We start from the raw sequence: 69,316 nt of genomic DNA on the forward strand, positions 1-69,316 counted from the left end.
AAAGTAGACAGGTCCCAAGCCATATAGGGCTTTAAAGGGCCAAACCAGCACTTTGAGCCAGGCTGAGAACACTACAGGCGATCAGTACAGCGTCTCCAGTGCAGGTTGGTACAATCATACAACCCGCTGTGGGAGGAGGAGTCCTTCTGGGGATGTCAAGAAGAATAAGATATTGGATCTATATCTCGCCCTCTACTCTGAATCTCAAGAATCTCAGAGAGGTCACAATCTCCTTTACCTCCCCCCCCCCCCGCACCACAACAGACACTCTGTGAGGTGGGTGGGGCTGAGAGAGCTTTCCTCAGAAGCTGCCTTTTCAAGGACAGCTCTGTGAGAGCTATGGCTGATCCAAGGACATTCCAGCAGCTACAAGTGGAAGAGTGGGGAATCAAACCCTGTTCTCCCAGATAAGAGTCCACACACTTCACCCCTACACCAAACTGGCTCTGGAAGAGGCAAGGAATACCCATGGGGGATTTTGGATTGAGTTCGGAGCAACATTTGGTTGGTACAATCAGACAGCCCACTGCAGGGACAGGAGGCCTTCTGGGGACTGGGACTTGTAGGGTCAGGAGCTCCCTCTGAGCAAGAGCTCAGGTGTGGCTCTCGTAGGGATGAGGTATCCTGAAAGACTAGATATCTGGGGAGGGTGGGAGAGAGGTTAAGATCAGGCAAGCCGAAGGAGGCCGAAGGGCCCTCAGTCCTTTCCTCCTGCAGTCACATCGATGCCTTTAGAACTTACCTGCCCTCCAGGTGTTAATGGGATCTCTCTTCTTATTCCAGCCCTGGATGATCAGAGCAATGAGGAGGGTGAGGAACTGGATCAGCAGTTGCCAGATCGAGTTGAAAAGGTGGACTTGAAAGAAAACTTCAGGTATCCAGGAATACCTAAGAGAAAGAAAGGCAGCCATACAGCTGGGAAGAGAGATGGAAGACAACATAATGCACGTTTTCCAAAGCAGAGGATAATGAGGGCAAGTACATCCGTTCAGTGTGTAAAGCACTTCAAAACCAGATCACAGCTCCCTCTGCACCAAAGACAACGAAGAGGGGAGAAACTGTTCGAATGCACAGAGTATAGAAGGAGATTCAGTGAGAGAGGGACTCTTCAGAGGCATCATAGAACCCACACAGGGGAGAGACCTTATGAATGCTCAGAGTGTGGAAAGAGATTCAGTCGGAGTGGCAGTCTTCAAAGTCATCAGAGAACCCACATAGGGGAGAGACCTTTTGAATGCTCAGAGTGTGGAAAGAGATTCAGTCACAGTGGCCATCTTCAGAGTCATCAGAGAACCCACACACGGGAGAGAGCTTTTGAATGCTCAGAGTGTGGAAAGAGATTCAGTCACAGTTGCAGTCTTCAAAAGCATCATAGAACCCACACAGGGGAGAGACCTTATGAATGCTCAGAGTGTGGAAAGAGATTCAGTCGGAGTGGCAGTCTTCAAAGTCATCAGAGAACCCACATAGGGGAGAGACCTTTTGAATGCTCAGAGTGTGGAAAGAGATTCAGTCACAGTGGCCATCTTCAGAGTCATCAGAGAACCCACGCACGGGAGAGAGCTTTTGAATGCTCAGAGTGTGGAAAGAGATTCAGTCGGAGTGGCAATCTTCAAAGTCATCAGAGAACCCACACAGGGGAGAGACCTTTTGAATGCTCAGAATGTGGGAAGAGATTCAGTTGGAGTAGCACTCTTCAAAGTCATCAGAGAACCCACACACGGGAGAGAACATTTGAATGCTCAGAGTGTGGAAAGAGATTCAGTAGGAGTGGCAATCTTCAAAGTCATCAGAGAACCCACACACAGGAGAGACCTTTTGAATGCTCAGAGTGTGGGAAGAGGTTCAGTCAGAGTGGCAATCTTCAAAGTCATCAGAGAACCCACACAGGGGAGAGACCTTTTGAATGCTCAGAGTGTGGAAAGAGGTTCATTGAGGGACGGACTCTTCAGAGGCATCAGACAACCCACACAGGGGAGAGACCTTTTGAATGCTCAGAGTGTGGAAAGAGATTCAGTTGGAGTGGCACTCTTCAAAGTCATCAGAGAACCCACACAGGGGAGAGACCTTTTGAATGCTCAGAGTGTGGGAAGAGGTTCAGTCAGAGTGGCAATCTTCAAAGGCATCAGAGAACCCACACAGGGGAGAGACCTTTTGAATGCTCAGAGTGTGGAAAGAGGTTCATTGAGGGACGGACTCTTCAGAGGCATCAGACAACCCACACAGGGGAGAGACCTTTTGAATGCTCAGAGTGTGGGAAGAGGTTCAGTCAGAGTGGCAATCTTCAAAGTCATCAGAGAACCCACACAGGAGAGAGACCTTTTGAATGCTCAGAGTGTGGGAAGAGGTTCAGTCAGAGTGGCAATCTTCAAACGCATCAGAGAACCCACACGGGGGAGAGACCTTTTGAATGCTCAGTGTGAAAGAGGTTCAGTCATAGTACCAATCTTCAAAGTTATCAGAGAACCCACACAGAGGAGACCTTTGGAATGCTCAGAGTGTGGTTAGAGATTCATTTGGATTGGCCATCTTCAGAGACATCAGAGAAGCCACATAGGCGAGAGACCTTTTGAATGATCAGAGTGTAGAAAGAGATGCAGTAAGAATGGCCATCTTCAAGGCACCAAAAAACCCACAGAAAAAAACCATATAATTGCTTAGCCTCATATTTTATATCTAAAAAACAACCACAAGCCGTATAAAGCCCTGTCACTATGCAAACTGTTGTAGAAAGCTTGAATTTACATAGAAATGTTACCGTAAGTAGAAAGAAGCGTTAAAAATGCTCTAAATGTGGAAGAAGCTTTAGCCATGTTTGAAGCCCTCAGATATCTCTCACTACCCCATTTGGTATTACGAGGACACCAGATGTTTTCCCTTCAGTCAGTTGGCAACCCTAGATTGTTTCTTTATGAATCTGAGAAAGAAAAGCTGAACTAAGGAATGTTCATAGGTTGTTCAAGAGATTATTATACGTATCAGGTAAATCATACTTGTACTTGCTATACTTAACTGTCTGGTCATTTTTAATGAGTTTTAATAAGTTGATGAATATTGTTATGAAACTTGTTTTGTTTTTAATCATTGTAATCTGCAATCCCTTTTTAACTCAGTGTATAACATTTAATATACACCTACACACATACTCACACATATGCGTGTGTTGTTTCTTAATACAATAGCATCATTGTATGTATTCTAGGAAGTCTTGTTATTTTAAGTAATTCAAATGTTACAGCATTATTGTTTCCAGTCCCAGAAAGGCAAATGGCTATTAACCATTTGCGTTCTGTGTGTGTGTGTGTGTGGGGGGGGTGTTAAACAGAAGTATCATTTGTTATTGAAGTTTGTTCCCTCTCACATTTTTGACAAATTGTAAGTTGCTTCAGCTCCAGCTACGAAAGGAGTGCTGCAGCTGGGGCTTTGGTGTGTTTGCCCTAAGCATCCTACACCTGAAAATGATACTTAATCTTTCGTTTGATGGGCTGGCAGGCTCTTTAATGCTGCTGGAGGCCTTCCTTAAGGGGGATTACCCTTTTACCATCCTGGTCACCTGAGTCTGAGAGTTTAAAACTTTCTATTTTTTTATCTGACAATGATGCTCATGTATGCTGTAGAGTCTCATTGTTTGCCCTTGCAGCTAGGAAGAATGTTATCAAATGTAACTTTGAGAGCCAGTTTGGTGTAGTGGTTAAGTGCACGGACTGTTATCTGGGAGAATCTTTACTCTGAGATTCAAAATGGAGGCTGGGATATAAATCCAATATCATCATCATCATCAATCGCTTTTTGAGGCCGGCCCATCAGAGAATCCACACAGGGGAGAGACCTTTTGAATGCTCAGAGTGTGGAAGAGATTCAGTCACAGTGGCCATCTTCAGAGTCATCAGAGAACCCACCCAAGGGAGAGACCTTTCCAATGCTCAGAGTGTGGAAAGAGATTCAGTCATAGTGGCAACCTTAAAAGTCATCTGAGAATACACACAAGGGAGAGACTTTTTGAATGCTCAGAGTGTGGAAAGAGATTCAGTCGGAGTGGCCATCTTCAGAGTCATCAGAGAACCCACACAGGGGAGAAACCTTTTCAATGCTCAGAGTCTGGAAAGAGATTCAGTCATAGTGGCAATCTTCAAAGTCATCAGAGAACCCACACAGGGGAGAGACCTTTCCAATGCTCAGAGTGTGGAAAGAGATTCCGTCGGAGTGGCCATCTTCAGAGTCATCAGAGAACCCACCCAAGGGAGAGACCTTTCCAATGCTTAGAGCGTGGAAAGAGATTTCGTCGGAGTGGCCATCTTCAGAGTCATCAGAGAACCCACCCAAGGGAGAGACCTTTCCAATGCTTAGAGCGTGGAAAGAGATTTCGTCGGAGTGACACTCTTCAGTGGCACCAAAGAAGCCAAAGAATAGAAACCATGTAATTGCTTAGCCTGTTAAAGCAGCTTTTATCTTATTTTATAACTAAAAAAGAGCCACAATCCGTATAAAGAGGTGGCACTATATAAACTATTGTAGAAAGTTTGAATCTACACAGAAATGTTACTGTAACCAGGAAGAAATATTTAAAAATGCTCTAAATATGGAAGAAACTTTAGCCGTGTTTGAAGCCTTCAAATACATCCCACTACCACATATGAGCTTTGAAGGACACCAGCCTCTTCTTCCAGGCAGTTGGCAACCCTAGATTGTTTATTAATCTGAGAAAATGAAGCTGAACTAAGGAATGTTCATAGGTTGTTTAAGAGATTATTATGTGTATCAGGTACATCAGACTTATACTCCTTATACATAGCTATCTGGTCCTTTGAAATTAGTTTTAATAAGTTGATGAATACTGCTATGCAATTATTGTAAATTGCTAAATTATTATTGTAAATTGTAATTTTTTCCCATGTAATTGTGGGGGCTGGGGTGAACAGAAGTATCATTTGTTATTGAAATTTGTTCCCTCTCAGATGTTTGACCAGCAACACAAATCGTAAGTTGCTTCGGCTCCAGCTGCCAAAGGAGTGTTGTTCTAACCACCTGTGAAGTATTCCAGCTGGGGCGTTGGTGTGTTCTCCCTAAGCATCCTACACCTGCAAATGATACTTTATCTTTTGGCCTTGATTGGCTGGCAGGCTCTTTAATGCTGCTGGAGGCCTTCCTTTAGGGGGATTAGCCTTTTACCCTCCTGGTCACCTGGGCCTGAGAGTTTGAAACTTTCTCTCTGTTATCTGACAATGATGCTCATGTATCTTATAGAGCCTCTTTGTTTGCCCCTGCAGCTATGAAAATAAGAGCAAGAGTGATATCAAATGTAACTTTGATAGCCAGTTTGGTGTAGTGTTTAAGTGTACGGACTCTTATCTGGGAGAACGGGCTTTGATTCCCTACTCCTCCACTTGCAGCTGCTGGAATTGCCTTTGGTTAGCCATAGCTGTGGCAGAGGTTGTCCATGAAAGGGCACCTGCTGTGAGAGTCCTCTCAGCCCCACCTACCTCACAGGGTGTCTCTTGTGGAAGGAGAAGATAAATTAATTAATAAAAGAAACAATTATTTTCATTAATTTTGCTGGCCTGAATCATTCTCCCTCAGCAGAGCACTGTTTTTCAAGTAGATAATTTTTAATGGCCCGTGAATGATGTTATAAATATCCATATGGCCCTTGGTAGAAAAAAGGTTCCCCATCCCTGCAGTAGGTGATGAGAAAGACCTCTGCCTGAGACCCCAGAAAGCCACTGCCAATTTGAGTAGAGGCAAATTAATGGATGGATGGTCTGATTCAGTATCAGGTAGCTTCAAGCGAAGCCGTCTATGCTTGTAGCCACCACCGTTTATAAGAACAGACTTGCTTCTTCTGGGGAAGGAGTGGGTAGTATAGCATGGAAGATACTGGATTTATATCCCGCCCTCTACTCCGAAGAGTCTCAGAGCGGCTCACAATCTCCTTTCCCTTCCTCCCCCACAACAGACACCCTGTGAGGTGGGTGGGGCTGAGAGGGCTCTCACAGCAACTGCCCTTTCAAGGACAGTTCTTACAATCTCCTCTATCTTTCCCCACAACAGACACCCTGTGAGGTTGGTGGGGGCTTAGAGAGCTCTGACAGAAGCTGCCTTTTCAAGAACAACCTCTGCCAGAGCTACGGCTGACCCAAGGCCATTCCAGCAGGTGCAAGTGGAGGAGTGGGGGATCAAACCCAGTTCTCCCAGATAAGAGTCCACACACTTCACCACTACACCAAACTGGCTCTCCAGAATGGAGAGGGGCGGGGGGGACTCTGTGAAGTTGAATTGAGGCCGAAGGGCCATTTATCTATTTCTTGTATGGCAGTCTTACACACACAAAGCATATATCCATGACCAAGTTTGACCTGCAACACAGATTGTAAGTTGCTTCGGCTCCAGCTGCCAAAGGAGTGTTGTTCTAACCCTCTGTGAAGTATTCCAGCTGGGGCTTTGGTGTGTTCTCCCTAAGCATCCCACACCTGCAAATGATACTTTATCTTTTGGCCTGGATTGCTCTGTACTGCTGCTGGAGGCCTTCCTTTAGGGGGATTAGCCTCTTCCCCTCCTGGTTACCTGGGTCTGAGAGTTTGAAACTTTCTGTCTCTGATATCTGACAATGATGCTCATGTATGCCGTAGAGTCTCATTGTTTGCCCTTGCAGGTAAGAAGAATGTTATCAAATGTAACTTTGAGAGCCTGTTTGGTGTAGTGGTTAAGTGCATGAACTCTTATCTGGGAGAATCGGATTTGATTCCCTACTCCTCCACTTGCAGCTGCTAAATTGGCCTTGGGTCATCCATAGCTCTCTTAGGAGTTGTCCTTGAAAGGGCAGCTTCTGTGAAAGCTCTCTCAGCCCCACCCACCGCACAGGGTGTCTGTTGTGGGGAGGTGAAGGAAAAGGAAATTGTAGGCCGCTCTGGGACTCTGAGATTCAAAATGGAGGCTGCGATATAAATTCAATATCGTCATAATCAACCACTTCTTGAGGCCGGCCCCTCAGAGAATCCACACAGGGGAGAGACCTTTTGAATGCTCAGAGTGTGGAAAGAGATTCAGTCAGAGTGGCACTCTTCTGAGGCACCAAAAAAAACACAGAGCAACCATGTAACTGCTTAGACTAACCGCTTAGACTAACCCCTTAGGCCGCTAAAAGAGCTTTTCTCTTATTTTATAACTAAAAAACAACCACAAACCGTATAAAGGACTGGCACTATATGGACTATTGTAGAAAGTTTAAATCTACACAGAAATGTTCCTGTAACCAGGAAGAAATATAAAAAATGCTCTCAATATGGAAGAAGCTTTAGCCGTGTTCGAAGCCTTCAGATACATCTCACTACCCCATATGGTGTCAAAAGGACACCAGACTCTCTTCTTCCAGCCAGTTGGCAACCCTAGATTGTTTATTAATCTGAGAAAACGAAGCTGAACTAAGGAATGTTCATAGGTTGTTTAAGAGATTATTCTGTGTATCAGGTACATCATACTCCTTATACATAGCTATCTGGTCCTTTGAAATTAATTTTAATAAATTGATGAATATTGCTATGAAATTATTGTAAATTACTGTATTATTTTAAACTGTATTTTTTCCATCTAATTGTGGGGGCTGGGGTGAACAGAAGTATCATTTGTTATTGAAGTTCGTTCCCTTTCAGATATTTGACCTGCAACACAAATTGTAAGTTGCTTCGGCTCCAGCTGCCAAAGGAGTGTTGTTCTAACCCTCTGTGAAGTATTCCAGCTGGGGCTTTGGTGTGTTCTCCCTAAGCATCCTACACCTGCAAATGATACTTAATCATTCGGCCTTGATTGGCTGGCAGGCTCTTTAATGCTGCTGGAGGCCTTCCTTTAGGGGGATTAGCTTTTTACCCTCCTGGTCACCTGGGTCTGAGAGTTTGAAACTTTCTGTCTCTGATATCTGACAATGATGCTCATGTAGGTTATAGAGTCTCTTTGCTTGCCTTTGCAGCTGATAAGAGCGATATCAAATATAACTGATTGACAGTTTGGTGTAGTGGTTAAGTGCTCAGACTCGTATCTGAGAGAACCAGGTTTTCAAAGATTTCAGGTTTTCACGGCTGGTAACATCATTAGGGTTTGTAGAATCTTTCGGGCTCAAGTGCCGTGTTCTACTGGAGAAGGTTTTCCTTCCAGACGTTTCGTTCTCAGCTGCGGAGAACATCCTCAGTGGCGTTGCAGCCGGAGCAGGCGCTCTGACCTTCTTGGCTGCTGTGCATTGAGTGGGGCCAGGGCTGCTGGAGAGCTGCTATTTCTAGGCTGGAGGGGCTGTGATGAAAGGGCAATTGGTTTGTGGATATGCCCATTGTTTGGTGGGGCTTCCTGGAAGGGTAGTGATAAGGAAACTGGCTGTTGAATGTGATCATTGTTCTGTGTTATTTGCTGGGAGGGTTGGAAGGGGTGTGAAGATACAGTCAACAACCATCTTCCTTATCTCCAAGTCCATGAAGGATTATACTGTTAACTGCTTATACATGGCGTACTGTGTGCAGTTCTGGTCGCCGCACCTCAAAAAGGATATTATAGCATTGGAGAAAGTCCAGAGAAGGGCAACTAGAATGATTAAAGGGCTGGAGCACTTTCCCTATGAAGAAAGGTTGAAACGCTTGGGACTCTTTAGCTTGGAGAAACGTCGACTGCGGGGTGACATGATAGAGGTTTACAAGATAATGCATGGGATGGAGAAAGTAGAGAAAGAAGTACTTTTCTCCCTTTCTCACAATACAAGAACTCGTGGGCATTCGATGAAATTGCTGAGCAGACAGGTTAAAACGGATAAAAGGAAGTACTTCTTCACCCAAAGGGTGATTAACATGTGGAATTCACTGCCACAGGAGGTGGTGGCGGCCACAAGTATAGCCACCTTCAAGAAGGGTTTAGATAAAAATATGGAGCACAGGTCCATCAGTGGCTATTAGCCACAGTGTATGTGTGTATATAAAATTTTTTGCCACTGTGACACAGAGTGTTGGACTTGATGGGCCGTTGGCCTGATCCAACATGGCTTCTCTTATGTTCTTATGTTCTTATAGCTATCTGGTCATCTGAATTGGAACATGGTGTACCAAAGGCTGAAATGGAGCCAAAGGGCCGTGGCTCAGTGGTGCGGGGCTGTTTCACGCACACTGAAAAATGCACTTTCCATGCACTTTGCAACTGCAGTTTACTGTGCGAAAGGCCAGAATTCACTTGCGAACGGTCAGTATAGTGGATTAAAGCACTGTTTTTTAAAATGTCTGAAACCGCCTACAGTACCTGCTTGGCATGTAGAAGTTCCCAGGGACTTTTATGCCCTTTGATAAATGGGTTTTCCATCATAGGAATTTTTTTCTTCTGTTTTGTTTGGGGTTTTTTTTCTTTCTTCCTTTTTTAACTTTTTTCTCCTACTAATGCCTGGTATCTGAAGAGGTGGGCTGTGACCCACAAAGCTCACACCCTGCCACAAATTTTGTTAGTCGTTAAGGCTTCTAGTGTCCCATACGTCACAGCCGGGATCCCAATTGAAGTGCCAGCCCAACATAGAATCATAGAGTTGGAAGGGACCTCCAGGGTCATCTAGTCCAACCCCCTGCACAATGCAGGGAACTTACGAACACCTCCCCCTAAATTCACAGGTTCCTCATTGCTGTAAGATGGCCATCCAGCCTCTGTTGAAAAACCTCCAAGGAAGGAGAGCCCAGTTAAAGCATAGAATCCTAGAGTTGGAAGTGACCTCCAGGGTCCTCTAGTCCAACCCTCTGCACAATGCAGGGAACTCACAAGACCCTCCCCCTCAATCCACAGGACCCTCATTGCTGTCAGAGGGCCATGCAGCCTCTGTTAAAAAAAACCTCCAAGGAAGGAGAGCCCACCACCTCCCAAGGAGGAAGCCTGTTCCACTGAGGAATCACTCTAACAGGAAGTTCTTCCTAATGTTGAGCCTCTTTTGATTTAATTTCAACCTGTTGGTTCTGGTCCTACCTTCCGGGGCCACAATATAATTCCACACCATGCTTTGTAGGATAGCCCTTCAAGTACTTGAAGATGGTGATCCTATCACCTCTCAGCTGCCTCTTCTCCAGGCTAAACATGCCCAACTCCTTCAGCCTTTCCTCATAGGACGTGGTCTCCGGACCCCTCACCATCTTTGTCGCCCTTCTCTGGACCCGTTCCAGCTGGTCTATATACTTCTTAAAATGTGGTGCCCAAAACTGAGCACAAGACTCCAGATGACGTCTAACCAGAGCAGAGTAAAGCGATACCATCACATCACTTGATCTGGACACTACTGTTGATACAGCCCAAAATTGCATTTGCCTTTTTAGCCACCGCATCACAGTGCATGGCACTCTAGGCAGGCTTCCTGTCTGCTGTCCCCTGGCCCTCGCAATGTGGTGCTGCACTCTGCCGCCCCCCCTCCCCGCGCAGGAGGCTCGGCTTCCTCCCCCGTTCTCCCCCCTGCCACCACTGCCCACCTTCCCTCGCTCCCTGGCACTCAGTGGAGCTGTGCTCCGTCGCTCCTCCTCAGAGGCGTGCTGAGTCATGCTGGATCCTACCGAGGCTGGACCCTACCAGCTTTGATGCGCCGGCAACCCATCTTATGCTTTGAAGCCCACGCGGGAGAAGGCTTCTCCCCCCTCCTTCCTGGAACCAGAAGTGAGGAGGAGCGAAGCCTTCTCCCACGTGGGCTTCGAAGTGGTAGATGGCATGGAAGCGGGTCGGGCCCAGCCTCGGCGCAGCTTGCCGTGGCTTTGGGGGGTGGGGGAGCACAGCTGCATTGCAGCCCTGGGGACGGAGGGAAGGCAGGGGGGCAAACTAGGCGGCTGTCGTGGGCACCGGGAGAGTTCAATTCGGCTCCCCCTCCTTCCGCTGCCCTAGGCAACCGCCTAGTTCGCCTCGTAAGCGAGCCAGCCCTGCCCGATTGGACTCTTGGATGTTAAGAACATAAGAGAAGCCATGTGGGATCAGGCGTCATCAGTGGAAGCAGGACACTAGGAGCCCTATAAGCCACCGGGTATAGATGGAGCTCTCTGTCTGGGGCAGTGATGCTCTGTATTCTTGGTGCTTGGAAGGGCACAGTGGGAGGGCTTCTAATGTCCTGGCCCCACAGATGGTCATCCTGATGGCGCCTGTTTTTTTCGTCCTTTGAGTGACACAGAGTGTTGGACTGAAGGGACCGCGGGCCTGATCCAACAGGGCTTCTCTTATGTTCTTATGTGACACAGAGTGTTGGACTGGAGGGGCCGCGGGCCTGATCCAACAGGGTTTCTCTTATGTTCTTATGTGACACAGAGTGTTGGACTGGATGGGCCACTGGCCTGATCCAACAGGGCTTCTCTTGTGTTCTTATGTGACACAGAGTGTTGGACTGGAGGGGTCATTGGCCTGATCCAACAGGGCTTCTCTTGTGTTCTTACGTGACAGAGTGTTGGACTGGATGGGCCACTGGCCTGATCCAACAGGGCTTCTCTTATGTTCTTATGTGACACAGAGTGTTGGACTGGATGGGCCATTGGCCTGATCCAAAATGGTTTCTCTTATGTTCTTATGTGACACAGAGTGTTGGACTGGATGGGCAATTGGCCTGATCCAACAGGGCTTCTCCTGTTCTTATGTGACTCAAAGTGTTGAACAGGAGGGGCCATTGGCCTGACAAAACATGGCTTCTCTTATGTTCTTATGTGACACAGAGTGTTGGACTGGATGGGCCATTAGTCTGATCCAACAGGGCTTCTCTTATGTGACACAGAGTGTTGGACTGGAGGGGCCACTGGCCTAATCCAACAGCGCTTCTCTTATATTCTTATGTGACAGAGTGTTGGACTGGAGGGGCCACTGGCCTGATCCAACAGGGCTTCTCTTATGTTCTTATGTGACACAGAGTGTTGGACTGGAAGGGCCATTGGCCTTATCTAAAATGGCTTCTCTTATGTTCATTTGTGACACAGAGTGTTGGACTGGATGGGCCATTGGCCTGATCCAACATGGCTTCTCTTATGTTCTTATGTGACACAGTGTTGGACTGGAGGGGCCGCGGGCCTGATCCAACAGGGCTTCTCTTCTGTTCTTATGTGACACAGAGTGTTGGACTGGAGGGGCCATTGGCCTCATCCAACAGGGCTTCTCTTATGCTCTTATGTGACACAGAGTGTTGGACTGGATGGGCCACTGGCCTGATCCAACAGGGCTTCTCTTATGTTCTTATATGACACAGAGTGTTGGACTGGAGGGGCCACTGTCCTGATCCAACAGGGCTTCTCTTATGTTCTTATGTGACACAGAGTTCTGGACTGGATGAGCCACTGGCCTGAATGCTTAGAATCACATCACTCTACAATTCATACAATGTCAGTCATCAATGGCTGGCGTTCCTTGCCTTACTGAGCGGCAAGGAATTACAGCCATTGATGACTGACATTGTTTGAATTGTAGAGCGATGTGATTTGGTGTCTGAGTCCCTACAACACGCTAGCACCTGAGGAAGCATTCGAGAAACAGATATCCGAGCGATGTGCTGTCACACTGGACCTGGGGACTACCTGTGGATTTTTTGAAAGAGATGTAGAATCCACCCTGATTTCAAGACAAACTGTGTATGCACCTTTCATGAGCTGTTTTGGGATGCTGGAAGCTGAAGGTGCCAGTGAGTCATCATATGTGAAAGAAATTTCATGATATCAAGTGCTTAGGAATAGATATAACATTTTGTAACATTTGCAGTGTTTTGTGGTTGTTTTGCCGACAGGTTTTCGGTTTAGTTCTTCATGAACAACTTCCCTTTAATTCAGTACTGGCTGCAGGTGGGGACATTCCTGGAGATTTTGGGGGTGGAGCCAGCGGAGGAGAGAGGCCTCAGTGGGATGCAGGGTGGCCAGCTGTGTGTGGGGAAAGAGCTGGAGATTTGGGGGTGGAGCCTGGGGAGGAGAGAAGCCTCAGTGGGGTGCAGGGTGGCCAGCTGTGTGTGGGGAAAGAGCTGGAGATTTGGGGGTGGAGCCAGCGGAGGAGGGAGACCTCAGTGGGGTGCAGGGTGGCCAGCTGCGTGTTGGGAAAGAGCTGGAGATTTGGGGGTGGAGCCAGCGGAGGAGGGAGACCTCAGTGGGGTGCAGGGTGGCCAGCTGTGTGTTGGGAAAGAGCTGGAGATTTGGGGGTGGAGCCAGCGGAGGAGGGAGACCTCAGTGGGGTGCAGGGTGGCCAGCTGTGTGTTGGGAAAGAGCTGGAGATTTGGGGGTGGAGCCAGTGGAGGAGAGAGGCCTCAGTGGGGTGCAGGGTGGCCAGCTGTGTGTGGGGAAAGAGCTGGAGATTTGGGGGTGGAGCCAGCGGAGGAGAGAGGCCTCAGTGGGGTGCAGGGTGGCCAGCTGTGTGTGGGGAAAGAGCTGGAGATTTGGGGGTGGAGCCAGCGGAGGAGAGAGGCCTCAGTGGGGTGCAGGGTGGCCAGCTGTGTGTGGGGAAAGAGCTGGAGATTTGGGGGTGGAGCCAGCGGAGGAGAGAGGCCTCAGTGGGGTGCAGGGTGGCCAGCTGTGTGTGGGGAAAGAGCTGGAGATTTGGGGGTGGAGCCAGCGGAGGAGAGAGGCCTCAGTGGGGTGCAGGGTGGCCAGCTGTGTGTGAGGAAAGAGCTGGAGATTTGGGGGTGGAGCCAGTGGAGGAGAGAGGCCTCAGTGGGGTGCAGGGTGGCCAGCTGTGTGTGGGGAAAGAGCTGGAGATTTGGGGGTGGAGCCAGCGGAGGAGGGAGACCTCAGTGGGGTGCAGGGTGGCCAGCTGTGTGTGAGGAAAGAGCTGGAGATTTGGGGGGTGGAGCCAGTGGAGGAGAGAGGCCTCAGTGGGGTGCAGGGTGGCCAGCTGTGTGTGGGGAAAGAGCTGGAGATTTGGGGGTGGAGCCTGGGGAGGAGGGAGACCTCAGTGGGGTGCAGGGCGGCCAGCTGTGTGTGGGGAAAGAGCTGGAGATTTGGGGGTGGAGCCAGCGGAGGAGGGAGACCTCAGTGGGGTGCAGGGTGGCCAGCTGTGTGTTGGGAAAGAGCTGGAGATTTGGGGGTGGAGCCAGCGGAGGAGGGAGACCTCAGTGGGGTGCAGGGTGGCCAGCTGTGTGTTGGGAAAGAGCTGGAGATTTGGGGGTGGAGCCAGCGGAGGAGGGAGACCTCAGTGGGGTGCAGGGTGGCCAGCTGTGTGTTGGGAAAGAGCTGGAGATTTGGGGGTGGAGCCAGCGGAGGAGAGAGGCCTCAGTGGGGTGCAGAGTGGCCAGCTGTGTGTGGGGAAAGAGCTGGAGATTTGGGGGTGGAGCCAGCGGAGGAGGGAGACCTCAGTGGGGTGCAGAGTGGCCAGCTGTGTGTGGGGAAAGAGCTGGAGATTTGGGGGTGGAGCCAGCGGAGGAGGGAGGCCTCAGTGGGGTGCAGGGTGGCCAGCTGAGTGTGGGGAAAGAGCTGGAGATTTGGGGGTGGAGCCAGCAGAGGAGAGAGGCCTCAGTGGGGTGCAGGGTGGCCAGCTGTGTGTTGGGAAAGAGCTGGAGATTTGGGGGTGGAGCCAGCGGTGGAGGGAGGCCTCAGTGGGCTGCATGGTGGCCAGCTGTGTGTGGGGAAAGAGCTGGAGATTTGGGGGCGGAGCCAGCGGAGAAGGGAGACCTCAGAGGGGTGCAGGGTGGCCAGCTGAGTGTTGGGAAAGAGGTGGAGATTTGGGGGTGGAGCCAGCGGAGGAGAGAGGCCTCAGTGGGGTGCATGGTGGCCAGCTGTGTGTGGGGAAAGAGCTGGAGATTTGGGGATGGAGCCAGCGGAGGAGGGAGGCCTCAGTGGGGTGCATGGTGGCCAGCTGTGTGTGGGGAAAGAGCTGGAGATTTGGGGGTGGAGCCAGCGGAGGAGAGAGGCCTCAGTGGGGTGCAGGGTGGCCAGCTGTGTGTTGGGAAAGAGCTGGAGATTTGGGGGTGGAGCCAGCGGTGGAGGGAGGCCTCAGTGGGCTGCATGGTGGCCAGCTGTGTGTGGGGAAAGAGCTGGAGATTTGGGGGCGGAGCCAGCGGAGAAGGGAGACCTCAGAGGGGTGCAGGGTGGCCAGCTGAGTGTTGGGAAAGAGGTGGAGATTTGGGGGTGGAGCCAGCGGAGGAGAGAGGCCTCAGTGGGGTGCATGGTGGCCAGCTGTGTGTGGGGAAAGAGCTGGAGATTTGGGGGTGGAGCCAGCGGAGGAGGGAGGCCTCAGTGGGGTGCATGGTGGCCAGCTGTGTGTGGGGAAAGAGCTGGAGATTTGGGGGTGGAGCCAGCGGAGGAGAGAGGCCTCAGTGGGGTGCAGGGTGGCCAGCTGTGTGTGGGGAAAGAGGTGGAGATTTGGGGGCGGAGCCAGTGGAGGAGGGAGACCTCAGTGGGGTGCAGAGTGGCCAGCTGTGTGTGGGGAAAGAGGTGGAGATTTGGGGGCGGAGCCAGCGGAGGAGGGAGACCTCATGGGTTGCAGAGTGGCCAGCTGTGTGTGGGGAAAGAGGTGGAGATTTGGGGGCGGAGCCAGCGGTGGAGGGAGGCCTCAGTGGGGTGCAGGGTGGCCAGCTGTGTGTGGGGAAAGAGCTGGAGATTTGGGGGCGGAGCCAGCGGAGGAGGGAGACCTCAGTGGGGTGCAGGGTGGCCAGCTGTGTGTGGGAAAGAGCTGGAGATTTGGGGGTGGAGCCAGCGGAGGAGAGAGGCCTCAGTGGGGTGCAGAGTGGCCAGCTGTGTATGGGGAAAGAGCTGGAGATTTGGGGGTGGAGCCTGGGGAGGAGGGAGACCTCAGTGGGGTGCAGGATGGCCAGCTGTGTGTTGGGAAAGAGCTGGAGATTTGGGGGTGGAGCCAGCGGAGGAGAGAGTCCTCAGTGGGGTGCAGGGTGGCCAGCTGTGTGTGGGGAAAGAGCTGGAGATTTGGGGGTGGAGCTAGCGGAGGAGAGAGGCCTCAGTGGGGTGCAGGGTGGCCAGCTGTGTGTTGGGAAAGAGCTGGAGATTTGGGGGTGGAGCCAGCGGAGGAGGGATGCCTCAGTGGGGTGCAGGGTGCCCAGCTGAGTGTGGGGAAAGAGCTGGAGATTTGGGGGTGGAGCCAGCGGACGAGGGAGGCCTCAGTGGGGTGCAGGGTGGCCAGCTGAGTGTGGGGAAAGAGCTGGAGATTTGGGGGTGGAGCCAGCGGAGGAGAGAGGCCTCAGTGGGGTGCAGGGTGGCCAGCTGTGTGTGGGGAAAGAGCTGGAGATTTGGGGGCGGAGCCAGCGGAGGAGGGAGACCTCAGAGGGGTGCAGGGTGGCCAGCTGAGTGTTGGGAAAGAGGTGGAGATTTGGGGGTGGAGCCAGTGGAGGAGAGAGGCCTCAGTGGGGTGCAGGGTGGCCAGCTGTGTGTTGGGAAAGAGCTGGAGATTTGGGGGTGGAGCCAGCGGTGGAGGGAGGCCTCAGTGGGCTGCATGGTGGCCAGCTGTGTGTGGGGAAAGAGCTGGAGATTTGGGGGCGGAGCCAGCGAAGGAGGGAGACCTCAGTGGGGTGCAGGGTGGCCAGCTGTGTGTGGGGAAAGAGCTGGAGATTTGGGGGTGGAGCCAGCGAAGGAGGGAGACCTCAGTGGGGTGCAGGGTGGCCAGCTGTGTGTGGGGAAAGAGCTGGAGATTTGGGGATGGAGCCAGCGGAGGAGGGAGACCTCAGTGGGGTGCAGGGTGGCCAGCTGTGTGTGGGGAAAGAGCTGGAGATTTGGGGGTGGAGCCAGCGAAGGAGGGAGACCTCAGAGGGGTGCAGGGTGGCCAGCTGAGTGTTGGGAAAGAGGTGGAGATTTGGGGGTGGAGCCAGCGGAGGAGGGAGGCCTCAGTGGGGTGCATGGTGGCCAGCTGTGTGTGGGGAAAGAGCTGGAGATTTGGGGGTGGAGCCAGCGGAGGAGAGAGGCCTCAGTGGGGTGCAGGGTGGCCAGCTGTGTGTGGGGAAAGAGCTGGAGATTTGGGGGCGGAGCCAGCGGAGGAGGGAGACCTCAGTGGGGTGCAGAGTGGCCAGCTGTGTGTGGGGAAAGAGGTGGAGATTTGGGGGCGGAGCCAGCGGAGGAGGGAGACCTCAGTGGGGTGCAGAGTGGCCAGCTGTGTGTGGGGAAAGAGGTGGAGATTTGGGGGCGGAGCCAGCGGTGGAGGGAGGCCTCAGTGGGGTGCAGGGTGGCCAGCTGTGTGTGGGGAAAGAGCTGGAGATTTGGGGGCGGAGCCAGCGGAGGAGGGAGACCTCAGTGGGGTGCAGGGTGGCCAGCTGTGTGTGGGGAAAGAGGTGGAGATTTGGGGGCGGAGCCAGCGGAGGAGGGAGACCTCAGTGGGGTGCAGGGTGGCCAGCTGTGTGTGGGGAAAGAGCTGGAGATTTGGGGGCGGAGCCAGCGGAGGAGGGAGACCTCAGTGGGGTGCAGGGTGGCCAGCTGTGTGTGGGGAAAGAGGTGGAGATTTGGGGGCGGAGCCAGCGGAGGAGGGAGACCTCAGTGGGGTGCAGGGTGGCCAGCTGTGTGTGGGGAAAGAGGTGGAGATTTGGGTGTGGAGCCAGTGCAGGAGGGAGACCCCAGAGGGGTGCAGGGTGGCCAGCTGTGTGTGGGGAAAGAGCTGGAGATTTGGGGGCGGAGCCAGCGAAGGAGGGAGACCTCAGTGGGGTGCAGAGTGGCCAGCTGTGTGTTGGGAAAGAGGTGGAGATTTGGGGGCGGAGCCAGTGGAGGAGGTAGACCTCAGTGGGGTGCAGGGTGGCCAGCTGTGTGTGGGGAAAGAGCTGGAGTTTTGGGGGTGGAGCCTGGGGAGGAGGGAGACCTCAGTGGGGTGCAGGGCGGCCAGCTGTGTGTGGGGAAAGAGCTGGAGATTTGGGGGTGGAGCCAGCGGAGGAGGGAGACCTCAGTGGGGTGCAGGGTGGCCAGCTGTGTGTTGGGAAAGAGCTGGAGATTTGGGGGTGGAGCCAGCGGAGGAGGGAGACCTCAGTGGGGTGCAGGGTGGCCAGCTGTGTGTTGGGAAAGAGCTGGAGATTTGGGGGTGGAGCCAGCGGAGGAGGGAGACCTCAGTGGGGTGCAGGGTGGCCAGCTGTGTGTTGGGAAAGAGCTGGAGATTTGGGGGTGGAGCCAGCGGAGGAGAGAGGCCTCAGTGGGGTGCAGAGTGGCCAGCTGTGTGTGGGGAAAGAGCTGGAGATTTGGGGGTGGAGCCAGCGGAGGAGGGAGACCTCAGTGGGGTGCAGAGTGGCCAGCTGTGTGTGGGGAAAGAGCTGGAGATTTGGGGGTGGAGCCTGGGGAGGAGGGAGACCTCAGTGGGGTGCAGAGTGGCCAGCTGTGTGTGGGGAAAGAGGTGGAGATTTGGGGGCGGAGCCTGGGGAGGAGGGAGACCTCAGTGGGGTGCAGGGTGGCCAGCTGTGTGTGGGGAAAGAGGTGGAGATTTGGGGGCGGAGCCAGCGGAGGAGGGAGACCTCAGTGGGGTGCAGGGTGGCCAGCTGTGTGTGGGGAAAGAGGTGGAGATTTGGGGGTGGAGCCAGTGCAGGAGGGAGACCCCAGAGGGATGCAGGGTGGCCAGCTGTGTGTGGGGAATGAGGTGGAGATTTGGGGGTGGAGCCAGTGCAGGAGGGAGACCCCAGAGGGGTGCAGGGTGGCCAGCTGTGTGTGGGGAAAGAGCTGGAGATTTGGGGGCGGAGCCAGCGAAGGAGGGAGACCTCAGTGGGGTGCAGAGTGGCCAGCTGTGTGTTGGGAAAGAGGTGGAGATTTGGGGGTGGAGCCTGGGGAGGAGGTAGACCTCAGTGGGGTGCAGGGTGGCCAGCTGTGTGTGGGGAAAGAGGTGGAGTTTTGGGGGTGGAGCCTGGGGAGGAGGGAGACCTCAGTGGGGTGCAGGGCGGCCAGCTGTGTGTGGGGAAAGAGCTGGAGATTTGGGGGTGGAGCCAGCGGAGGAGGGAGACCTCAGTGGGGTGCAGGGTGGCCAGCTGTGTGTTGGGAAAGAGCTGGAGATTTGGGGGTGGAGCCAGCGGAGGAGGGAGACCTCAGTGGGGTGCAGGGTGGCCAGCTGTGTGTTGGGAAAGAGCTGGAGATTTGGGGGTGGAGCCAGCGGAGGAGGGAGACCTCAGTGGGGTGCAGGGTGGCCAGCTGTGTGTTGGGAAAGAGCTGGAGATTTGGGGGTGGAGCCAGCGGAGGAGAGAGGCCTCAGTGGGGTGCAGAGTGGCCAGCTGTGTGTGGGGAAAGAGCTGGAGATTTGGGGGTGGAGCCAGCGGTGGAGGGAGGCCTCAGTGGGGTGCAGGGTGGCCAGCTGTGTGTGGGGAAAGAGCTGGAGATTTGGGGGTGGAGCCAGCGGAGGAGAGAGACCTCAGTGGGGTGCAGGGTGGCCAGCTGTGTGTGGGGAAAGAGCTGGAGATTTGGGGGTGGAGCCAGCGGAGGAGGGAGACCTCAGTGGGGTGCAGAGTGGCCAGCTGTGTGTGGGGAAAGAGCTGGAGATTTGGGGGTGGGGCCAGCGGTGGAGGGAGGCCTCAGTGGGGTGCAGGGTGGCCAGCTGTGTGTGGGGAAAGAGCTGGAGATTTGGGGGTGGAGCCAGCGGAGGAGGGAGACCTCAGTGGGGTGCAGGGCGGCCAGCTGTGTGTGGGGAAAGAGCTGGAGATTTGGGGGTGGAGCCAGCGGAGGAGGGAGACCTCAGTGGGGTGCAGGGTGGCCAGCTGTGTGTGGGGAAAGAGCTGGAGATTTGGGGGCGGAGCCAGCGGTGGAGGGAGGCCTCAGTGGGGTGCAGGGTGGCCAGCTGCGTGTTGGGAAAGAGCTGGAGATTTGGGGGTGGAGCCAGCGGAGGAGAGAGACCTCAGTGGGGTGCAGGGTGGCCAGCTGTGTGTGGGGAAAGAGCTGGAGATTTGGGGGTGGAGCCAGCGGAGGAGGGAGACCTCAGTGGGGTGCAGAGTGGCCAGCTGTGTGTGGGGAAAGAGCTGGAGATTTGGGGGTGGAGCCAGCGGAGGAGGGAGACCTCAGTGGGGTGCAGGGTGGCCAGCTGTGTGTGGGGAAAGAGCTGGAGATTTGGGGGTGGAGCCAGCGGAGGAGGGAGACCTCAGTGGGGTGCAGGGTGGCCAGCTGTGTGTGGGGAAAGAGCTGGAGATTTGGGGGTGGAGCCAGCGGAGGAGGGAGACCTCAGTGGGGTGCAGGGTGGCCAGCTGTGTGTGGGGAAAGAGCTGGAGATTTGGGGGTGGAGCCAGCGGAGGAGGGAGACCTCAGTGGGGTGCAGGGTGGCCAGCTGTGTGTGGGGAAAGAGCTGGAGATTTGGGGGTGGAGCTAGCGGAGGAGAGAGGCCTCAGTGGGGTGCAGGGTGGCCAGCTGTGTGTGGAGAAAGAGCTGGAGATTTGGGGGTGGAGCCTGGGGAGGAGAGAGGCCTCAGTGGGGTGCAGGATGGCCAGCTGTGTGTTGGGAAAGAGCTGGAGATTTGGGGGTGGAGCCTGGGGAGGAGAGAGGCCTCAGTGGGGTGCAGGGTGGCCAGCTGTGTGTTGGGAAAGAGCTGGAGATTTGGGGGTGGAGCCAGCGGAGGAGGGAGACCTCAGTGGGGTGCAGGATGGCCTAGGGTTGCCAAGTCCAATTCAAGAAATATCTGGGGACTTTGGGGGTGGAGCCAGGAGACTTTGGGGGTGGAGCCAGGAGACATTAGGGGTGGAGCCAGGAGACATTAGGGGTGGAGCCAAGATCAAGGCTGTGACAAGCATCATTGAACTCCAAAGGGAGTTCTGGCCATCACATTTAAAGGGCCTTTTCAATTCCTTACTTCCATAGGAAATAATGGATAGGGGCATCTTCTTTTGGGGCTCATAGAATTAGACCCCCTGGTCCAATCTTTTTGAAACTTGGCGGGTATTTTGGGGAGAGGCAGTAGATGCTATACTGAAAATTTGGTGCCTCTACCTCAAAAAACAGCCCCCCCCCCGAGCCCCAGATACCCGCAGATCAATTCTCCATGATTTTCTATGGGAATAAATCTCCATAGGGAATAATAGAGTTCCCAGCAGACATTTCCCTCCCCTCCCCCCGCTTTCTGATGACACTGAAGCGGGGGGAGGGTCTCCAAACCGGGGGATCCCCTGCCCCCACCTGGGGATTGGCAACCCTAGGATGGCCAGCTGTGTGTTGGGAAAGAGCTGGAGATTTGGGGGTGGAGCCAGCGGAGGAGAGAGGCCTCAGTGGGTTGCAGGGTGGCCAGCTGTGTGTGGGGAAAGAGCTGGAGATTTGGGGGTGGAGCCTGGGGAGGAGAGAGGCCTCAGTGGGGTGCAGGATGGCCAGCTGTGTGTTGGGAAAGAGCTGGAGATTTGGGGGTGGAGCCAGCGGAGGAGAGAGGCCTCAGTGGGGTGCAGAGTGGCCAGCTGTGTGTGGGGAAAGAGCTGGAGATTTGGGGGTGGAGCCAGCGGAGGAGAGAGGCCTCAGTGGGGTGCAGGGTGGCCAGCTGTGTGTGGGGAAAGAGCTGGAGATTTGGGGGCGGAGCCAGCGGAAGAGGGAGGCCTCAGTGGGGTGCAGGGTGGCCAGCTGTGTGTGGGGAAAGAGCTGGAGATTTGGGGGTGAAGCCAGCGGAGGAGAGAGGCCTCAGTGGGGTGCAGGGTGGCCAGCTGTGTGTGGGGAAAGAGCTGGAGATTTGGGGGTGGAGCCAGCGGAGGAGGGAGGCCTCAGTGGGGTGCAGGGTGGCCAGCTGAGTGTGGGGAAAGAGCTGGAGATTTGGGGGTGGAGCCAGCGGAGGAGAGAGGCCTCAGTGGGGTGCAGGGTGGCCAGCTGTGTGTGGGGAAAGAGCTGGAGATTTGGGGGTGGAGCCTGGGGAGGAGAGAGGCCTCAGTGGGGTGCAGGATGGCCAGCTGTGTGTTGGGAAAGAGCTGGAGATTTGGGGGTGGAGCCAGCGGAGGAGAGAGGCCTCAGTGGGGTGCAGAGTGGCCAGCTGTGTGTGGGGAAAGAGCTGGAGATTTGGGGGTGGAGCCTGGGGAGGAGGGAGACCTCAGTGGGGTGCAGGATGGCCAGCTGTGTGTTGGGAAAGAGCTGGAGATTTGGGGGTGGAGCCAGCGGAGGAGAGAGGCCTCAGTGGGGTGCAGGGTGGCCAGCTGTGTGTGGGGAAAGAGCTGGAGATTTGGGGGTGGAGCTAGCGGAGGAGAGAGGCCTCAGTGGGGTGCAGGGTGGCCAGCTGTGTGTTGGGAAGGAGCTGGAGATTTGGGGGCGGAGCCAGCGGAAGAGGGAGGCCTCAGTGGGGTGCAGGGTGGCCAGCTGTGTGTGGGGAAAGAGCTGGAGATTTGGGGGTGAAGCCAGCGGAGGAGAGAGGCCTCAGTGGGGTGCAGGGTGGCCAGCTGTGTGTGGGGAAAGAGCTGGAGATTTGGGGGTGGAGCCAGCGGAGGAGGGATGCCTCAGTGGGGTGCAGGGTGGCCAGCTGAGTGTGGGGAAAGAGCTGGAGATTTGGGGGTGGAGCCAGCGGACGAGGGAGGCCTCAGTGGGGTGCAGGGTGGCCAGCTGAGTGTGGGGAAAGAGCTGGAGATTTGGGGGTGGAGCCAGCGGAGGAGGGAGGCCTCAGTGGGGTGCAGGGTGGCCAGCTGAGTGTGGGGAAAGAGCTGGAGATTTGGGGGTGGAGCCAGCGGAGGAGAGAGGCCTCAGTGGGGTGCAGGGTGGCCAGCTGTGTGTGGGGAAAGAGCTGGAGATTTGGGGGCGGAGCCAGCGGAGGAGGGAGACCTCAGAGGGGTGCAGGGTGGCCAGCTGTGTGTTGGGAAAGAGGTGGAGATTTGGGGGTGGAGCCAGTGGAGGAGAGAGGCCTCAGTGGGGTGCAGGGTGGCCAGCTGAGTGTTGGGAAAGAGGTGGAGATTTGGGGGTGGAGCCAGTGGAGGAGGGAGGCCTCAGTGGGGTGCAGGGTGGCCAGCTGAGTGTTGGGAAAGAGGTGGAGATTTGGGGGTGGAGCCAGTGGAGGAGAGAGGCCTCAGTGGGGTGCAGGGTGGCCAGCTGTGTGTGGGGAAAGAGAAGGAGATTTGGGGGTGGAGCCAGCGGTGGAGAGAGGCCTCAGTGGGGTGCATGGTGGCCAGCTGTGTGGGGAAAGAGCTGGAGATCTGGGGGTGGAGCCAGCGGAGGAGAGAGGCCTCAGTGGGGTGCAGGGTGGCCAGCTGTGTGTGGGGAAAGAGAAGGAGATTTGGGGGTGGAGCCAGCGGTGGAGAGAGGCCTCAGTGGGGTGCATGGTGGCCAGCTGTGTGGGGAAAGAGCTGGAGATTTGGGGGTGGAGCCAGCGGAGGAGAGAGGCCTCAGTGGGGTGCAGGGTGGCCAGCTGTGTGTGGGGAAATAGCTGGAGATTTGGGGGTGGAGCCAGCGGTGGAGGGAGGCCTCAGTGGGGTGCATGGTGGCCAGCTGTGTGTGGGGAAAGAGCTGGAGATTTGGGGGTGGAGCCAGCGGAGGAGGGAGGCCTCAGTGGGGTGCAGGGTGGCCAGCTGAGTGTGGGGAAAGAGCTGGAGATTTGGGGGTGGAGCCAGCGGAGGAGAGAGGCCTCAGTGGGGTGCAGGGTGGCCAGCTGAGTGTTGGGAAAGAGGTGGAGATTTGGGGGTGGAGCCAGCGAAGGAGGGAGGCCTCAGTGGGGTGCATGGTGGCCAGCTGTGTGTGGGGAAAGAGCTGGAGATTTGGGGGTGGAGCCAGCGGAGGAGAGAGGCCTCAGTGGGGTGCAGGGTGGCCAGCTGTGTGTGGGGAAAGAGCTGAAGATTTGGGGGTGGAGCCAGCGGTGGAGGGAGGCCTCAGTGGGGTGCAGGGTGGCCAGCTGTGTGTGGGGAAAGAGGTGGAGATTTGGGGGCGGAGCCAGCGGAGGAGGGAGACCTCAGTGGGGTGCAGAGTGGCCAGCTGTGTGTGGGGAAAGAGGTGGAGATTTGGGGGCGGAGCCAGCGGAGGAGGGAGACCTCAGTGGGGTGCAGAGTGGCCAGCTGTGTGTGGGGAAAGAGGTGGAGATTTGGGGGCGGAGCCAGCGGTGGAGGGAGGCCTCAGTGGGGTGCAGGGTGGCCAGCTGTGTGTGGGGAAAGAGGTGGAGATTTGGGGGCGGAGCCAGCGGTGGAGGGAGGCCTCAGTGGGGTGCAGGGTGGCCAGCTGTGTGTGGGGAAAGAGCTGGAGATTTGGGGGCGGAGCCAGCGGAGGAGGGAGACCTCAGTGGGGGGCAGAGTGGCCAGCTGTGTGTGGGGAAAGAGGTGGAGATTTGGGGGCGGAGCCAGCGGAGGAGGGAGACCTCAGTGGGGTGCAGGGTGGCCAGCTGTGTGTGGGGAAAGAGGTGGAGATTTGGGTGTGGAGCCAGTGCAGGAGGGAGACCCCAGAGGGGTGCAGGGTGGCCAGCTGTGTGTGGGGAAAGAGCTGGAGATTTGGGGGCGGAGCCAGCGAAGGAGGGAGACCTCAGTGGGGTGCAGAGTGGCCAGCTGTGTGTTGGGAAAGAGGTGGAGATTTGGGGGCGGAGCCAGTGGAGGAGGTAGACCTCAGTGGGGTGCAGGGTGGCCAGCTGTGTGTGGGGAAAGAGCTGGAGTTTTGGGGGTGGAGCCTGGGGAGGAGGGCGACCTCAGTGGGGTGCAGGGCCGCCAGCTGTGTGTGGGGAAAGAGCTGGAGATTTGGGGGTGGAGCCAGCGGAGGGAGACCTCAGTGGGGTGCAGGGTGGCCAGCTGTGTGTTGGGAAAGAGCTGGAGATTTGGGGGTGGAGCCAGCGGAGGAGGGAGACCTCAGTGGGGTGCAGGGTGGCCAGCTGTGTGTTGGGAAAGAGCTGGAGATTTGGGGGTGGAGCCAGCGGAGGAGGGAGACCTCAGTGGGGTGCAGAGTGGCCAGCTGTGTGTTGGGAAAGAGCTGGAGATTTGGGGGTGGAGCCAGCGGAGGAGAGAGGCCTCAGTGGGGTGCAGAGTGGCCAGCTGTGTGTGGGGAAAGAGCTGGAGATTTGGGGGTGGAGCCAGCGGAGGAGGGAGACCTCAGTGGGGTGCAGAGTGGCCAGCTGTGTGTGGGGAAAGAGCTGGAGATTTGGGGGTGGAGCCAGCGGTGGAGGGAGGCCTCAGTGGGGTGCAGGGTGGCCAGCTGTGTGTGGGGAAAGAGCTGGAGATTTGGGGGTGGAGCCAGCGGTGGAGGGAGGCCTCAGTGGGGTGCAGGGTGGCCAGCTGTGTGTGGGGAAAGAGCTGGAGATTTGGGGGCGGAGCCAGCGGAGGAGGGAGACCTCAGTGGGGTGCAGGGTGGCCAGCTGTGTGTTGGGAAAGAGCTGGAGATTTGGGGGTGGAGCCAGCGGAGGAGAGAGGCCTCAGTGGGGTGCAGGGTGGCCAGCTGTGTGTGGGGAAAGAGCTGGAGATTTGGGGGTGGAGCCTGGGGAGGAGGGAGACCTCAGTGGGGTGCAGAGTGGCCAGCTGTGTGTGGGGAAAGAGGTGGAGATTTGGGGGCGGAGCCTGGGGAGGAGGGAGACCTCAGTGGGGTGCAGGGTGGGCAGCTGTGTGTGGGGAAAGAGGTGGAGATTTGGGGGTGGAGCCAGTGCAGGAGGGAGACCCCAGAGGGATGCAGGGTGGCCAGCTGTGTGTGGGGAATGAGGTGGAGATTTGGGGGCGGAGCCTGGGGAGGAGAGAAGCCTCAGTGGGGTGCAGGGTGGCCAGCTGTGTGTGGGGAAAGAGCTGGAGATTTGGGGGCGGAGCCAGCGAAGTAGGGAGACCTCAGTGGGGTGCAGAGTGGCCAGCTGTGTGTTGGGAAAGAGGTGGAGATTTGGGGGTGGAGCCAGCGGAGGAGGGAGACCTCAGTGGGGTGCAGGGTGGCCAGCTGTGTGTTGGGAAAGAGCTGGAGATTTGGGGGCGGAGCCAGTGGAGGAGGTAGACCTCAGTGGGGTGCAGGGTGGCCAGCTGTGTGTGGGGAAAGAGCTGGAGATTTGGGGGTGGAGCCTGGGGAGGAGGGAGAACTCAGTGGGGTGCAGGGTGGCCAGCTGTGTGTGGGGAAAGAGCTGGAGATTTGGGGGTGGAGCCAGCGAAGGAGGGAGACCTCAGTGGGGTGCAGGGTGGCCAGCTGTGTGTTGGGAAAGAGCTGGAGATTTGGGGGTGGAGCCAGCGGAGGAGGGAGACCTCAGTGGGGTGCAGGGTGGCCAGCTGTGTGTGGGGAAAGAGCTGGAGATTTGGGGGTGGAGCCAGCGGAGGAGGGAGACCTCAGTGGGGTGCAGGGTGGCCAGCTGTGTGTTGGGAAAGAGCTGGAGATTTGGGGGTGGAGCCAGCGGAGGAGGGAGACCTCAGTGGGGTGCAGGGTGGCCAGCTGTGTGTGGGGAAAGAGCTGGAGATTTGGGGGTGGAGCCAGCGGAGGAGGGAGACCTCAGTGGGGTGCAGGGTGGCCAGCTGTGTGTTGGGAAAGAGCTGGAGATTTGGGGGTGGAGCCAGCGGAGGAGGGAGACCTCAGTGGGGTGCAGGGTGGCCAGCTGTGTGTTGGGAAAGAGATGGAGATTTGGAGGCGGAGCCTGAGGAGGGCGGGGTTTGGGGAGGAGAGCTCATCAGGGCACAGGGCTATAGGGCTTGACCGCTGAAGCAGGGAATCTGATCTCTCTAGACAACTATCGAACAGCAGCAATGCCAGGAGATCCCTCCCCAGGCCCTAACTGGAGGTTGGCAACCCTAGTTGTGGTGCAATGCCATGGAGTCCGTCCACCGCCCCCCCCCCCCCAAAAAAAGTATCCATTGGATCTGTAGCCTGGAGAGGGTGAGCTGTAATTCCAAGAGATCTCCAAGCCCCACCTAGAGGTCTGCAACTCCACCAGCCCACCCTTTCCCGTATGCTCCCCACAAAATGCGCTGGGCGCTCATTGGACTGCATTTGCTTATCCTTAGCACCAGTCAGGCCGGCCCTTCCGTTCCCCTCTGCTCCCCCCCCCCGGGGCCTTTACCCACAGGGGGCCCATGAGGGCAGTGCCCCCTGACTTCCGGGCTGGGCCTCCTGACTTGCAGGAGGCCCTCGGGGGCACAGCCTCTCTCTCTCTCTCTGTCCATGGCTGTGCTGGGGAAGGAGGAGGAGCAGGTGGTGGAGGCAGCTGAATGGAATGGACCGGGAAGGGGAGGAAGGGATCCAGCTGCTGGCTGCTTGCACACTGCAGTCCCGTCTTGACTCCAAAGTTTTAGGATTGGCTGCTTCGACTTGGCCGCTTTCAGAACCTCCAGCTTTTGCTCCAACCCCAGAAAGCTTCTGAGAAGCAGCAAGCCCCATTGTGGCTGGGAAAGGGGCTCCCTGAGTTTTTAAAAAGCCCCCCCCCCCGCTGACTTCTAGAATCCTGACTACACCCCTGGCTCCTCCCGCCCCGGTGGGGCTTCTCTTGACCACTCTCCGGACAGGCAGGTATTTCGGGTAAAACAATTTTTATTATTTAGCAACATTAATCAATTACTATCCAAAAATAAATATCAGAATATTGCATCACATTTTCCATCTCCCTCTCCCCTTTCTGTGACTTCCCCGGTGCATTCTACTTAAAATATAAAAAAAGTAAAAGGTAATATTAACCTTTTAAAAACCTATTTTTAAAAAAGAACTTATAACTATAATAAAATACAAAGAAGAGCAAAATTACTTACTACTACCTTCATTAATAATCCATTTATAGTATTATTATACTTAATTCTTAACATTGCCTATCTTAATTGTAGTCCATTGGTCCCAAACCTTATAAATGAAAAACATTATATATTTCTATAGTTAACTAAAACACTTGATAGCACTTTACTTTAAAAGAAAAAAAAATAACCATTATTAAAAATCACCAAGTGTCCTTTTACCTTCCACTGTTTTTCAATATACTTTTGAAATTTCTCCCATTCCTTGTTAAACTTATCTATGTCAAGTTCTTTTAATACTCTAGTAAGCTTGTCCATTTTGCTCCAATGCATAATTTTCTGGTATTTTGTTTTGCTTCCACAACTGCGCATATAATGTCCGTGCAGCTGAAAGCATGTACCAAAGTAATGTTCTATCTTGTTTCGAAAAAATTTCCATTTGTAATCCCAACAAAAAGATTTCTGGTGCCTTCTTTATATTGTAACCCAAAATCTTTGTAATTTCTTGCTGAATCATTTGCCAAAATGGTATAGCCTTTTCACAAGTCCACCAATTTTCTTTGATGTTATTGCATGTCGATATTTACATAGAGGTCTTTCATAAATATTCCCATTGTTCCATCTGAATGTCTTTATGTTAATTGCCCACTTTATCATTTGAGATTTAATCACTTCATCCTCTTAATCACTTCATCCATAATTTATATTGTATTTATAATCCAGTTCTTCCACTGATTTTAATTCCACCTTGCCGCCTTGTATTTTTAGCAATTGTTTGTATGTTATCCGTTTTTCTTCCTGAATATCAGAATATAATTCTATTACTTCTGTCGGCACAATCCAAAGCGGTTTCCTCTCATCACCATATTTCTTGCATTTCAACCAAGTTTTTAACAAATTACTTTTTATATAATGGTGTGAGAAAAAACCATCCATCTTACTTTTTCCATAGCACAAATATGCATGTCAACCAAAACTATTTCCATGGCCTTCTAATGTTAATAATTTTTTATTTAATAACATTATCCATTTCTTTATCCACACCAAACAAACTGCATCATGATATAATTTTAAATCCGGCACTTGAAAACCTCCCCTTTCCTTTGCATCAGTCCGGAACTTCATTTTAATTCTTGGTTTCTTGCCAGCCCATATAAATTCTGAAAGTTTCCTCTGCCATTTATTAAATTGTTTATCTTCTTTCACTATCGGAATTGTTTGGAATAAGAACATGGCAGGTATTTCAACATGCCAGGTAGGGTTGCCAATCCCTAGGAGGGTAAGAGAACCAGGGAGAATCAGGGGGAGACAGCAAAGCAAACAAATACCGTGATACAATAAGGAAGAAACCATCAAATCAACTTATACAAATTTATCAAAAATTATCATAACTATAGCGATATCAATTTCTGATAAATCTGTATACGTGAATTTGATGCTTTCTTCGTTATTTGTTTGGTTTGCTGCAATCCCCAGGTGGGGGCAGGGGATTCCCCAGTTTGGAGGCTCTCCCCCCGCTTCAGGGTCCTCAGAAAGCAAGGGGGAAGGAAAATTATTATTATTATTAATCGTTCTCCATTATTCCCTATGGAGAACGATTTCCATAGGGTATAATACAGAATTGATCCGCGAATATCTGGGGCTGAAGGGGGGGGGGCTTAAGGTTGGGGTACCAAATTTGCAGCATAGTATCCAGTGCCTCTCTCCAAAATACCTTCCAAGTTTCAAAAAGATTGGACCAGGGGGTCCAGTTCTATAAGATCCTAAAGAAAGTGCCCATATCCTTATTGTTTCTAATGGAGGGGAGGCATTTAAAAGGTGTGCAGTGGTCTCTCTCAATGCGATGGCCAGAACTCCCTTTGGAGTTCAATGGTGCTTGTGACACACTTGTTCCTGGCTCCACCCCCAAAGTCTCCTGGCTCCACCCCCAAAGTCCCCGGATTTTTCTTGCATGGGACTTGGCACCCCTAACCAGGCGCCGAACACCACCCGCTGAGTTTCTGCCTGCCCTGCTGCAAGGCAGACAAGCGCCCGAGCTCTGCAAGGAAACGGGAGCGGGAGAAGGCCGGGCGGGGCTAAAAGACTGCGGATGGCAAGGAGCCCCGCCCACCTGCAAGGAAGGGAGGAGGGAGGGAGGCCGGTGCCGCTGGGCCAGGCAGGGGCTGGGAGGCCGGAACTCTTACGGCGCGGAACCCAGGAGCTGGAGAGCGGTTTCCCGGCGAGGCCGGTGCACTGTGGCTGCTGCACCCGGAGGCCCTGGGGGAACGGAGCCGGCTGACTGGCAGGCAGGAGGTAAGGGAGGAGGCCGGTGCCGCTGGGCCAGGCAGGGGCGGGGAGGCCGGAACTCTTGGGGGCGGAACCCAGGGGCCGGGGAGGGTTTCCCGGCGAGGCCGGCGCGCTGTGGCTGCTGCACCCGGAGGCCCTGGGGGAACGGAGCCGGCGGACTGGTGAGTCTTGCAGCCCCCTCCTGCTGCTCTTGCACGCCGGCTCTGGCTCCCCGAAGGCAGCCCCGCTCGCTCAATGCACGGAGCCCAGCGAAAGGAGGCGGGAGGGCTTGGCAAGCAGAGAGGGCTCCGGAAGCCTGCAGGGAAGGACCCGCCTCTCCTTCCTGGGAGGGGCTTCAAGAGAGGCTGCGGGGCCCCTGACAGCAATGAGGGTCCTGTGGATTCCGGGGGGGGGGGGCTGGTGAGTTCCCTGCATTGTGTGGGGGTTGGACTAGATGACCCTGGAGGTCCCTTCCAGCTCTAGGATTCTATGCTTTAAATGGGCTCACTTTCCTGGGATGTTTTTAAACAGAGGCTAGATGGCCATCTAACAGCAATGAGGGTCCTGTGGATTGAGGGGGATGTGTTTGAGAGTTTCCTCCATTGTGCAGGGGGTTGGACTAGATGACCCTGGAGATCCCTTCCAAGCTCTAGGATTCTATGCTTTAACTTGGCTCTCCTTCCTTGGAGGTTTCGAAAGAGAGGCTGCATGGCCCTCTGACAGTAATGAGGGTCTTGTGGATTGAGGGGGAGGAGCTTGTGAGTTCCCTGCATTGTGCATGTGGTTGGCCTAGATGACCCTGGAGGTCCCTTCCAGCTCTAGTATCCTATGCTTTAACTGGGCTCTCCTTCCTGGGAGATGTTTCAACAGAGGCTGCCGGGCCCCCTTACAGCAGTGAGGGTCCTTTAAATTGTGGGGGAGGAGTTTGTGAGTTCCCTGCATTGGCCAGGGGGCTGGACTAGATGACCCTGGAGGTCCCTTCCAACTCTAGGATTCTATGCTTTAACTGGGCTCTCCTTCCTGGGAGGTGTTACAACAGAGGCTGCATGGCCCTCTGACAGCAATGTGGGTCCTGTGGATTGAGGGGGAGGGGCTTGTGAGTTCCCTGCATTGTGCAGGGGGTTGGGCTAGGTGACCATGGAGGTCGCTTCCAACTCTAGGATTCTTTGCTTTCAGGGGCTTGGGTGATATTACAATGACTATTTTCATGTTTGTGGAGGGTCATCCTCCTTACCTCATTGTTTGTACTTGTAAGCAGTTTTAGGGCTCCTGCTCCCCCCCCCCCCCCCTTTTTCATGGCAGTATTTCTCGGTACTGAGATGATGCTGTTAGCCGCCCTGATCCTGCTCGGGCGGGGAGGGCAGGATACAAATAAAACTTTGTTGTTGTTGTTGTTGAGAAACGGCACCTGTTGGTGGGAGTTCTGCCAAGTCCTGAGAGGGGAATTGGTGGGAAGCAGTGAAACTTTACATTTACTTTTTTTTTTATTTGTATCCGGTCCTCCCCGCCGAAGCAGGCTCATTTGAATACAGGCACTTTAAACAACAAGCAGCACTGGTTTTAGGGGCTCTTTTTAGGCATCGAGCAAAATTTTGTGTAGTTTGGTGGCAGGAGATGCCGATTATAGGGGGTCACGTTCAAGCTGTGCACACTTCTTCAGATACACCGAAATGGAGGCTAGCAGTCCATATCTATAGGAAGAGGGTGAGCAGCAGATTAGCACACAACACAGTGAAGATGTTTAATTCTGAGGACCCAACAGGGATAACAAGCTTAGTTTATATGGTCCTTGTATGCTACAGGATGGGACGGTACAGGATGTATAGCTTGGCACTGATGAAGGGAGCGGAGCTCAGAGCCTTTCTCACCCGGACCATTGTAGGGACTGCATTTGTTTGTATCTAATTCTGGGGGGAAACATGGGGAAGCAAATAAATATATGGAAATTGGAGACTGATGTGCAAATGTACCCTTTTTGATTCTGGAATGCTGAGGGTCATTAACTGTTGTCTTGATCTTCTCCCTGCAAGTGGACTGAGAGTTCTTTCTAGTTGAGAGGAGAGTCCTGAGGAGCTGGTTTTCAGCCTCCCCCAAAGATCTCCTCTTTGCTGGAGAGGCTAAGCTCGTAACATCCTTCAAGAGCCAAGCAGAGACAATTCACTTTCCCAAAGAACCAAGGAGGCATATCTAAAATAGTTTTGTGTGTTACATACATTACATTACATAGCAAAATGAAACTAAGCCTGATCTACAAATCACAAGAAGCACTTTTCTTCTGATCCACCGGGCAATTCTCATTGGCTTTCCTCGTGACACGTAACTGTCTCTGTTTCTCTTTCCCCCACCGCAGAAAGAAGCCTCTCTTTATAGTCAAGTCACTAAAGGGACATTGACACAGTTGGAGGTGGCCCAAGAGAAGGGGAAGGAGATGGAAGAGCAGGACCCAGAAGGACCTGGAGCCGGGAAGACGGCAAGGAAAGGCCCCCATCCCATCCAAGCTGGGAGGAACGTTGAATTCTGGGAAAGCCCTGTGCCAGAGAACCTGGCTAAGGACATCGTGACCTCAGACACACATTTCCAACACTTCTGGCAGTTCCGCTACCGTGAGGCTGATGGGCCCCGAGAGGTTTGCAGCCAGCTCCATCGCCTTTGCAACCACTGGCTGGAGCCGGAGAGGCGCACCAAGAAGCAGGTCCTGGACGTTGTGGTTCTGGAGCGGTTCCTGGCCCTCCTGCCCCAGGAAATGCAGTGCTGGGTCAGAGGATGTGGGCCGGAGAGCAGTTCCCAGGCGGTGGCCTTGGCTGAAGGTTTCCTCCTGAGTCAGGCAGAGGAGAAGAGGCAGGCAGAGCAGCAGGTGAGGGGGTTTCCTCCAGCTACCTCCGGGGAGGTTTATAAGCAGAGGCTAGATAGCCATCTGACAGCAATGAGGTTCCTGTGAATTTAGGGGGAGGTATTTGTGAGTTTCCTGGATTGTGCAGGGGGTTGGACTAGATGACCCTGGAGGTCCCTACCAACTCTATGATTCTCTGCTTTCGGGGGCTTTCAGAGTGATATTACAATACCTATTTTCATGTTTGGGTGGGGTCATCCTCCTTACCTCATTGTTTGTACTTGCAAGCATTTTTAGGGCTCTGCTGCCCCCTTTTTTCGTGGCAGTATTTGTGGGGAATGAGAAACGGCACCTGTTGGTGGGAGTTCTGCCAAGCCCCGAGAGGGGAATTGGTGGAAAGTAGTGAAACTTTGTATTTGAATACGGGCACTTTAAACAACAAGAAGCACTGGTTTTAGGTATCAAGCACAATTTTGTGTAGTTTGGTGGCGGGAGATGCCGGTTATAGAGGGTCACATTCGAGCTCAGCACACTTCTTCAGATACACCGACATTAAAAGAGTGAGCAGCAGATTAGCACACAATATACTGAAGATATTTAAGAGATTTTTTTTATGTTAAAAGCATAAACAGTTATGTTTAATAAAAGGATACCTCATAAAATGTACAATGGCACAAAAGAGAAAAAACTACAACTACCCACAAACAATTTAAACACGAAAACTTTTGGGGAAAGATGCACAATTACATAGAAGAACTACCGGTATATACATCAAGACATAAGAAAAGCCAAGGACTACTCACAAGAAAATATGAATTTTTTTTCTATATGAATATATTTTATTATTTTTTGACCCTTTACATCAAACTTATCCTTCTTCTCATACAGAATATACATCTAGTCCTCTATCCCCTTTTACTAAATATTCTTGTTCAGTCCTTTCAGTCTAAATGTTCTTATTTCGGTCCATATCAAGGCCTCTGTCTCTCTTTCCCGCACCGCAGAAAGAAGCCTCTCTTTATAGTCAAGTCACTAAAGGGGCATTGACACAGTCGGAGTTGGCCCAAGAGAAGGGGATGAAAAAGCAGGACCCAGAAGGACCTGGAGCTGGGAAGACAACAAGCAGAGGCCCCCATCCCACCCAAGCTGGGAGCAACGTTGAATTCTGGGAAAGCCCTGTGCCAGAGAACCTGCCTAAGGACGCCTTGACCTCAGACGCACATTTCCATCACTTCAGGCAGTTCCGCTACCGTGAGGCTGATGGGCCCCGAGAGGTTTGCAGCCAGCTCCATCGCCTTTGCAACCACTGGCTGGAGCCGGAGAGGCGCACCAAGAAGCAGATCCTGGACGTGGTGGTTCTGGAGCAGTTCTTGGCCCTCCTGCCCCAGGAAATGCAGTGCTGGGTCAGAGGATGTGGGCCGGAGACCAGTTCCCAGGCGGTGGCCTTGGCCGAAGGTTTCCTCCTGAGTCAGGCAGAGGAGAAGAGGCAGGCAGAGCAGCAGGTGAGGGGGTTTCCTCCAGCTACATCCAATCCCACATCTGACCTTATCTAAGGTTTCCCTGAGAGATATTTTTCCAAGAGTTAATCCTCCAAATGGGAGATTTAATCCCTCCTTCAGCAGCCTCTTCTAGTAGATAATTTCTGCTCCCTCCAGATAACTGACCAGGTCTGCTGATGGAAGGGTGCAGAGTCTGACAGTGGGGCAGGATGCAGTGCTTGGCCTCTTTTCCTTTCCATCTCTGACCCCTTTCCCTCACTGCTGTTTCAGATGTGGGGACCATCGGTGAAGGCAGAAGCTGCATTCTCTGGGGCAGACGGAGCTTCCTTGGAGGAAGGGCAGGGGGCGCAGGCCCAGGAGGGTGCCCAAGATGCCCTCTCCTCTGGTAAGGACTCTTTGTGCCTGGAGGGGATTGGGGCACCCCGTGAATGTGATGGGGAGAGCATTAAGGCCAGGAAAAGAATTAAATACGTCTCCACAGAACACACAGCATTCAATATCCACTAACCGTCAGTCTTCTCCAAGGGGATCAGACCGATTCGTGGAGGGCAAGTCCTCTCACTCATTATTCATCTTCCACCTTCCTTCCATCAGAGGAGGTCAAGGTGGCTCCAAAAAGAAAGGCAGACAAACTGGGGCAGAGCTCTTCAGCTTGGTGACTACAGGGAGCTTCAGCCTTCTGGGGCAGCAGAGCGCTGGAAACCAGTTCCTAGAGGCCAATAATCAAGGGGGAGATGTGGCTTCTGTGCCTGTGCTTATAGGGGCATCTGAGGGGCCACTGTGGGAAACAGGATTGTGCAATTGGGATGACAGGGTGTGGCCGGAACCCCAGGAGATTTGGGGGACCTTGTTGTGAAGCTTGGCGCGGAGAGTACCCTAGATCAGGGGTGTCAAACTCCTTCGTTAGGAGGGCTGGAGCTGAAACAAATGGGACTTTGTGGGGCCAGGCAGTGTGTCTCATAAAATATATTGTCAGGTAGTGGAGATCAATGTTCCCTTTATGCTGTGGGGTCTTGTGAGCAAAAAATCTACTTTGTGAGCTATTGGCATTAAAGTTATGAGGTACTGAATAAATTAGCTTCCTCTGGGGCCATTTTTCCTGAGCTAAGACAAAAATGTGTGCGCTGGAGGCTAAAAAGCTGTGAGATAGCTCACACTAACTCAGCTTAGGGGGAACATTGGTGGAGATAAAAACTTTATAACGGACACAGACCAAACACAGTTAAAAGATATTTTTAAACTTAATACAGACATGCTTGGAACTTTTCCAATTTCTTTTAAGCGTGAAAGGTGGAGGATCAGTGGAATTTGGCTGTGCAATTTTGAAATAAAAAAAGCACAAAGGGTCTGACTCTGTGGAAACAGTGAAATGGCATTGTAAGCTTCTCCCCCACCCCCAAGTCTACTCACGTTGGCAATGGCTTTCCAGTACAATATCCCGCTTTGGCTGTGGGTTCCCACATTAGAGTACTCACTAGATTGGGGCCATTCAACAGATAAACTGGCTGAAAGCATCAACCTTTTGTTTGCAAGGACATAACTCCAGGAAGCGGGAGTTTGAGCTGCCTATAGGAACTCTGAAAATGTAACCTTCTCCACTCCATTTGAAACCATTGTAGAGCAAAGACAAATCTGCAAGGAAAACATGGAAAGGACCTTAAAATCCACCCCACGTTTTCCTTGCAGCAGCAGCAAAAGGCAGGAAGAGCTGGGAACTGAGACTCAGCCTGGGAGATTCAAGGGGGGCTTCAAAGAGCTTTCGAAGCTACCATCTGAAAGAGACTGCCTCAGAGCTTCAAAGAGCCTGAAAACTGAAAGGGAGGTAGTCTTCGAGGTTCATAGGGCAAGGACAAGAGGGGGCAGAAAAGAGCTCCGTGGGCCTGATCAAAGCCCTGGGTGGGCTGCTGGTACGCGAGCCGAGTGTTTGATACCCCTTCCCTGGAATCTCCAGTAATGCTCCAGTGACATCTGGGATTTGGGCTGAATGCGATGGTGACATTTCATGCAACGTCATTTCCACCTCTGTCTATATCCACCCCCAGCCCAGACTCAAGGGCCCAGCCAGCAGAAGAATGGGATTCCTGAGTTTGTGCTCTGATCCAGCAGGGATGCTGTAACTTTAGGAACTCCAGAGTTCCCAGGGCACGTTTGAAGTCTGAAATATGTTGGCAGAGATTTTCAGCCTGAGGCTCCTGGGTATTTCTCTTCTGCTTCTCCCAGGATTTAGTAAAAAGTGTGAAAGAATGTTTTGAGTGTACACAGGCAACGTCTCGGACGCCTGGGAAGGGGGTGCATGAAGCAAGGAGTGACAATTCCTTCAAATATAATTTCTTCATATGTATTAGAAGTAGGAAACCAGCCAGGGAGGCAGTGGGGCCCTTGGATGACCATGGGGTAAAAGGATTACTGAAGGAGGATAGGGAAATGGCTGAGAAGCTAAATGGATTTTTTGCCTCCGTCTTCACTGTGGAAGACGAGAACTTTTTGCCCGCCCCAGAACCACTAATTTTGGAAGGGGCGTTGAAAGACCTGAGTCAGATTGAGGTGACAAAAGAAGAGGTCCTACAACTGATAGACAAATTAAAAACTAATAAGTCACCGGGTCCAGATGGCATACATCCGAGAGTTCTGAAAGAACTCAAAGTTGAACTTGTGGATCTTCTAACAAAAATCTGTAATCTTTCATTGAAATCTGCCTCCGTTCCTGAGGACTGGAAGGTAGCAAATGTCACCCCCATCTTTAAAAAGGGTTCCAGAGGAGATCCGGGAAATTACAGGCCAGTCAGTCTGACTTCAATACCGGGAAAGTTGGCAGAAACCATTATCAAGGACAGAATGAGTAGGCACATTGATGAACACGGGTTATTGAGGAAGACTCAGCATGGGTTCTGCAAGGGAAGATCTTGCCTCACTAACCTGTTACATTTCTTTGAGGGGGTGAACAAACATGTGGACAAAGGAGACCCGATAGATGTTGTTTACCTTGACTTCCAGAAAGCTTTTGATAAAGTTCCTCATCAAAGGCGGGAAAGAGAGACAGAGACGTTACGTGTCATGAGGAAAGCAAATGAGAATTGCTCCGGTGGATCAGAAGAAAAGTGCTTATTGTGGTTTTTAGATCAGGCTTAGTTTCATTTTGCTATGTAATGCAATGAATGTAACATACCAACTAGGGCAACTAGAATGATTAAAGGGCTGGAGCACTTTCCCTATGAAGAAAGGTTGAAACGCTTGGGACTCTTTAGCTTGGAGAAACGTTGACTGCGGGGTGACATGATAGAGGTTTACAAGATAATGCATGGAATGGAGAAAGTAGAGAAAGAAGTACTTTTCTCCCTTTCTCACAATACAAGAACTCGTGGGCATTCGATGAAATTGTGAGCAGACAGGTTAAAACGGATAAAAGGAAGTACTTCTTCACCCAAAGGGTGATGAACATGTGGAATTCACTGCCACAGGAGGTGGTGGCGGCCACAAGTATAGCCACCTTCAAGAGGGGGTTAGATAAAAATATGGAGCAGAGGTCCATCAGTGGCTATTAGCCACAGTGTGTGTGTATATATAAAAATTTTTGCCACTGTGTGACACAGAGTGTTGGACTGGATGGGCCGTTGGCCTGATCCAATATGTCTTCTCTTATGTTCTTATGACAAAGCAAATGGAATAAGAAGTCAAACACCCTCCCTCTTCCTTTCTGTTATGAACAGGCAGTGGAGAGACGCTGTTGAGCCGCGGTCTTGCTGGAGGTGTGGAAACAGCTGCTTTGCTTCCAGTCCAGGTAGGGGAGATGAGCGGGAGACGGCCTGGGTCCCCCTTCTTTCTCGGGAGGAGGGCTTTTGCTCCCACAGTTTCTCCAACGGTCCATATGAGAGAGGATCAAAATGCAGCTCCCTTTCCCCATGCCAAGCCGTATATCCTGTTCCGCCCCAGACTCCTCCCTTCCAGTGTGCAATGTCTGTCCGGCATGGAACAGGCTTCCTTGGGAGGTGGTGGGCTCTCCTTCCTTGAAGGTTTATTTATTTTATATTGTTATTTTGCGGATTTCTAGTCCGCCCTTTCCCAAGACGGATTCAGGGCTGATTACAATATAATTAAATAATTAAATCCCACAATAAGACCGTTAAAATTAAACAGTTAAAACCATTAAAAAGAAAGAAAACAAGACAGATGGCTAGTTGTGAATTTTGGGGGTTTGTGAGTTTCGTGCATTGTGCAGGGGGTTGGACTAGAGGACCCTGGAGGTCCCTTCCAACGCTAGGATTTTGTGATCGCTGACGAGGGAATCTGCTTTTTCTTTCAGTGCCCCGTTTCCTTTGAGGAGGTTTCTGTCTGCTTCACCCCAGGAGAGTGGGCCCTGCTGGATCCGGGCCAGAGGACTCTCTACAGGGAAGTCATGCGGGAGAACTATGGAAGCGTCATCTCTCTGGGTAAGGAGCTTTCACAAGGGCCAAAGGTGTGAGTTGGTGTCCCTGGGATGATGCAGGAATCAAACTGTTGAACAGCAATACATCATGTTGAGGCCTTTCCAGCTTTGGTGAGGGGCGACTGAGACCAGTGTTGTGGCTGTCACCGAAGCCTGAGAAGGTGTCCCGGATAACAATGTTTGGTAAAACCTTTTTTGGAAAAACCATATAATCTTGGGCTCGTGGGCATTCGATGAAATTGCTGAGCAGACAGGTTAAAACGGATAAAAGGAAGTACTTCTTCACCCAAAGGGTGATTAACATGTGGAATTCACTGCCACAGGAGGTGGTGGCGGCCACAAGCATGGCCACCTTCAAGAGGGGGTTAGATAAAAATATGGAGCAGAGGTCCATCAGTGGCTATTAGCCACAGTGTGTATTTGTGTGTGTGTGTGGCCCATCCAGTCCAACATTCTGTGTCACACAGCGGCCAAATATATATATATATATATATTTGGCCGCTGTGTGACACAGAATGTTGGACTGGATGGGCCATTGGCCTGATCTAACATGGCTTCTCTTATGTTCTTATGTTCTTTTTGTACATTACAACAGCACAAGAAAGGTCCATTCTCACATTACAATATTACGAGAGAGGCAGGCCTGTAGCTGAGGGGGGGCCGCAGGGGGATACGGGCCCTCTACCCAACTCCCTCTCAACATGTATGGCCCCTCCTTTCCCCGTCGCTTTTATGGCTCCCGATCTCTGCGCTGCTGTTGTTGCTGCCCTCGCCTGATCTCCGCACTGCTTGTCTGGCTGCCTCCGTCTGATCTCCCCGCCACTGCTCTTGCAGCCCCAGCCCAAACTCACCGCCGCTTTTCTGGTAGCCCCCTCTCTCATCACCACTCTTGCGGCCCCCACCGGAATTCCCCACTGCTGCTCTGCGGCCCCCCCCCCCCAATTTTTTTTCTTCTGGGCCCCTCCACCAGAACTTTTCTGGCTACGGGTCTGGAGAGAGATCCAGTGAGCCTCTCAGATTTAAGATGAGATATAGGCTCATTTTGTCAATGAACTTCTTCCTCAAGAGTAGTCCTTATTTCTTTCACAGTTCTCAGCCTCTTGTAACAATTGAATGTAAATCCTCTTTTGCAACATCTGGGGTTTTTTTTAAGTTCTCTCATCCTGGGATAAACCATGGCGATAACAACAGGACACACCACAAAGCTGAGTGGAAATAGATAATTTTTAAATTTTAAGATATTGTTAATTCTTGTTAAAAACTTGCCACTCAATCCCACTTAAGAGTGTATATATATATATATATGTATTAGGAGCTTAAGCCAGTCCAGAACCACTTCTTCAACCAGATTCAAAAGCCTTCTGGAGCTTGCTGGCAAATTGCTCTCTACAATATTTTTATTAGGAGCAAGCCGTTCCTTTTGATGGCAGAAAGCAAGCTCCAAAAGGATTGAATGGTAAGTTTCTGGGTGCTCATTGGACCTTTCTTGTGATATTGTAATGTGAGAATGGACCTTTCTTGTGCTGTTGTAATGTATAAAAAAATCATATGGTTTTTCTAAAAAGGTTTTACTAAACATTGTTAGCCAGTACATCACAGGGTTTGTTTCTCTTGTTGCGTGTAATGTGAAGTGTGATCCCGTTTTGTTGGTGTTACTGAGAAGGTGTCCCAGCCGGAGGCAAAGGTGGAAATGAAAGAGACCCTGAGAAAGAATCCGGAATGGGCCAGATCCTCATTTCTCTGCTGCTTACATTTACAACACCCCCTCCCCCCTGGATGGGATTACAAACATCCCCTTTGACTGTGACCTGGAAAAGATCCTGTCAGGAACCTAGCCTGGGTCCCACTGGTATTATACTTCTACCTCTGTAGTGTCAGGTGGTCGGAATGACCCAATCGAGGGTCCTCCCTGATGGAATCTTCCAGAAGCTGTCAGCACCCACCCAGTCCCCCCTAACTCCTGGTTACACAACTGGATACAGGTTCTCAGGATTCACCAAAGCCAGCCTTGAGAAAGAGAAGGTTGGGGGACGGGGTGAAATCATCAACATCTGCAAGTCAGACAGACCATTTAATACTCACATTAACCCTTGAGGGGAACTAGGCTGCTTTGCCTCACAGATCTGTGCCTCTTACACTGGCTGGGATTGCGGGCTAAGATCCTGACCATGATTCCAGAAGAATTTTTACTTTTGAATTTATTTCCTTCCCGATAGAAGAATGATTACTTTTTCTTTCTCTCTCTCTGCAAATGAAGCCAGAAGTATAAGAGAGACTTTGGTGGAGAAAGACAATCGCCTTGCATCCAAAGAAAAGCTGGGGAGTTTCTCAAGAGGATCTCAAGAGCAAATTTCCTCCCCAAATGAGCTGTCTGACAGTAAGTATCATTCAGTTAGCCCAATAATGAGGCAAGGCATAGCCATGGGGGAGTTTGGATTGACTTCAGAGCAAGATTTAGTTATTTATTTTATTTTTATTTCTTGCACTTGTATCCCGCCCTCCCCAAACGGGCTCAGGGCGGCTAACAACGGTCACAATTCGATGACAGATTCACATTTTAACAATAAAACTTTATTAAAATATTAAAACAGTTTGAATACAGTTCACATAGCGCGCTCTGTCTGTTTTGATTTAATTTGTGATGCTCTTGTGGGGTAGTACACACCCCCATAGATGTTAAAAGTGCCTCCACTTAGTTATTAAAAGCCTGCCTGGGCAGGTATGTCTTACAGGCTTTGCGGAATTGTGATAAATCCTGCAGGGCCCTGGTCTCCTCAGGGAGGGCCTTCCAGAGGGCAGGCGCAGCCACGGAAAAGGCTCTTGCCCTTGTAGTGGTCAAACGGGCCTCCTTTAGCCCGGGGATCTTGAACAGATTTAACGATCTTGATCGTAGTGGTCCCTGGGGCTCGTGTGGGGAAAGGCGGTCCAGAAAGTAGACAGGTCCCAAGCCATATAGGGCTTTAAAGGTCATAACCAGCACTTTGAACCGGGCTCGGAACACCACAGACAAGCCGTGCAGCGTCTCCACTGCAGGTTGATACAATCACACAGCCCGCTGCAGCGGGAGGAGTCCTTCTGGGGATGTCAAGAAGAAGAAGATATTGAATTTATATTTGGCCTATACTCTGAATCTCAAGAGTCTCAGAGCGGTCACAATCTCCTTTACCTCCCCCGCCGCACCGCAACAGACACCCTGTGAGAGAGCTCTCTTCAGAAGCTACCTTTTCAATGACAGCTCTGCGAGAGCTATAGGTGACCCAAGGCCATCCCAGCAGCTGCAAGTGGAAGAGTGTGGAATCAAACCCCGTTCTCCCAGATAAGAATCCGCACACTTCAGCACTACTCCAAACTGGCTCTGGAAGAGGCAAGGAATAGCCATGGGGGATTTTGGACTGAGTTCGGAGCAACATTTGGTTGGTAGAATCAGACAGCCCACTGCAGGGATGGAAGGCCTTCTGGGGACTGGGACTTGTAGGGTCAGGAGCTCCCTCTGAGCAAGAGCTCAGGTGTGGCTCTCGTAGGGATGAGGTATCCTGAAAGACTAGATATCTTGCGGAGGGTGGGAGAGAGGTTAAGATCAGGCAAGCCAAAGGAGGCCGAAGGGCCCTCAGTCCTTTCCTCCTGCAGCCACATCGATGCCTTTAGAACTTACCTGCCCTCCAGGTGTTAATGGGATCTCTCTTCTTATTCCAGCCCAGGATGATCAGAGCAATGAGGAGGGTGAGAAACTGAATCAGCAGTTGCCAGATCGAGTTGAAAAGGTGGACTTGAAAGAAAACATCAGGAATCCAGGCAGACCTAAGAGAAAGAAAGGCAGCCATACAGCTGAGAAGAGAGATGGAAGACGACATAATGCACGTTTTCCAAAGGAGAGGATAATGAGGGCAAGTACATCCATTCAGTGTGTAAAGCACTTCAAAACCAGATCACAGCTCCCTCTGCACCAAAGACAACGAAGAGGGGAGAAACCATTTGAATGCACAGAGTGTGGACGGAGATTCAGTGAGACAGGGAATCTTCACAAGCATCAGAGAATCCACAAAGGAGACAGACCTTTGGACTGTTTAGAGAGTGAAAAGAGATACAGTCAGAATGGCACTCTTCAAAAGCATCATAGAACCCACACAGGGGAGAGACCTTTTGAATGCTCAGAGTGTGGAAAGAGATTCAGTAAGAGTGGCCATTTTCAACTTCATCAGAGAACCCACACCGGGGAGAGACCTTTTGAATGCTCAGAGTGTGGAAAGAGATTCAGTCGGAGTGGCAACCTTCAAACTCATCAGAGAACCCACACAGGGGAGAGACCTTATGAATGCTCAGAGTGTGGAAAGAGATTCAGTCAGAGTGGCCATTTTCAACTTCATCAGAGAACCCACACCGGGGAGAGACCTTTTGAATGCTCAGAGTGTGGAAAGAGATTCAGTCGGAGTGGCAATCTTCAAACTCATCAGAGAACCCACACAGGGGAGAGACCTTATGAATGCTTAGAGTGTGGAAAGAGAGTCAGTCACAGTGTTAGTCTTCAAAGGCATCAGAGAACCCACGCAGGGGAGAGACCTTTTGAATGCTCAGAGTGTGGAAAGTGGTTCAGTAAGAGGCGAAATCTTCAGAGGCATCATAGAACTCACACAGGGGAGAGACCTTTTGAATGCTCAGAGTGTGGGAAGAGGTTCAGTCAGAGTGGCAGTCTTCAAAGTCATCAGAGAACCCACACAGGAGAGAGACCTTTTGAATGCTCAGAGTGTGGGAAGAGGTTCAGTCAGATTGGCAGTCTTCAAAATCATCAGAAAACCCACACAGGAGAAAGACCTTTTGAATGCTCAGAGTGTGGGAAGAGGTTCAGTCAGATTGGCAGTCTTCAAAGTCATCAGACAACCCACACAGGGGAGAGACCTTTTGAATGCTCAGAGTGTGGAAAGAGATTCAGTTACAGTGGCTATCTTCAAAGTCATCAGAGAACCCACACAGGGGAGAGACCTTTTGAATGCTCAGAGTGTGGAAAGAGATTCAGTCAGAGACAGAATCTTCGAAGTCATCAGAGAACCCACACAGGGGAGAGACCTTTTGAATGCTCTGAGTGTGGAAAGAGATTCAGTCACAGTGGAAGTCTTCAAACGCATCAGAGAACCCACACAGGGGAGAGACCTTTTGAATGCTTAGAGTGTGGAAAGAGATTCAGTCAGAGTGGCGGTCTTCAATGTCATCAGAGAACCCACACAGGGGAGAGACCTTTTGAATGCTCGGAGTGTGGAAAGAGATTCAGGCAGAATAGTCGTCTTCAAAGTCATCAGAGAACCCACACAGGGGAGAGACCTTTTGAATGCTCAGAGTGTGGAAAGAGATTCAGTCAGAATAGTCATCTTCAAAATCATCAGAGAACCCACACAGGGGAGAGACGTTTTGAATGCTCAGAGTGTGGGAAGAGATTCACTCGGAGTGGCAGTCTTCAAAGGCATCAGAAAACCCACACAAGTGAATGACCTTTTGAATGCTCAGAGTGTGGAAAAAGATTCAGTCAGAGTGGCAGTCTTCAAAGTGATCAGAAAACACACACAGGAGAGAGACCTTTTGAATGCTCAGAGTGCGGAAAGAGATTCAGTCGGAGTGACATTCTTCCAAATCATCAGAAAGCCCACCCAACGGAGAGACATTTTCAGTTCTCAGAGCGTGGAAAGAGATTTAGTCAGAGTGACACTCTTCAGCGACACCAAAACCCCCAAAGAATAAATACCGTGTAATTGTTTAGCCTGTTAAAGCAGCTTTTATCTTCTTTTATAACTAAAAAAGAGCCACAATCCGTATAAACAGTAGGCACTATATAAACTATTGTAGAAAGGTTGAATGTCCACAGAAATGTTACTGTAACCAGGAAAAAATATTTTAAAATGCTCTTAATATGGAAGAAACTTTAGCCGTATTTGAAGCTTTCAAATACATCCTACTACCTCATATGGTATTAGAAGGATACCAGTCTATTTTCTTCAAGGCAGTTGGCAACCCAAGATTGTTTATTAATCTGAGAAAACGAAGCTGAACTAAGGAATCTTCATAGGTTGTTTAAGAGATTATTATGTATATCAGGTATATGAGACTTATACTCCTTATACATAGCTATATGGTCCTTTGAAATTAGTTTTAATAAGTTGATGAATACTGCTATGAAATTATTGTAAATTACTATATTATTATTGTAAACTGTAATTTTTTTCCCCATCTAATTGTGGGGGCTGGGGTGAGCAGAAGTATCATTTGTTATTAAAGTTTGTTCCTCCTCAGATGTTTGACCAGCAACACAAATCGTAAGTTGCTTCGGCTCCAGCTGCCAAAGGAGTGTTGTTGTAACCCTCTGTGAAGTATTCCAGCTGTGGCTTTGGTGAGTTCTCCCTAAGCATCCTACACCTGCAAATGATACTTTATCTTGATTGGCTGGCAGGCTCTTTAATGCTGCTGGAGGCCTTCCTTTAGGGGGATTACCATTTTACCCTCTTGGTCGCCTGAGTCTGAGAGTTTGAAACTTCCTGTCTCTGTTATCTGACAATGATGCTCATGTACCCTATTGAGTCTCTTTGTTTGCCCCTGCAGCTAAGTAGATAAGAGCGATATCAAATGTAACTTGGATAGCCATTTTCTCTCTCTCGGCTTGACTTCGCGAACGAAGATTTAAGAAAGGTGCAATAGTCCACGTTTGCTGCAGGCTCGCTGGTGGCTGACAAGACCAATGCGGGACAGGCAGGTCCGGCCACAGTGGCTGCAGGGAAAAGTCTGATTTGGGGTTGGTGCTGTAACAGTACGATTCTTCCTCGATCTTATTTTGTCCTCAAGACCAGCTATGCGTGCATTCTCAAAGGAAGAGACAGCCTGGTGGATGGTATGCCTCCATGCTTTGCGATCTGAGGCTAGGTCAGACCACTGGTGATGGTTAATGCAACAGGTACCGAGGGATTTCTTTAAGGAGTCCTTGTACCTCTTCTTTGGTGCCCCTCTATTTCGATGGCCGGTGGAAAGTTCGCCATACAGGGCAATCTTGGGATTGCGGTGCTTTTCCATCCTGGAGATATGCCCTGCCCAGCGCAGCTGCATCTTCAACAGCAATGCCTCGATGCTTGTAACCTCCGCCTGCTTAAGGACTTCAGTGTTGGTCACAAAGTCACTCCAGTGAATGTTGAGGATGGTGCGAAGGCAGCGCTGATGAAAGCGCTCAAGGAGTCGCAGGTGATGACGGTATAAAACACACGATTCGGAGCCGTAGATGAGGGTTGTCATCATGACCGCTTTGTAAACATTGATCTTTGTGTCTTTTTTCAGATGCTTGTTGCTCCACACTCTTTTATGTAGTCGGCCAAATGCACGGTTTGCCTTTGCCAGCCTATTGTCAATCTCCTTGTCGATCTTGGCGTCTGAGGAGATGATGCACCCCAGGTAGCTGAACTGCTGGACTGTCTTCAAAACTGATTCGCCCACAGTGATGCAGGGAAGGTGATAATCTTCCTGGGGTGCAGGCTGGTGGAGAACTTCTGTCTTTTTCAGACTAACTTCTAGGCCAAATAGCTTGGCAGCCTCTGCAAAGCAGGACGTCATATGCTGCAGAGCTGATACCGAGTGGGAGACGAGTGCAGCATCATCAGCAAACAGTAGCTCTCGGATAAGTTTTTCCATTGTCTTGGAGTGGGCCTTTAGTTGCCTCAGGTTGAACAGGCTGCCATCAGTGCGATAGCGGATGTAGACACCATCGTCATCATCTAAATCTACTGCGGCTCTTTGAAGCATCATGCTAAAAAAGATCGTAAAGAGAGTTGGCGCGAGAACGCAGCCTTGCTTTACACCTGTGCCTATTGGGATGGGCTCCGAGAGATCGTTGCAGTGTCTGACTTGGCCTCGCTGGTCTTCATGTAGCTGGATGACCATGCTGAGGAACCTTGGGGGACATCCTAAACGTTCCAAGATTTGCCAAAGGCCGTTCCTGCTAACGTTATCAAAAGCTTTGGTAAGGTCGACAAAAGTCACATATAGACCCTTGTTCTGTTCCCTGCATTTCTCTTGGAGCTGCCTGAGAACAAATACCATGTCGATGGTGCTCCTGTTAGCTCTGAAGCCACACTGGCTCTCTGGGAGGAGTTCTTCTGCAATGGTGGGCACCAGTCTGTTCAGGAGTATTCTGGCAAGGATTTTGCCTGCGATGGAGAGCAGGGTTATCCCCCGGTAGTTGGAGCAGTCTGACTTTTCCCCTTTGTTCTTATGTAGAGTAATGATGATTGCATCGCGAAAGTCCCGGGGTAGTTTGCCTTGTTCCCAGCAGGTGACAAGTAGTTTGTGAAGTGTACTATGTTGTACTATGCCCCCATGCTTCCAGATCTCTGGTGGAATTCCGTCAACTTTCGCTGCCTTGCCACTTTTCAGTTGCTTTATGGCTTTAACAGTCTCTTCTGGGGTGGGGATCTCGTCCAACTCTGTTTTCACTGGTTGAAGTGGAGTGAGATGGATTGCTGAATCTTGAACTACGCAGTTGGCCCTGAAGAGAACCTGAAAATACTCCGACCACCGGTTCAGTATGGATGCCTTGTCTGTGAGGAGCACTTGGCTGTCTGCCTTACGCAAGGGACTCTGAGCCTGATATGACGGACCATATGCTGCCTTCAGGGCTTCGTAGAACCCTCTTAAATCACCAGTGTCTGCACACAGCTGGGTTCTCTCTGCAATCTTGGTCCACCACTCATTCTGAATGTCTTGAAGCTTGCGCTGGAGGTTGCTACATACAGCGCGAAAGGTTGCTTTTTTCCCGGGACAGGAGGGCTGAGCAAGATGTGCTTGGTAGGCAGATCTCTTTTTCACCAGTAATTCTTGGATCTCTGGATTGTTCTCGTCAAACCAGTCCTTGTTCTTCCTTGTGGAGAACCCGAGGACTTCTTCAGAGGTCAATAGGATGGTAGTTTTTAGGTGTTCCCAGAGTGCTTCTGGAGAAGGATCTGTGAGGCAACTGGGGTCCTCAATTCTTATCTGGAGTTTTGCCTGGAAGGCAGCTTTAACTTCGGCTGACTGAAGGCTGCCAACCTGAAACTTCCTCCGGGGGATACCGCCTCTCTTGGGTATAGATTTAAAGTAAAGATGGAGATTGCAGCGTACTAGACGATGATCTGTATGACATTCTGCACTGGGTATTACTCGGGTGTGTAAGACATCTCGAAGGTCTCTCTGGCGCACCAGAATGTAGTCGATAAGGTGCCAATGCTTGGACCGTGGGTGCATCCAGGTTGTCTTCAGACTGTTCTTCTGCTGGAAGATAGTGTTGGTAATGGTGAGCTGATGCTCCATGCAGAATTCTAGCAGGAGGCGCCCATTATCATTGCAGTTGCCAATGCCATGTTTGCCAATTACTCCATTCCAGGCTTCCGAGTCTTTACCTACTCTGGCATTAAAGTCGCCAAGGATGATCACCTTGTCATCTGTAGGGGTCTTCCGTACGAGGTTGCGTAGATCAGCATAGAACTTGTTCTTTTCTGCAGGATCTGCTTGAAGGGTTGGAGCATACACACTGAAGAGTGTTGCATGCTGCTTGTTTTGAAGTGGGAGGCGCATGGACATGATGCGATCTGAGTGACCTCTTGGCAGGTTTTCGAGTTTAGAGGCAATGGAGTTCCTGACCATGAAGCCAACGCCAGAAAGGCGGCTCTCAGCCTTTGACTTACCCGACCAGTAGAGGGTATAGCCAGCACCGTGTTCTTGAAGACTACCTTCCTCAGGAAAATGGACCTCATTGAGGGCTGCTATATCGATATTCCACCTAAGAAGTTCGTGGGCAACTAGAGCAAAGCGTCGTTCAGGCGACCACTGTCTACTGTGTCAAGCAAGGTTCTGATGTTCCAGCACGCAAGCTTTAGTCTTTGCACACTTTGTGAGGCAGGTGCATGCCTTTACTTTGTTGTTATTTTTCAACCGCAAGTAAGGATGCCCGTTGACCGCGGCTAGCCAACTGGGGGGGGAGGAGATGAGCTTTGTTTAGCCCACCTTTCTTAGGCCCCTCTCCATACGGAGCAAGCAGTGCTATCCCTAAATAAGGCTGCTTGGTCGTTCAGGGTGCTGCCGAAAAATGTTTTCGTCTCCGGGTCAGCATCAGGCGACCAATACCCTGAACCGCCTACATGCAGGATCGGGACTGCAGCTTCCAGTGGCATCTTCCACCTGCCGTTTCACCCCTTGCCCATCGCTGCAGGACTTGGTGCGTTGTGGGTGTGGACATGCCCTTCAGGCCTGCGCAGAGGAATTTTTAGGTGAAGCGTAGTGTGTGCGGTACTGGCTCCACCCTTTCACCATGGGGTCATCTGCCATGGCCCAGTAAGCCGGGACGCCGGCTGCGAGTCCTCCAGGTGGTAGGTGTTACATTAACGAGCCCATCTGCTCGGGTTTGATGTTAGAGTTTCCTTCTCTTGGCTGGCGAGGTTAGTGAGCCCAGCCTGCCCATCCGGTTATACCGCCGGACATTCGGTCGCACCATAACGTGGCAAACTCTGTGAAAACGGGGGGGGGGGGGGACCAGCGAGAAGGTGTTGCTACGGATGCAGTAATGTAGGAGAGCCCATTGCAATGACCATCTGCCAGGCATAGCCAGACAGTGACCACGCAGCGTTCACTACACCGGGAAAGGAGAGTCGATGTATTGCACATGCACTTCCCCTGGGGGGGGCAGGACACCCAGAGGGAGCCCACCCCTCCACCCCTCCCCCCATAGCCAGTTTAGTGTAGTAGTTAAGTACACGGACTGTTATCTGGGATAACGGGGTTTGAGTCCCCACTCCTCCACTTGCAGCTGCTGGAATTGTCTTCGGTTAGCCATAGCTGTGGCAGAGGTTGTCCTTGAAAGGGCAGCTGCTGTGAGAGTCCTCTCAGCCCAACCTACTTCACAGGGTGTTTCTTGTGGAAGGAGAAGATGAATTAATAAAAGAAACAATTATTTTCATTAATTTTGCTGGCCTGAATCATTCTCCCTCAGCGGAGCACTGTTTTTTAAGTAGATAATTTTTAATGGCCCATGAATGATGTTATAAATATCCATATGGCCCTTGGTAGAAAAAAGGTTCCCCATCCCTGCAGTAGGTGATGAGAAAGACCTCAGCCTGAGACCCCAGAAAGCCACTGCCACTTTGAGTAGAGGCAAATTAACGGATGGATGGTCTGATTCAGTATAAGGCAGCTTCAAGTGAAGCCATCTATGCTTGTAGCCACCACCGTTTATAAGAAAAGACTTGCTTCTTCTGGGGAACGAGTGGGTAGTATAGAATGGAAGATATTGGATTTATATCCCGCCCGAAGAGTCTCTGAGCGGCTCACAATGTTCTTTCCCTTCCTCCCCCACAACAGACACCCTATGAGGTGGGTGGGGCTGAGGGAGCTCTGACAGCAGCTGCCCTTTCAAGGACAGAGTCTCAGAGCAGCCTACAATCTCCTTTGCCTTCCTCCCTCACAACAGACACCCTGTGATGTTGGTGGGGGCTGAGAGAGCTCTGGCAGAAGCTGCCTTTTCAAGGAAAACCTCTGCCAGAGCTATGGCTGACCGAAGACCATTCCAGCAGGTGCAAGTGGAGGAGGGGGGAATCAAACCCTGTTCTCCCAGATAAGAGAGCTCTGGCTGACCCAAGGCCATTCCAGCAGGTGCAAGTGGAGGAGTGGGGAATCAAACCTGGTTCTCCCAGATAAGAGAGCTATGGCTGACCCATGGCCATTCCAGCAGGTGCAAGTGGAGGAGTGGGGAATCACATCCTGTTCTCCCAGATAAGAGAGTTATGGCTGACCCAAGGCCATTCCAGCAGGTGCAAGTGGAGGAGTGGGGAATCAAATCCTGTTCTCCCAGATAAGAGAGTTATGGCTGACCCAAGGCCATTCCAGCAGGTGCAAGTGGAGGAGTGTGGAATCAAATCCTGTTCTCCCAGATAAGAGAGTTATGGCTGACCCAAGGCCATTCCAGCAGGTGCAAGTGGAGGAGTGGGGAATCAAATCCTGTTCTCCCAGATAAGAGTCTACGCACTTAAGCACTACACCAAACTGGCTCTCCAGAATGAAGAGGGGCGGGGGACGGGACGGGGGACTCTATGAAGTTGAAGTGAGGCTGAAGGGCCATTTATGTATTTCTTGTATCGCAGAGTTACACACAGAAAGCATATATCCATGACTAAGTTGATAGAGGCAGTTTGGTGTAGTGGCTAAGTGTGCGGACTCTTATCTGGGAGAACGGGGTTTGATTCCCCACTCCTCCACTTGCACCTGCTGGAATGGCCTTGGGTCAGCCAGAGCTCTTGTAGGAGTTGTCCTTAAAAGGGCAGCTGCTGTGAGAGCCCTCTCAGCCCCACCCACCTCACAGGGTGTCTGTTGTGGGGAAGGAAGAGAGCCAGTTTGGTGTAGTGGTTAAGTGTGCGGACTCTTATCTGGGAGAACCAGGTTTGATTCCCCACTCCTCCACTTGCACCTCCTAGCATGGCCTTGGGTCAGCCATAGCTCTGGCAGAGGTTGTCCTTGAAAGGGCAGCTGCTGTGAGAGCCCTCTCGGCCCCACCCACCTCATAGGGTGTCTGTTGTGGGGGGAGAAGATAGGAGATTGTGAGCCATTCTGAGTCTCTGATTCAGAGAGAAGGGTAGGGTATAAATCTGCAGTTCCTCTTCTGCTGATTATGCTGCTGCTGCTTCTTCTTCATAGAACAGGTCTTTATGATGCACCCGGGATAACAATAAAGGGCTAGAACTTCCAGCTGCTGGGTAATCAACTGCAGAGTTTCCTGGGTGCACGGCACACATGGAAACAGTCAAGGGGCAAACATGTAAGAAGAGGTTACTGTATAGCCATGGTGGCCAAATTGTGGCTCGGGAGCCACGTGTGGCTCTTTCACACATATTGTGTGGCTCCTGAAGCCCCGACTGCCCCGTCAGCCAGCTTGGTGAAAGCATTTGTCTCATTAAATCACTTCGCCGAGCCAGCTAGCAGTTTGGAGAATGCACTTTCTTTATACCTCTCTCCCTTCTCCCCATCTATTTTCCTTTCCTTTCCTCTCCTTTCCTTCCTTCCTTCCTGCCTTGTGGCTCTCAAACATCTCACATTCATGTCTTGCCGCTCTCACACATCTGACATTTATTCTTTGTGGCTCTTAAATTAAGCAAGTTTGGCCACCCCTGCTGTATAGCATCTCAATCCAAATGCCAAGAAGAAGAATTGCAGATTTATACCCCGCCCTTCTCTCTGAATCAGAGACTCAGAACAGCTTACAATCTCCTTTATCTTCAACCCCCACAACAGACACCCTGTGAGGTGGGTGGGGCTGAGAGAGCTTTCGCAGCAGCTGCCTTTTCAAGAACAACCTCTGCCAGAGCTATGGCTGACCCAAGGCCATTTCAGCAGGTGCAAGTGGAGGACTGGGGGATCAAACCTGGTTCTCCCAAATAAGAGTCCACACACTTATCCCTACACCAAACTGGCTCTCTCACCAACCGGTCCAAAGACTACAAGATCCCATTAGAGTGAGCGTGATCCACTGTGTCGCAGACGATTTAGTGAAACGAGTGGAAGAAGGTTCATCAGCGTGTGCAAAGAGTCACTTGCATTTATTGGTGCCGAGCCAGCTGTTACCTGGCTCTACTGAGCCCCCGTTTGATGCAAATGCATTTCAGACAAACATCTGCGTACTGCAACGCCAGTCTGTGCCAGGAACAGCTGCCCGAGGCCTCTCAGTCTTCTCTGAAGAGGTTGACCTTTTCACCATTGCAAAGATGAAGGTCCAGTCAAAGTCACCTACCCCTCCCCCCCAGGCTACATGACAAACGACACCTGCTGGAACCCAGTCCTGACAGGGCACAGAGTTGGGCTTGCCAATCCCAAGGTGGGGGCAGGGGATCCCCCGGTTTGGTCATCAAAAAGCTGGGGGGGGGGTTTCCGGTGTCATGGCGCAGTGAAGCGGAGCGTCTTTGCTGGGCTCCGGCAATGCTTCGGTTTGGCAGGCTCTTGAGGTCCTCTTTGGAGGAAACCTCTTTAAAAAGTGTCTGGGGACACTATATTCTGGGGAGCTGGCAGGGAATTCACAGGGGAAGCGGAGGCTTCCTCTTCGATCCCAGCCTTTCCTCTGACCGGAGTCTGTCAATGCTCTGGCGCTGAACTGCGCCGCTGGGAAGGAGCTGACAAGGCAACTGATTCATTAAAACTAACATGTCAATTTTATACTTCGCTGCATGAAAACTTATCAAGCTACGGTTTGGAAAATCTTTGCATAGTAGGTGACTATAATGCTGTACTTGACAAAGAGAAAGACAAAAAATATGAGAAAACCAAAGCGAAAACCCCCCGCAATCAACTCCCCAAAGCCTTCTTTGAAATGGCGGACGAGCTTAATTTAATAGACGCTTGGAGGATGAAAAATCCACAAACAAGGGACTTCACTTACTTCTCGCAAGTACACAGCTGTTGGTCTAGACTAGATATGTGCTGGTTATCAGCCCCATTGGGTCAGTCGGTAATTCAGGCAGATATCAATCTGAAAACATTTGCTGACCATAACCCAATTTGGATTGTTTTGAAAGACATCCTAAGAATGACATGGTGGACATTGAATACGCAAATTTTAAAAGAAGTGGCATTTATTGAGAAAGCCAAAAAAAGGACAATGATGTTTTTTGAAGGTAACCTGCAAAAGGACACATCTATGTTAATAATTTGGGATGCCTTTAAAGCTTTCTTTAGGGGGATTGCTATTAGCTATACTGCAAAAAGGAGGAAAGAAAGATTGAAAGCTTATAACGATTTGATAACTGAAGTTAATGATTTGGAAAAACAACAAAAAGTCAAAAATATTAAAGAAATTACAATGAAGATCTATGCACTACAGCATGAAATAAACCTATTATTGGCTGAAGAATTAGAAAAAAAATTGAAGTGGACAAAACAAAATTACTTCAAGAACGCCAACAGGAACAGTAGGTGCTTAGCATACAAATTAAGAAAAGAAAGAGGGGGAAAAAGCATAAGCTCACTTAAAAATAAAGATAAAGAAGTAGTCTCGGAACAATCCCAAATGAATGAAATTATACAAGATTTCTACCAGAACCTTTATAAAAAGCAAGAGATCGCTCAATCACAACAGGAGGAATATATTGAAAATATGGAGAGCAAACAAATAACCAGAGAGCAGTGTGAAAGATTAGAAAGCTCCATCACTGTACATGAAATAATAGAGGCCTTGAAAAAACAAAAGAGTAACAAATCTCCAGGTCCTGATGGATTACCGATAGAATTCTTTAAAAGATTTGAAGAGATCCTGTTAATTCCGTATAAGAGCCGTATAAGTAAGTCATCCAAAAAGGCAGGGCGTGTTTAGATCAGGGACAGTAAAATGCGTTTATAACCCATTTTCTTTGTCATGCTGTTTGCTGTGCGGGTGCTGTGCTGTGCTAACTTTTTAAATGCAACTGGTTTTGTTTTGTTTTTCTTTCCCTTTCTTTTTCTCTTTTAAATAAATATTTTTTTGCTGTTTTAAATGCTGGCAGTCAATCTCTGTACCACATAGATCCCCAAACCGCTTTAGACCACGCTGTGTTAAGAAGGGGGCCCCGGAGAAGGGGGAAGGCATGCAGTTGGATAAGGTGCCAATCCTCCAGGGGTGCCCCAAAGAAGTGCTGAGGTCTCTGTGATACCCAAGTACAGGGTGGCAGAGGACCTTGACCTCATAGCTGGAGAGGGGGATTGGGAGTCCTGTTCCTCTCAATCTGAACCCCTAGACTGAGCAGGTGGTGGCAGCGAGCCCAAGGGGCAGGAGGAGAAATAGCTTCCTCCAGGAGTTGGCGACTCAATAGGGAGCTGACGGGACCGGGTTTGAAGGCAGAATCGGGCCGGTTCCGCCACAACCCTTATCGTGGAATGAGGCCCTAATTTTGTTGATTCATAAAAAAGAGACAGACCCTACGGAGATTTGGAATTACAGGCCAATATCACTTCTAAATGCAGACTATAAAGTATTTGCTTCAATTCTATCCAATAGACTGAAAAAGGTTATACCAACAGTTATTGACGAATATCAAACGGGATTCATCCCCGGCAGAATGATAAGACAAAATACGAGATTTTTTATGAACATCCTAGAGTATTATCGAAGCCACCCCGGAAAGCCGTTTGCAGGTATTGCTCTCGATGCAGAAAAGGCGTTTGACAACGTCAACTGGAACCTTATGCTAAAGGCACTAGCAGCTATTGGATGTGGTGAGACGTTTATTCAATTAGTAATAGCTATCTATACCAAACAAAAGGCAAAAGTTAATATAAACGGGCAGCTCACCGAGGCAATAGGAATCGAACAAGGCACCAGACAAGGCTGCCCACTATCCCCCTTGCTCTTTATTTTAACACTGGAACTCTTACTAATAAAGATAAGGGAGGATAACGGAATTAAAGGCACCAAGATTAAAGGGGAAACATACAAAGTATGAGCTTATGCAGATGATCTCTTACTGATATTAGAAGACCCCATTGCTTCGATAGATCGTTTGATGGAGAGATTAGAAGAATATGGAAGAATTTCAGGCTTCAAAGTGAATACCCGGAAGACCAAATTTTTGACCCAAAACATGACTCAAGATGAAATTGCGCAACTAGAAATTAAATCTGGCTTTAGTTATGAAAAAAGAATTTAATATTTAGGCATCTATTTCACCAATAACTTAAAAACATTACAAAGAGATAATTATGATAAGATTTTAAAAGAAATTCAATCAGATTTGTATAAATGGAGAGACCTACAAATTTCATTGTTAGGAAGAATTGCATCAATTAAGATGAATATACTACCGAGAGTCTTATACTTGTTTCAGACAATACCAATTATTTTATCCCAAACTTTCCTGCATCAACTAAATAAACTGATAACTATATTTAACAAAAAAACCAGAATTAGATTAAAGGTTTTGCAAGACAGCAAATTAAGAGGAGGACTAGCCCTGCCCGACTGGAATATATATCACAAGGCATGCTGTCTAGTTTGGTTAACAGACTGGTTTGATTTGGAAAACAAAAGGTTACTAGTTTTGGAAGGTGATGGTCTGGCCAAAGGATGGCACTCTTATCTGTGGTATCAGCCTCCGACAAAGAATAACATTTTTCACAGACACGAGATAAGGAAAGTGTTATTTAAAGTCTGGAATGAAGTGAAAAATACGATCTATACCCGCATACCCTCCTGGCTGTGACCGGTAGAAGCCTCCAGCCAACCTAATCTATATTGTTGGGAAAATAAATACAACTATAGGAATTTACTAGATAAAGAGAATAACCTAAACCTAGACGATAATATGAAATTGGATTGGTGGCTGAGAAACCAAGTGAAATCCAAATACCAGATAGATAAAGAATTAGGATTTACCAAAAAATTAAACGAATTTGATTCAATAATCCGGGATAATCAGAAACTCATCTCAAAAATTTATAATTGGCTTTTACAAATTAAAATGCAAAGTGAGGTGGTTAAAGAAAGCTGGATTAAATGGCTGAAAGATTTTGGATATAATATTGAGATGGAAGAATGGGAAAAAATTTGGGGACAAAATTTAAAATTAACAAAGTCTGCAGTGTTTAAAGAAAATATATATAAGATGGTGTACAGGTGGTATTTAACACCAGAAAGATTGAGTAAAATATATCCAAAGTATTCCAACAAATGTTGGAAATGCAGAAAAGTCAAAGGGTCCCTCTATCGTATTTGGTGGCAGTGTGAATTCGCCAGGAAATACTGGGCCCAGATAAGTACATGGATACAAAAAATACTAAGAATAAGGCCTCAACATTCTCCAGAATTATATTTATTAAATGTCTATAAAGTGAATTTACCTAAACAAGAGAAGAAACTGTTGCTGCATATAATAACTGTTGCAAGAATTTTGTATGCAAAGTACTGGAAAGTCTCTAAACTGCCAGACGGGAGAGTTTTTACAAGAATTATTGGATGCAGCTTATTTTATTATTTATTTATTTATTACATTTGATTTATATCCCGCCCTCTCCGCAAGCGGACTCAGGGCGGCTCACAGTATCTACACAATTAAACCAGTACAATATATAAAACCATAATTTAACATTTCAGTTTAAAAACATATTACAATTAAAAATTATTAAAACCATTTTAAAGTGCTGAGATGGATACCTTAACTGTAAGATTAAAAGGCGGTAATATACGAGATTGTAGAAAGACCTGGGACTATCTATATGATTGGATAAAAAGTATGGGTCTTAGTATGAAGAAATTGGAACTCTGTTATGGTGACGCCTATTAAGCTCCTTGGGTGGAGGGTTGGGTGATGGTTTATGTATGTGTTTGTGTGAATTTATATATATGTATAACTTAGTTCTGTACAAGTAATTGATAAATAAAATGTTGTTTTGTGTTAAAAAAAGAAAAGAAAAGAAAGAAAGAAAGAAAGAAAGAAAGAAAGCCGGGGGGAGGGAAATGTCTGCTAGGCACGGCATTATACCCTATGGAGATCGGCTCCCATAGGGCAGGGGTGGCCAACCTGTGGCTCAGGAGCTACATGTGGCCCTTTCACACATATTGTGTGGCTCCTGAAGCCCCCCCCCCCAATCACCTGCCCTGGAGAAGGTATTTCTCTCTTTAAATCACTTTGTCAATCGAAGCCGGTCGGTGGCTTGGAGAATGCATTTAAAGTTGCTGTCTTTCCACCTCCCTCCCATTTTGTGGCTCTCAAACATCTGACATTTATTCCGTGTGGCTCTTATTTTAAGCAATTTTGGCCAAACCTGCCATAGGGTATAATGGAAAATCAATCTGTGGGTATCTGGGGCTCTGGGAGGGGCTGTTTGTTGAGGTAGAGGCTCCAAATTTTCAGCATAGCATCTGGTGACTCTCCTCAAAATAACCCCCATGTTTCAAAAAGGTTGGACCAAGGGGTCCAATTCTATGAGCCCCCAAAGAAGGTGCCCCTATGCTTCATTGTTTCCAGTGGAGGGAAGGCATTTAAAAGGCGTGCGGTCCCTTGGATGTGATGGCCAGAACTCCCCTGCTCCTGGCTCCACCCCCAAAGTCCCCAGATATTTATTGAGTCGGACTTGGCAATTGTACACAGAGTCCACCTTCCAAGGCAGCCATTTTCTTTAGGGGAACCGAACTCTGTATTTTGGAGATCTGTTGTAACTGTGGGAGACCTCCAGGCCCCACTAGCTGCACGGAGAAGTGACTGAGGGCCAGGCTGCATCCCGGATCTACGTCTCCTCACCCCAGAGCTGGCAATCAGAGGCTGGGAGACCCTGGCTGGCATTCCTCAGCTTCAGGAGGGGCTGCCCGGCCCGTCTGTTTGCCAGGGCTTTTCAGGGAGTTAGAATTGGCAGGCGTATCTCTTAAGGGATGGAGAACAAGGGGGTTTTAAAAGTATTTTTAAATGAAAACGGTTTTAACTGTCATTGTAAGCATGTTGAACTATCATCATTATTATTATTGTGCCCATTTCCCCTTGGGGGCATTAAAATTGTGCACTGCTGCACACATTATTTGTGTTCTGGGGTCATCCTGTGAATTAGGGGGAGGTGTTTGTGAGTTTCCTGCATTGTGCAGGGGTTGGACTAGATGACCCTGGAGGTCCCTTCCAACTCCAGGATTCCGAAATCCTTCCTGAGCTAAACCCAAATAGGCAGCCGTGTTGGTCTGAAGTAGTGGAACAAAATAGGAGTCGATTGCACCTTTAAGACCAACCTAGTTTTATTCAGAACGCCAGCTTTCGTGTGCATGCACACTTCTTCAGACGAGGAATGAGGCACAGTAAGCAGAGCCGCATATAGCTGGTGGGGTTTGGGAATGCTGAGCTGAGACAACAATGTGTGGGCGGGAGGCTAAGAATCCCTGAGCTGGCTCATGTTAACTCAGCTTAGAGGGAACGCTGCTCACAGCCTGGCAGCTGGAGCCAGAAATCCCCATCCCTGTTCCTTGAAGAAGGTTCCCCAGATTCCCCCCCCCCCAGCTGGGCTCACCCCTCCCCACCCCCTTCTGGCCCCTCCCAGCCTCAGCACCGCCTCCTCCTGCCTGTGCAGGATTCCCACCCCGCGCTTCCTTCTGCCCCCCACTGCACTGTGAGTGGGGATTTCTTCTCTCCTGGGGGGGGGGGGGGCTCCAGCAGGAGGGGTTCAGGGCCGGCTTGGGATTGTGAGCAGATGCCCTCCAGGGTGGGGAGTGGGGTGGGAAGGAGGCGCGGAGCTTCTCCCCCCTTGCGGGATGGGGGCAACAAGCAGCCCGGCAATCTCTCCACTGCAGGGGCAGAAAGGAGGTCCCCCCAGATCCTCTTCTGCGTTTCTCTGCTGGGTCCTCCCGAGCTGTCCAAGCGGAGGGGCTGGGGGGGGGGGGTCCCCTGGAGGCGCACGTGGACCTCCCTTTGGCCGGCAGGGTGGGGATGGAGAAGGCGGTTCTGGGCAGCCCCCTTGGCAAAACTCAGGCCTCGCTTTCCTGAGCCACCCCCGGAGCGAATGAACTAAAACCCGAGGGAGGAAATGCCAGCGCGAAACAATGCAATCCCCACCCATCCCCCCAAACTGACGAGGGCAGCTTCCTCCCCTCCCATTTAGAAAGTTCTCTGGGCCCTCCTCCTCACTTCCTTCTGATTAAACTTCTGCAAGGCTTCCTCCCCCTGTTGCATCTCGGACTCCCTTGCTGGCCTCTTTCCCCCTGCAGAAGCAAACCCTTCTCCCCCCCCCCTTTCCCTCTATGCCCCCCCCCACCTTGCTTGGCCTCTCTAGGAACACCTCTGTCCCTTTAACCCCTTCCTGTGCTGCAGGCGAAGGCAAGAAGGCTCCCTGCCTTCCCATAAGGACCAGCCGGACCGGACTTCAGCCAGTGGGTGGCTCTGTGGAAGAGGTTTCAGGATTGCATGGAAAACACGTGCTTCTCTAATGCCCCCCCCCCTTCCTCAAACCCAAGGCCAGTGAAGCCGCTCCCTTGCCTTTCCTGGGTACCAGCGTGATTTGCCCTGCTAGAGGGGGCTGCCACCTCCTCTTTGGGAAATTCCTGGAGGTTTGACCACCTTCTCTGCTTTGGGAGGCTTGGGGGATATTGAAACGGCTGTTTTCATGTGTGTGTGTGTGGGGGGGGTCATCCCATTGCCTCATTGTTTGCACTTTCCAACAGTTTTATGGCTCTTCCCTCCCCCGCTTCTTCCTTTTGTGTGTGTGTGTGTGTGGCAGAATTGGTGGGTACTGAGAACCAGCACCTGTTGGTGGGCCTTTTGCCCAGCCCTGAGAGGGGAATGGGTGGAGAGCAGCAAAGTTTTCTGTTTGAATGCAGGCGCTGGAACCAATAGCAAGCACTGGTTTCAGGGGTTCCTTTTATGCATAGAGCATAATTTTGTGTAGTTTGGAGGGAGGAGATGCTGGTTATAGAGGGTTACGATGAGGCTGAACTCCCCTCTGTGGACTTAGCAGGATAACAAAAGTGCAGGAATCCACTTGCTCCCTCTGGATCCTGAATTCTTTAGACAGGCCTTTAATACCTAACTGGGAGGGGACTGCCACCCTACACCGCTGAGCGACGTCACTCATGAGGAATTAGAATCGCTGTGTGAAGAAAGAAAGTTATGATCCCGCCTATACTGAGATTTTGAGTAGCACCATGAAATATATTTCAATTGTTACCCTACTGTTTTTAGATTGTAACCTTAAATTGTTTTCCAATTGACTGCTAGCCGCCCTGAGTCCGCTTGGGGAGAGCGCAGGATAGAAAACTAAATAAATTCCTTGTTATTCGTATTGAATCCCACACTTCGCAGAGCTTGTTCCAATCAATTTCATGCTCAGAAAGCTTTTCATTCTTCAGTAGAGTTTTCCAGGAAATTTTGAACAGCGTTTGAGTCCAGTGGCACCTTTTAAGACCAGCAAAGTTTTATCCAAGGTGTAAGCTTTCGTGTGCATGCACACTTCTTCAGATACGCTGAAATGGAAACTAGCAGTCCATACCTCTAGGAAGAGGGAGAGCAGTAGATTAGCATACAACATAATGAAGATGTTTAAGAGATGCCAGGACCCAACAGGGATAACAAGCTTCGTTTACATGGTCCCCATTTGTTTGGATTTAATTCTGGGGAGAAACATAGGGGAGCAAATAAATATATGGAAATTGGAGATGGATGTGTAAATGTACCCTTCTAAATTGTGGAGTGCTGAGAGTCATTAACTGAGACCCTGTTGTTCTGTTATCATGATCTCCAGCCCTGCGACTGCACTGAGAGTTTCTTTCTAGTTGAGAGGAGAGCCCTGAGGAGCTGGTTTTCAGCCTCCCCAAATATTTCCTCTTTGCTGGAGATCTAATCAGGATCTGAGCAAGAGAACCCCACAGGTCAAGGGGGGGGGCCTTCATCGTGTTTGGAAGAGGCGTTTTTGCCTAACAGTTCAGGTCTATTGAAGGGGTTGAAACAATGGAGAAGGGGTCACCAGTCCCTCTGGTCCTTTTGAGGCTCCAGTTTACCTTCTTTATTTGCCCCTGGGACAGACTGGACCATTGTAATGAGAGGCTAAATTTGTAACATCCTTCAAGAGCCAAACAGAAATACTGAACTTTCCCAAAGAACAAAGGAGACGTATCTAAAATAGATTGGTACGTTACATAGCAAAATGAAACTAAACCTGATCTCTCTCTCTCGGCTTGGCTTCGCGAACGAAGATTTAAGAAGGGTGCAATAGTCCACGTTTGCTGCAGGCTCGCTGGTGGCTGACAAGACCAATGTGGGACAGGCAGGTCCGGCCACAGCGGCTGCAGGGAAAAGTCTGATTTAGGGTTGGTCCTGTAGCAGTGCGATTCTTCCTCAATCTCCTTTTGTCCTCAAGACCAGCTATGCGTGCGTTCTCAAAGGAAGAGACAGCCTGGTGGATGGTGTGCCTCCATGCTTTGCGATCTGAGGCTAGGTCAGACCACTGGTGATGGTTGATGTGACAGGTGCTAAGGGATTTCTTCAAGGAGTCCTTGTACCTCTACCTGATCTACCAACCACAATAAGCACTTTTGCTCTGATCCACCGGGGCAATTCTCATTTGCTTTCCTCGTGACACGTTACTTTCTCTGTCTCTCCTTTCCTCTCCCCAGAAAGAAGCCTCTCTTTATAGTCAAGTCACTAAAGGGACATTGACACAGTCAGAGGTGGCCCAAGAGAAGGGGAAGGAGATGGAAGAGCAGGACCCGGAAGGACCTGGAGCTGGGAAGACGGCAAGCAAAGGTCCCCATCCCACTCAAGCTGGGAGCAACGCTGAATTCTGGGAAAGCCCTGTGCCAGAGGTTCTGCCTAAGGACACCTTGACCTCAGACGCACATTTCCAACGCTTCAGGCAGTTCCGCTACCATGAGGCTGATGGGCCCCGAGAGGTTTGCAGCCAGCTCCATCGCCTTTGCAAACACTGGCTGAAGCCGGAGAGGCGCACCAAGAAGCAGGTCCTGGACGTGGTGGTTCTGGAGCGGTTCCTGGCCCTCCTGCCCCAGGAAATGCAGTGCTGGGTCAGAGGATGTGGGCCGGAGACCAGTTCCCAGGCGGTGGCCTTGGCCGAAGGTTTCCTCCTGAGTCAGGCAGAGGAGAAGAGGCAGGCAGAGCAGCAGGTGAGAGGGCTTCCTCCAGCTACGTCCAGTTCAATATCTGACCTTCTCCTAAAGTTTCCCTGAGAGATATTTGTCCAAATGTTAATCCTGCAAATGGGAGATTTCTCAGCCTCCTTCAGCAGCTTCCTCTAGAGAATTTCTGCTCCCTCCAGATAAGTGACCAGGTCTGCTGATGGAAGGGTGCAGAGTCTGGGAGTGGGGCAGGATCCGGTGCCTGGTCTCTTTTCCATGCCATCTCTTATCCCTTTCAGATGTGGGGACCATCAGTGAAGGCAGAAGCTGCATTCTCTGGGGCAGACGGAGCTTGCTTGGAGCAAGGGCAGAGGGCGCAGGCCCAGGAGGGTGCCCAAGATGCCCTCTCCTCTGGTAAGGACTCTTTGTGCCTGGAGGCGATTGGGGCACCCCGTGAATGTGATGGGGAGAGCATTAAGGTCACAGCGCTGGAAACCGGTTCCTAGAGGCCAATAATCAAGGGGGAAATGTGGCTTCTGGGCCTGTGCTTATAGGGGCATCTGAGGGGGCACTGTGGGAAACAGGATTGTGCAATTGGGATGACAGGGTGTGGCCAGAACCCCAGGAGATTTGGGGAGGCCTTGGTGTGAAGCTTGGCACAGATCAGGGGTGTCGAGCTCACCCATTAGGAGGGCTGGATCTGACGCAAATGGGACTTTGTGGGGCCAGGCCATGTTTGTTATAAAGTATAATGCCAGGTAGTAGAGATATAAACTTTATAACAGACACAGACAAACACAGTTAAAGATATTATTTTAAAACTTAAAATACAAACTTGCTTAAAACTCTTCCAGTATTTTGTTTGTTGGAAAGGTGGGGGAACAGTGAAATTTGGCAGTGCAATTTTTAAAATAACAAATCAAGAAAAAGCACAAAAGGTCCGACTCTGTGGAAACAATGAAATGGCATTGTAAGCTTCTCCCCCCCCCCCCCACAAGTCTACTCAGCTTGGCAATGGCTGTCCAATATAATATCCCCCTTTGGCTGTGGATTCCCACATTAGAGTACTCACTAGATTAGGGCTTTTCAACAGAGATAAGACGGCTGAAAGCATCAACCTTTTGTTTGCAAGGACACAACTCCAGGAACCAGGAGTTTCAGCTGGCTACAGGAACTCTGAAAATATAACCACTCCATTTGAGACCACTGCAGAGCAAAGACAAAGCTGCAAGGAAAACATGGAATGGACCTTAAAATCCACCCCATGTTTTCCTTGCAGCAGCCAGCAAAGAAAGGCAGGAAGAGCCGGGAACTGAGGCTCAGCCCGGGAGCTTCAAGGGGGGCTTCAAAGAGCTTTTGAAGCTCCCAGGCTAAAGGAGACTGCCTCAGAGCTTCAAAGAGCCTGAGAACTGAAAGGGAGGTAGCCTCCGAGATTCAAAGATTAAGGACAGGAGGGGGGGAGAAAAGAGCTCCGCAGGCCTGAGCAGGCCGCTTCTGGCACGCGGGCTGAGTGTTTGACACCCCTGCCCTAGATTCTCCAGAAATGCTCCAGTGACATCTGGGATATAGACTGAATGTGATGGTGACTTTTCATGCAACGTCATTTCCACCCCTGTCTATATCCACCCATGACTATATCTCAGCCCCGTGGTGCAGAGTGGTAAAGCTGCCCCTCAATTGGGTCATTCGGACCACCTGACACTAAAGAGGTAGAAGTATCTGCCCAAAGGACAGAAGTCTTGGGTGTGTGCTCGATGCAAGGAGCTCCTGGTCCTCAGGGAACGGGTTCGTACCCTTGAGGCCGAGGTGACTGCCCTGGAGAAGCAGAGACGGTCAGTTAGGCACTTGGGGAAGACTCTCGGGGGTGTATTAGATGAACCCCGCTCTGAACGTAGCAGCCCCGTTGCTGCCAGAGAGCGTGAGGGTCAAGAGGGAACAGGGCACCGTGCTGAGGATAAGGGGAATGCGCCCTCAGAAGGGACCTCTTCTTCGGTTGGTGAGCTGGAATCCTTTCGCGCCAAGGAACCATCCCTGAGCAAGGGGAGAGGGGGGTTTTTGGTAGTTGGTGATTCGATCCTTAGGCATGTAGACAGCTGGGTGGCGAAACCGCGTACTGACCGAATGGTGACTTGCCTGCCTGGTGCGAAGGTAGCGGACATTACGCGTGTAGTAGATAGGCTGATAGACAGTGCTGGGGAGGAGCCTGTGGTCGTGGTGCATGTTGGCACCAACGATGTGGGGAAATGCAGTCGTGAGGTCCTGGAGGAGAAATTTAGGCTGCTAGGTGGGAGACTTAAGGCCAGGACCTCCAAGGTAGCCTTCTCAGAAGTGCTACCTGTTCCACATGCAGGGCAGGAGAGACAGGCACAAATTAGAAGTCTCAATGTGTGGATGAGACGATGGTGTAAGGAGGAAGGGTTTAAGTTTGTTAGGCACTGGGATGCTTTCTGGAACAAGAGGGAGCTGTACAAAAGAGACGGTCTCCACTTGTCCCCGGATGGAACCAGGCTGCTGGCGCTTAAAATCAAAAAGATGGCAGAGCAGTTTTTAAACTAAATCTTGGGGGAAAGCCGACAGGAGATGAAATGTCTCTGGTTCGGGAGGACTCGTCTCAAAGAGATGAAGGGTTGGCTGCTATTTTTCTACCGGGTAACGGACCAGAGTTGTCCACTGTGATGGTGACAAACAGTATGGACTGTCTGCCAGAGTCTCGAGGCAGCAGGAGGAAGGTGGCGGGCCTAGCTTGCCTGGGAAATTATAGATATTTGTATGCAAATGCTAGAAGTGTTCGAAGTAAAATTGGTGAATTGGAATGTTTAGTGTTGGGAGAAAACATAGACATTGTGGGAATTTCAGAAACTTGGTGGAATGAGGAGAATCAGCGGGATACGGTGATTCCTGGATATAAGTTATATCGGAAGGATAGGGAGGGAAGGGTTGGAGGTGGGGTGGCTCTGTATGTCAGAGAGGATATACGGTCCAGTAAGACTGAGGTCAGAGAATTAGATTCCCTTTTAGAAATGCTTTGGGTTGAAATAGAGGGCCCAAAAGGAAATTTAACTATGGGAGTTTGTTATCGCCCACCAAATCAAAAGAGAGAGGATGATTATAATATGATGGAAGGCTTAAAGATAGCGGCTAAACGTAAAAACTGTGTCGTAATAGGTGATTTTAACTACCCGCAGATTGATTGGGTCAATATGTGTTCTGGTAGAGAGAAAGAGACTGAGTTTCTTGATGCTCTCAATGACTGTGCTATGGAGCAGATGGTCTCAGAAACTACCAGGGGTGGGGCGATCCTGGATTTAGTCCTAAGTAATGCCCAAGACTTGGTGAGAGATGTAAAAGTGATTGCGCCGCTTGGGAGCAGTGACCATAATGTTATTGATTTCACCGTTTGTATAAACAGGGAGTTGCCCAAAAAGACCGCCACAACCGTGTTTAACTTTAAAAGGGGTAAATACACTGAGATGAGGAGGCATGTGAGGAGGAAACTGAAAGGAAAGGTAAATACGGTCAAAACCCTTGGGGAAGCTTGGACACTATTTAAAACTATAATCCTAGAAGCTCAGATAAAATACATACCACAAGTTAGGAAAGGCACAAACAGGCATAAGAAAAGGCCTGCATGGTTAACAAACAAAGTAATGGAAGCTGTAAAAGGTAAGAAGGACTCCTTTAAGCGGTGGAAAACCAGTCCAAGTGAAATTAGTAAAAGGCAACACAGGCTGTGGCAAATCAAATGCAAGACTGTGATCAGGCAGGCAAAAAGGGACTATGAGGAGCATATTGCAAAAAACATAAAGACCAACAATAAAAATTTCTTCAAATATATTAGAAGTAGGAAACCAGCCAGGGAGGCAGTGGGGCCCTTGGATGACCATGAGGTAAAAGGATTACTGAAGGAGGATAGGGAAATGGCTGAGAAGCTGAATGAATTTTTTGCCTCCGTCTTCACTGTGGAAGACGAGAACTTTTTGCCCGTCCCAGAACCACTAATTTTGGAAGGGGTGTTGAAAGACCTGAGTCAGATTGAGGTGACAAAAGAGGAGGTCCTACAACTGATAGACAAATTAAAAACTAATAAGTCACCGGGTCCGGATGGCATACATCCGAGAGTTCTGAAAGAACTCAAAATTGAAGTTGTGGATCTTGTAACAAAAATCTGTAATCTTTCACTGAAATCTGCCTCCGTTCCTGAGGACTGGAAGGTAGCAAATGTCACCCCCATCTTTAAAAAGGGTTCCAGAGGAGATCCGGGAAATTACAGGCCTGTCAGTCTGACTTCAATATCGGGAAAGTTGGTAGAAACCATTACCAAGGACAGAATGAGTAGGCACATTGATGAACACGGGTTATTGAGGAAGACTCAGCATGGGTTCTGCAAGGAAAGATCTTGCCTCACTAACCTGTTACATTTCTTTGAGGGGGTGAACAAACATGTGGACAAAGGAGACCCGATAGATGTTGTTTACCTTGACTTCCAGAAAGCTTTTGATAAAGTTCCTCATCAAAGACTCCTTAGAAAGCTTGAGAGTCATGGAGTAAAAGGACAGGTCCTCTTGTGGATCAAAAACTGGCTGAGTAATAGGAAGCAGAGAGTGAGTATAAATGGGCAGTCTTCGCAGTGGAGGACGGTAAGCAGTGGGGTGCCGCAGGGCTCGGTACTGGGTCCCATGCTCTTTAACTTGTTCATAAATGATTTAGAGTTGGGAGTAAGCAGTGAAGTGGCCAAGTTTGCGGATGACACTAAATTGTTCAGGGTGGTGAGAACCAGAGAGGATTGTGAGGAACTCCAAAGGGATCTGTTGAGGCCGGGTGAGTGGGCGTCAACGTGGCAGATGCGGTTCAATGTGGCCAAGTGCAAAGTAATGCACATTGGGGCCAAGAATCCCAGCTACAAATACAAGTTGATGGGGTGTGAACTGGCAGAGACTGACCAAGAGAGAGATCTTGGGGTCGTGGTAGATAACTCACTGAAAATGTCAAGACAGTGTGCGTTTGCAATAAAAAAGGCCAACGCCATGCTGGGAATTATTAGGAAGGGAATTGAAAACCAATCAGCCAGTATCATAATGCCCCTGTATAAATCGATGGTGCGGTCTCATTTGGAGTACTGTGTGCAATTCTGGTCGCCGCACCTCAAAAAGGATATTATAGCATTGGAGAAAGTCCAGAAAAGGACAACTAGAATGATTAAAGGGCTGGAACACTTTCCCTATGAAGAAAGGTTGAAACGCTTGGGACTTTTTAGCTTGGAGAAACGTCGACTGCGGGGTGACATGATAGAGGTTTACAAGATAATGCATGGGATGGAGAAAGTAGAGAAAGAAGTACTTTTCTCCCTTTCTCACAATACAAGAACTCGTGGGCATTCAATGAAATTGCTGAGTAGCCGGGTTAAAACGGATAAAAGGAAGTACTTCTTCACCCAAAGGGTGATTAACATGTGGAATTCACTGCCACAGGAGGTGGTGGCGGCCACAAGCATAGCCACCTTCAAGAGGGGTTTAGATAAAAATATGGAGCTGAGGTCCATCAGTGGCTATTAGCCACAGTGTGTGTGTATGTATAAAATTTTTTGCCACTGTGTGACACAGAGTGTTGGACTGGATGGGCCATTGGCCTGATCCAACATGGCTTCTCTTATGTTCTTAAGTATAATACCAGGGGGACCCAGGCTTGGGTTCTTGACAGGAGCTTTTTCAGGTCACAGTCAAAGGGGATGTTTGTAATCCCATCCAGGGGGGAGGGGGTGTTGTAAACACAAGAAGTAGAGAAATGAGGATCTGGCCCCTTCCAGATTCTCTCTCAGGGTCTCTTTCATCTCCACCTTTGCCTCCGGCCGGGACACCTTCTCAGCAACACCAACAAAACGGGATCACACTTCACATTACACGCAACAAGAGAAACAAACACTGTGGTGTTCTGGCTAACAATGTTTACTAAAACCTTTTTAGAAAGCAGCCCCGTGATGCAGAGTGGTAAAGCAGCAGTACTGCAGTCTGAACTATCTACTCACAACCTGAGTTCGATTCCAGGTAGCTGGAGTTCAGGTAGCTGCCTCCAGGTTGACTCAGCCTTCCATCCTTACGAGGTTGGTAAACAGAGTAACCAACTTGCTGGGGGGGAAGTGTAATGATCGGGGAAGGCAATGGCAAACCACCCCATTAAAACGTCTGCCATTAAAACGTTGTGAAAGCAGCGTCACCCCAGAGTCAGAAACGACTGGTGCTTGCGCAGGTGACCTTTCCTTTCCTATATCCACTGCCAGCCCAGACTCAAGGGCACAGCCGGCAGAAGAATGGGATTCCTGAGTTGGTGGTTTGATCCAACACGGATGCTGTAACTTTAGGAACTCCACAGTTCGCAGATTTCAAGTCTGAAATATGTTGGCAACGTTTTTATCACCCTCGAGGCTCATGGGTACTTCTCTTCTGCCTCTCCCAAAATTTAGTAAAAAGTGTGTAAGAACGTCTTGAGTGTACACAGGGTAGGGTTTCCTAGGAAGAGGATGCGTGAAGCAGGGAACCAACCAGAAAATGGAATAAGAAGTCAAACGCCCTCCCTTCCTCCTTTCTCTCACTAACAGGCAGTGGAGAGATGCTGTTGAGCTGCTGTCTTTCTGGAGGTGTGGAAACGGCTGCTTTACCTCCAGTCCAGGTAGGGGAGATGAGCGGGAGACAGCCAGGGTCCCCCTTCTTTCTCGGGGAGGGGTGCTTGTGCTCCCACAGTTCCTACAAGGGTCCGGATGAGAGAGGATCTAAATGCAGCTCCATTTCCCCATGCCAAGCCGTATATCCTGTTCTGCCCCAGACTCCTCCCTTCCAGGGTGCAATGCCTGTCTGGCATGATCGCTGACGAGGGAATCTGCTTTTTCTTTCAGTGCCCCGTTTCCTTGGAGGAGGTGTCTGTCTGCTTCACCCCAGCAGAGTGGGCCCTGCTGGATCCGGGCCAGAGGACTCTCTACAGGGAAGTCATGCGGGAGAACTATGGAAGCGTCATCTCTCTGGGTAAGGAGCTTTCACAAAGGCCAAAGGTGTGAGCTGCCCACGGGATGATGCTGGCATCAAACTGTTGAACAGCAATACAAGATTTTGAGGCCTTTCTGGCTGCTTGCTGAGAGCAGTGTTGTGGCCGTCACCCAAGCCAGAGATGGTGTACCGGCTAATGCTGTTTGGTAAAACCTGTTTAGAAAAACCATATAATCTTTTTATACATTACAACAGCACAAGAAAGGTTCATTCTCACATTACAATATTACAAGAGAGGTCCAGTGAGCACTCAGATTTAGGCTCATTTCATCAGTGAACTTCCTCGGGAGTAGGCCTTCCTATTTCTTTCAGGGTTG

At 50.6% G+C, this 69,316-nt stretch overlaps 3 protein-coding genes across 3 annotated transcripts in view; all 3 read left to right on the forward strand.

Annotated features, from left to right (window-relative positions):
* The window catches only part of LOC132590360 (zinc finger protein OZF-like), a gene marked incomplete at its 3' end in the record, with an annotated part of 3,964 nt that extends 1,613 nt beyond the window's left edge, over window positions 1–2,351 (forward strand). Inside the window, exons 2-3 of the mRNA XM_060263379.1 lie at window positions 784–978; window positions 1,219–2,351. Coding sequence (XP_060119362.1) covers window positions 784–978; window positions 1,219–2,351 — 1,328 coding nt within the window. The remainder of the gene's footprint in view (window positions 1–783; window positions 979–1,218) is intronic.
* A 28,937-nt stretch (window positions 2,352–31,288) lies between these two features.
* Window positions 31,289–42,305, forward strand: LOC132590376 (zinc finger protein 3-like). The gene is made up of 7 exons (XM_060263380.1): window positions 31,289–31,378; window positions 34,274–34,388; window positions 37,711–37,781; window positions 38,304–38,430; window positions 40,684–40,803; window positions 42,120–42,239; window positions 42,301–42,305. Exons 1-7 carry the CDS (start codon window positions 31,289–31,291, stop codon window positions 42,303–42,305), a joined length of 648 nt encoding a protein of 215 aa, XP_060119363.1.
* On the forward strand, window positions 42,305–59,328 carry LOC132590392 (gastrula zinc finger protein XlCGF57.1-like). The gene is made up of 3 exons (XM_060263383.1): window positions 42,305–43,809; window positions 54,430–54,647; window positions 59,213–59,328. The coding sequence occupies exons 1-3, from the start codon at window positions 42,305–42,307 to the stop codon at window positions 59,326–59,328; spliced, it is 1,839 nt and encodes a 612-aa protein (XP_060119366.1).
* The last annotated feature ends 9,988 nt before the right edge of the window (window positions 59,329–69,316 follow it).

Source organism: Heteronotia binoei, chromosome 2 (assembly GCF_032191835.1).
Source record: "Heteronotia binoei isolate CCM8104 ecotype False Entrance Well chromosome 2, APGP_CSIRO_Hbin_v1, whole genome shotgun sequence".
Taxonomy (NCBI): Eukaryota; Metazoa; Chordata; class Lepidosauria; order Squamata; family Gekkonidae; genus Heteronotia; species Heteronotia binoei.

What these genes read in the sequence shown, in the direction of transcription:
- LOC132590376 (XM_060263380.1), top strand. Translation starts at nt 31,289, where the DNA reads ATGCCGATTATAGGGGGTCACGTTCAAGCTGTGCACACTTCTTCAGAT. An exon ending in TCCATATCTATAGGAAGAGG is followed by an intron (nt 31,379 to 34,273) that starts GTGAGCAGCAGA and finishes CTGCTGTTTCAG; the next exon opens with ATGTGGGGACCATCGGTGAA. An exon ending in CCAAGATGCCCTCTCCTCTG is followed by an intron (nt 34,389 to 37,710) that starts GTAAGGACTCTT and finishes TGTTATGAACAG; the next exon opens with GCAGTGGAGAGACGCTGTTG.
- LOC132590392 (XM_060263383.1), top strand. Translation starts at nt 42,305, where the DNA reads ATGAGGGCAAGTACATCCATTCAGTGTGTAAAGCACTTCAAAACCAGA. An exon ending in CAAAATCATCAGAGAACCCA is followed by an intron (nt 43,810 to 54,429) that starts CACAGGGGAGAG and finishes TCTATCCAATAG; the next exon opens with ACTGAAAAAGGTTATACCAA. An exon ending in ACTAGCAGCTATTGGATGTG is followed by an intron (nt 54,648 to 59,212) that starts GTGAGACGTTTA and finishes CCTGTGCTGCAG; the next exon opens with GCGAAGGCAAGAAGGCTCCC.